Below are 72089 nucleotides of genomic sequence, written 5' to 3'. Positions count from 1 at the left end.
AGTGCACCCATAGTAATGCCCGCTGAGGTAATGCCCCTGTACTAGTGGCCATATGGTAATGTTCCCATAGTAATGCCCCTGTAGTGCCCATATGGTAATGACCCCATAGTAATGCCCCTGTAGGGCCCAAATAGTAATGCCCCTGTATTCCCCATATAGTAAATCCCTCTAGTAATGCCCCTGTAGTGCCCATGTAGTAATACCCCTATAGTGCCCCCTAGTAATGCCCCTGTAGAGCCTCCTGGTAATGCCCCTGTAGTGCCCATGTAGTAATACCCCTACTTATGCCCCTGTAGTGCCCATTTAGTAATGCCCCTGTAGTGCCCATGTACAGCCCCCTGCTAATGCCTCTGTAGAGCCCCCTGGTAATTCCCCTGTAGTGCCCCCTGGTAATGCCCCTGTAGTGCCCCCTAGTAATGCCCCTGTAGAGCCCTCTGGTAATGCCCCTGTAGTGCCCCGATAATGCCCATGTAGAGCCCCCTAATAATGCCCCTGTAGTACCCGCTGGTAATGCCCCCATAGTGCACCCTGGTAATGCCACTGTAGTGCCCCCTGATAATGCCCCTGTAGTGCTCCCTGGTAATGCTTCTGTAGTCCGCTTGGTAATGCTCCCATAGTGCCGCTTACACACACACACAAAAAAAAGAAATACTTATTTTAAACCCTGCTACTGTGACTGCCGCCGTCGGGTCTGCCCGGCTCCTCCTCGGAACTATGGGAGAGACGTCATTACGTCTCTCCCATAGTGCCTGTGGGGAGAGCCGGAAGCTGGAGTTCAGGTGAGAACTCCAGCCTCAGGCTAGCGCGGCGCTGCAGAGAAGAGCCGGGCACCCGCTGGTAATAAAATCTCAGCGGCTTAGAGTCTCCCTGTGGCGCTGGGCTGGAGGTCACTGACGCCGGGTGCTGCGGCACACCCGGTGCACGTGCACCTCCAGCCCCCCCCAGTTGCAGCCCTGCACACTCAGACTGCCTCTACTGTCTTGTCTCACATCTCCCACACTCAGACTACCTCTACTATCCTGTCTCACATCTCCCACACTCAGACTAACTGTACTGTCCTGTCTCACATCTCCCACACTCAGACTGCCTCTACTGTCCTGCCTCACATCTCCCACACTCAGACTACCTTTACTGTCCTGTCTCACATCTCCCACACTCAGACTACCTCTACTATCCTGTCTCACATCTCCCACACTCAGACATCCTGTACTGTCCTGTCTCACATCTCCCACACTCAGACTACCTCTACTATCCTGTCTCACATCTCCCACACTCAGACATCCTGTACTGTCCTGTCTCACATCTCCCACACTCAGACTAACTGTACTGTCCTGTCTAACATCTCCCACACTCAGACATCCTGTACTGTCCTGTCTCACATCTCCCACACTCAGACTAACTGTACTGTCCTGTCTCACATCTCCCACACTCAGACTACCTCTACTGTCCTGTCTCACATCTCCCACACTCAGACTGCCTCTACTGTCCTGTCTCACATCTCCCACACTCAGTAAAAAATAAGCTATACAATGGGCGCTATTGTGTAGCAAAAATATATAATTTAATATATTACAAAACACAGCTATAATGGCTGCACCCACAAGGAGGAACTGGAACTCCACCCACTAAAACAGTCAACCAGAAATGAATAAATAGTGGGAGCAATATATATACAGCTGCTGGTTTGAAAATATATGTATTTATTACAATAAAACAATTAATCAAATATCGTTAAAAAACATTTACAACACCATGGTATGCAGGTGGAAATAATATAGCCAAGATCCAATAATATATTGCATATATTACTAAAAAATACAAATTAATATGCCTAAATAGCATTAAGGAATAAGACTGGTCTGTAGATATATTAGTACTCAATCAGCAACTTCTCAGCATGTATTTGCAGGTCTAGCAGATTGGTTTAGCCAAAGCAGAAAGGATTCAGTTAGTATGGAATGTTAGTATTGTAAGCGTTGTAACACAACATCCAGTAATATAGAAAAAATCCCATGGAGCCTGCTTGCTAGCAGATAGTACCTCTACCTAGTGTGTCGGGGAGGTTGTTATACACGTCTGTTCATATAGCCCATGCAATTCATATACACTCAGCTGTGTGTTTGATAACAGCAGTCCACTGTATATACTTAGCAGTCCGAAGATGTATAGGAGTCCGGCGGCAGAGAGACCTCCGCTTCTAAGTCCCAGCACTCCCGGCTGCTGGCAATGGTAGTGTGGTAATGCTGTCCACACGTGGTGCACTGTTTCCGGTTACGGTGCTTCCGGTAATGCGTTCCACCTACGTCCCACGGGTCAGCTGATGCATTTCTCCACCCAATAACGTGGCGGTTTCATCAGAGGATCTCCCACACTCAGACTACCTCTACTGTCCTGTCTCACATCTCCCACACTCAGACTAACTGTACTGTCCTGTCTCACATCTCCCACACTCAGACTGCCTCTACTGTCCTGTCTCACATCTCCCACACTCAGACTAACTGTACTGTCCTGTCTCACATCTCCCACACTAAGACTAACTGTATTGTCCTGTCTCACAGCTCCCACACTCAGACTAACTGTACTGTCTTGTCTCACATCTCCCACACTCAGACTGCCTCTACTGTCCTGTCTCACATCTCCCACACTCAGACTAACTGTACTGTCCTGTCTCACATCTCCCACACTCAGACTAACTGTACTGTCCTGTCTCACACCTCCCACACTCAGACTGCCTCTACTGTCCTGTCTCACATCTCCCACACTCAGACTAACTGTACTGTCCTGTCTCACATATCCCACACTCAGACTAACTGTACTGTCCTGTCTCACATCTCCCACACTCAGACTAACTGTACTGTCCTGTCTCACATCTCCCACACTCAGACTAACTGTACTGTCCTGTCTCACATCTCCCACACTCAGACTGCCTTTACTGTCCTGTCTCACATCTCCCACACTCAGACTAACTGTACTGTCCTGTCTCACACCTCCCACACTCAGACTAACTGTACTGTCCTGTCTCACATCTCCCACACTCAGACTAACTGTACTGTCCTGCCTCACATCTCCCACACTCAGACTAACTGTACTGTCCTGTCTCACATCTCCCACACTCAGACTAACTGTACTGTCCTGTCTCACATCTCCCACACTCAGACTAACTGTACTGTCCTGCCTCACATCTCCCACACTCAGACTAACTGTACTGTCCTGTCTCACATCTCCCACACTCAGACTGCCTCTACTGTCCTGTCTCACATCTCCCACACTCAGGCCAACACCGGGCCAACAGCCAGATTAAGTCTCACTTTACTCAGGCTGGCTGGCTTGCGAGACAAGGAAACTGCATCCGTGAACGCAGCCCCTGGTCTTGCCACTCCCAAAAAATGGGGCAGACACGCCCACGTTTCCGGGAACGCCGGCTGCCCCTGCCCCTTAAATGCCTCACTGGAAATCAGTTTTAAAGAACTACTAATCAAACAAATTGTTAATCTTGAAGAGTTGATCCCAAATTGTGGTCAGTTGGGCAAATATGGAGATAAAAATTCTTTACTGCCTAAAATAACCTTTTCTGACCTGTAAAAAATCACTGTGTTTCTCTCTATGGGACAATACCACCGTATATGGCTACAGTAATACTACCACTATTATTTTCTGTACTCTGCTCCATCACAATGATAAGTGTACTCTATATTCAGTATTTTCCATGGGCCACACTTCATTACACTTAGATCATCATGAATCAAGAAAGAATTGAAATGCACTGATGAAATTGTATTTTTATCATGATCCAATATAAAAACAGGCTAATAGCTGAGCATAAGAAATAAACACATCTTTCTAGATTATACACCTGGATATTTCATGAATAATGCATTAGAATCATTTTCATTTTGTTTGCTGTTTTGGCGCTCTAAATAATAATGCTGGATTGACCAGCCATTGCGTTATTGGTAGGTAAAATGTATTTGTTTTTTAAATATCAACATTTGTCTTTTGAGGTTTGAGGGATTAAACAAATATGGGGAGAGAGAGTGCAACAAAATTGAAAGATAAAGGTACAATAAAAAAAAATCTCACCACACACACATATATATGTATATATATATATATATATATATATATCCAGAGTATTTCCCAATATAGGAAAAAACATAGGGCACCAACCGAAGTAGTAATGCTTTTTTCATTTAATCATGTAGATATAATCCAAGCAGCATCAATCCAAGCTGCTTGGATTGATGCTGCTTGGATTATATCTACATGATTAAATGAAAAAAGCATTACTACTTCGGTTAGTGCCCTATGTTTTTTCCTATATTGGGAAATACTCTGGATTTATAAAAGGACTGGTTCACTGGTTTGGGAGGCCGCACCCCGCTGCTGGGTCTCTATGATGTGAGTGCAGGAACTTTTGATATATATATATATATATATATATACAGAGCCGGCGCTAGGCTGTGCTGTGCCCAGCGCCGTCCTGTGTTGCCGCCCCTTCCCTCCTCCGCTCCCTCCCTGCTGAGCTTAAATATAGCCCATAGCGCTGGGAGGGAGGTGGGCGTTTCCTGCGCCCTCCGGAAACAGTAGCGCTCCGGGCGATGGACCGGCTTGCCCGTGCCTGGAGCCACTACTGTATATATATATATATACATAACCACACACACATATATATATATACAGTCAGGTGCATAAATATTGGGACATTGATAGAATTTTCATATTTTGTCCTCTATTCACCACCACAATGGCTTTGAAATGATACAAACAAGATGTGCTTTAACTGCAGACTTTCAGATTTTATTTGAGGGTAATTACAACCAAATCAGGTGAACGGTGTAGGAATTACAACGGTTTCTATATGTGCCTCCCACTTTTTAAGGGGCCAAAAGTAATGGGACAAACTAAACAATCCAAAATCTAACTTTCACTTTTTAATACTTTGTTGCAAATCCTTTGCAGGCAATTACAGCCTGAAGTCTGGAACGCATAGACATCACCAGACGCTGGGTTTCATCCCTGGTGATGCTCTGCCAGGCCTCTACTGCAAATGTCTTCAGTTCCTGCTTGTTCTTGGGGCATTTTCCCTTCAGTTTTGTCTTCATCAAGTGAAATGCATGCTCAATCGGATTCAGGTCAGGGGATTGACTTGGCCATTGCATAACATTCCAATTTTTAGCCTTAAAAAACTCTTTGGTTGCTTTTGCAGTATGCTTCGGGTCATTGTCCATCTGCACTGTGAAGCGCCGTCCAATGAGTTCTGAAGCATTTGACTGAATAAGAGCATATAATATTGCCCGAAACACTTCAGAATTCATTCTGCTGCTTTTGTCAGCAGTCACATCATCAATAAATACAAGGGAACCAGTTCCATTGGCAGCCATACATGCCCACGCCATGACACTACCACCGCCATGCTTCACTGATGAGGTGGTATGTTTTGGATCATGAGCAGTTCCTTTCCTTCTCCATACTCTTCTCTTCCCATCACTCTGGTGCAAGTTGATCTTTGTCCATCTGTCCATAGGATGTTGTTCCAGAACTGTAATTTCTTTTTTAGATGTTGTTTGGCAAACTCTAATCTGGTCTTCCTGTTTTTGTGGCTCACCAATGGTTTACATCTTGTGGTTAACCCTCTATATTCACTCTTGTGAAGTCTTCTCTTGATTGTTGACTTTGACACATATACACCTACCTCCTGGAGAGTGTTCTTGATTTGGCCAACTGTTGTGAAGGGGTTTTTCTTCACCAGGGAAATAATTCTTCTATCATCTACCACAGTTGTTTTCCATGGTCTTCCGGGTCTTTTGGTGTTGCTGAGCTCTCCGGTGCGTTCTTTCTTTTTAAGAATGTTCCAAACAGTTGATTTGGCCACACCTAATGTTTTTGCTATCTCTCTGATGGGTTTGTTTTGATTTTTCAGCCTAATGATGGCTTGCTTCACTGATAGTGACAGCTCTTTGGATCTCATATTGAGAGTCGACAGCAACTAATTCCAAATGCAAATGTCACACCTAGAATCAACTCCAGACCTTTTACCTGCTTAATTGATAATGAAATAACGAGGGAATAGCCCACACCTGTCCATGAAATAGCTTTTGAGTTGATAGTCCCATTACTTTTGGCCCCTTAAAAAGTGGGAGGCACATATAGAAACCATTGTAATTCCTACACCGTTCACCTGATTTGGATGTAATTACCCTCAAATTAAATCTGAAAGTCTGCAGTTAAAGCACATCTTGTTTGTTTCATTTCAAAGCCATTGTGGTGGTGAATAGAGGCCAAAATATGAAAATTCTGTCAATGTCCCAATATTTATGCACCTGACTGTATATATATATATATATATATATATATATATTGCCGAAGACGGATAATTGGCTGAGACAGAATCGGTTTAAAATTAAATCTGCACAACGCCATTTTGCGAATGGCAAGGAGACGCCATTTTGCGACTGGCCGGCCAGCGCCATTTTTGCGAATCTCGCCCATTATAAGTACATACGGCAATGCTATTATTTAGCGGCGTGCGATTCCCACGCAATAGAAAGATGTTAAAAGTCCTCATCATATAAATACAGACAGTCACTGAAACATATAAAATGATCAACCCTGCAAAACACGTACCATGGTGTACTCCACAAACACGTAGTCGCACAACGCTAACTAGCGTCTTTTCTCAATACCCCAATACTTACACACTGCACACTTACATAAAAAGGTTCCCTAGCATTAAAGTGTAATATTCAAGGTTTATTCAGTATTAGTAATGTTGTGAAATAAATGTTATTTGATATCTAAGGTTTAGTACTGTGTCTTTGCAGATTTTCGGTATCATCGGTGAGGAGATCGCAACATGTGTCTGCAAACTATGGACCATAGAGAGTTAAAACATTAAAATGTACTCTGTAATGTAGCCAGCTTAGATTTATTATGCAGCGGGAAAATGGACACAAAAAGCTGTTGGAGGCTGGATTGTGACCATACGAACTGACCTATGAACTATACTGTAACAGTAGAACCAGGAAGAACCAATGGAATCATGCCAACCTGTTCTATTGTATTGCCTATCTCTGTAAGGGTATATATGTGGGCTCTCTGAAACTGGATCTCAGTCTTCTTGCTTTGCTGTTGATGGAGGTTTCATCTTTGATGCCGGGATCTGGGTCCAGAGCGCCTGCGTATGTATTTGTGCTAATTGTATTTAGATCACAGCGTGTAACTACCTGTCTTTATGTTGAATAATAACTTTTTGTGCTTTGGAACCACAATCAAAGTCTGAAAGCAATTATTTCTTGTGCAACTCATAACACTAAACAGTGACAATTATTTTAGAGTGTATAGGTAGGTAGGAATCGATAGGTAGGAATCGATAATATATATATAAATATATATATATATATATATATATATATATATATATATAGTCCTCTGCTGCTTATTTGGGTGTTATGGTCACCGATGTATCAATGTACATTATCCTTGTCCTTGTCCTGCATTGTATTGTGCTGTAATGGTGCATACACCTGGTCAGATTTTTCTTCAGATCTGAACGATAACGATTTTAAAAATCGTTCAATCGTTCAAATCTGAAGTAAAATCTGACATGTGTGCAACGATGAACGATGCGCGTTCCCGTTTGTCAGATAACGATATCTGACATCTGATGTGTTTGCATTCAGTTTTGGATGATTTCCATTCATTTTAATACAGTCAAAAGTCGTTCAATCATTTGCAAATCGTTCAATCGTTCAATCAATCATCTGGCATAAGCTGCCCATCCATTACACGATGCGGGGACGACGGCACGATTACGACGCCTTAGTTTCCCGCGGGGTGAAGTGCATACACTGAACGTTCAGACGTCCTCGAACATGACAACTTGACGGCGGTCGTCAGATTGACCGACATGTTTGGGCGATGATTGATGTTAAAAACGACCAGCGGGCGCACGCATCGCTGGTCGTTTTTAACCTTTTACTGCCCGATTTGCAGGCGATTACCAAGAAATGGAGCGATAACGACCGTCGTTATCGCTCCATCGCTAGGTTTAATCACCTAGTGGATGGGCAGCAATATCTGACTGTGTATGCACCTTAATGCTGCCCATCCACTAGACGATTAAACCTAGCGATGGGGCGATAATGTCAGTCTGAGGAAGCCGCTGAGGTATACCACAAGGCGGGGAAACGCGTTACAGACTCCAGCTCCACATTATCCTCCACCAATACAGGGCGCTCTGTTGGATCAGCTTTACTGTGAGTAATCTTAAAAACAACTAAAAACAACTCTAAGTGAATATCGTTATCTGGGCAATAATAAGAATTTTGACAATTATCTCTGCATACAAAGCGGATGAATGATAGCTGATATTACGCCTACCTGGCTGGACAATATATTCCATTAAGGGTGATGGGAAGATCCCTATCTCTCCAAGAGAAAGTTTTCAACTATTAAATGGACAGAAAATATATGAGATCGTGTATTTACACATATCTATGGTTAAGTCTCTCTCAACCATCACTGACAAAAAGTACTGCTATACAATTGGTCCTTGACCCAATAAAAAGGGTATAGATTAAAATACACTTGGAACCTTGAAGTGTTATTTTTCTGGGACATAAGCCAGAGGAACGATCAGTGGTTTGTGGAGCTGTTTTATGTGTATTATTTATATGTATATTGGCCCTCATTCAGAGCCACTCACAAACAGCAGTACGCTCGTTGCGTTCCGATGTTGAATAACCGCGCATGCGTCGGTGTAACACTGCGCATGTGCGTACGGCAGATTGCGAGTTTTTTGGGTCTCGTTCGTCAAATACCGTACAGGAAGTGACATGTCAAATGTGATTGACAGAACAGGGCGTTTTTGGGTGTTGACGGGGGTGGAGATGGAAAAACGCAGGCGTGGCGAGGCGTTTTTGGGGCGTACATACATTAGCAAATGCGAGCGTAAAATGTGTTCGGACCGACTCATACGTCACTGGATGATCCTCTTTCCCTTCAAAATGCTCGCACAGCTTAGGGTCTGGATTACTTGACCACATTGGCGATGGCCTTCTCCTCCGTCCCGGGACTCCACGATGTTGTTGCGATTAATCGCGGGAGGGCTGAAAAGCAATTAGTGTTGGATTGAAAACCGGCTTGGTATGTGTTTTGAAATCAGTTTTTTGGGATAGCACAAAACCGTACGCAGGTGGAACTCAGAGCTGCTAATGTCAGGATGACACAATCAATTTGCGTACATTTGTGGGGGTTTATTTTGCCCTCAATTTGGTGGTTAGGGCCTATTGTAACAATAATGTCATCATGTTTTAATTTTCGCACCATTTTATTTTTACCTCTTGAATTTGCCTCGTTATATGATTTTTTAAACGTTCCTTAAAGAGCCCATTTCTTTTTTATTAATTTTTCTTGTTTTTTGCCAGTTTTTGCCTTTTGGTCCAGGATTAAATGTAACCCATTTGTACAATAATTTCACAATCCAATGTCAGATTTTTTGTTTCAATTTATTGCTCAAACAAAAAAAAAAAAATTAAGCTAATTAATATATTGATTGGCATGATACGATTGAGGGAGGTAGGCCGAAAAAACGAGCAGGTAATCGGAATCTGACAGTCCCACTTCCGGTTTGTACTTGTGCGTGCGTTCCCTTCAAGCCATTTTGGGGATGTACGCTCGCTATTTGGAACGCTCGTTAGTCAGAGGAGGGGTCGCCTGAGTTTGGGGCGGATTTTTAGCTGCGTAGGAAAGAACGAGCGAGTGCTTGAATTTAAATATTTTTTTACGTACGGCGAACGTGCGTACGCCCACTTGCGAGTGGGTCTGAATCAGGGCCATTATTCACTTCCACAATACAGCAACATATGTGGAGGTGTTGGTGGCCTGTTATATCTTGTGGCTGCTCTATAATTATATGCTCACATATTAACCTGATATTTTAGAAAACAATTTTATATACTGTTGTTTATGTAAATTGTCTTCTATTTGTGTGTGCTTATATATGGCCATTTGTATGTGACATTAAATTGTATTTATTATTATTAAGCTAAAGGGTCTCCAATCAGCATTTTTTATTATTCTCTTTTTCCGCTCTTACTGCTAAGAGGTGTGGCAATTACCTCTATTAAAAAGCTGCAGCATAGATTGGGAAATAAGTTTGATATCTCCATATTCTGATCAGGCGCTTAAGTGTGGTGTTTGTTCTGACTACTATATATATATATAATATGCAAAAATTGGAACTGCATTAGAGCGCCCAAAGTGCTTGTATATCTTGTCTGTATGAAAATAAAGAACAATAGATTTCAGGTAATGAAGTTTTTGTGCAAAGTGCACTGTGCAAATGTGCTGAAATGTAAACCATATACCTGGCAATCTATTAATATCCTGTGTATTGAAAGAAAACTACTATATTCATAACATAAAGTGCAAAGTGCAAAGAAAGTACATAGAAAAATATATCACTTTCAAAGTGCAACGTGTGCATATATACATTGGTGTGTTTATGTGATAAAGGGCCTCATTCAGACCCACTCGCAAGCGGCTGTCCGCTCGCAAGTGGGTCGATGGTGTGCACTGCGCATGCGCACGACGGAGGGAGCTCCGTCGTGCGCATGCGCCAGACGCGACGAGCGAAGGACTTTCCTTCGCTCGTTGTGTCTGATCAAAGGGGGCGTGCTGTCGATGTTGATTGACAGCACGCCCCCTTTGGTGGGCGTGCCGGGGGCGTGCCTGCCAGACGGAGGCGTTCCCAAGGGAACGCCTACCGTCAGAAGCCGGCCCCACTGACATCACTAGTGATGTCAGTGGGAGTGATTTTGGTTCTGATAGAGCCAAAATCACTCCAGGGCTTGTGGTCGAAAACCCCGACCACAGGCTTCTGGTCGCACTGGCGATGGTCGCGATGGTCAAGACCATCGCAGCCATCATCCTGCACGCTCGTATGTGCTGTGGGTGGTGACCCACAGCTATACGAGCGTCCAGGAGGACGCTCCATTTTTATGGAGGACGGCCCTCATTCAGAGCGAGCGCTCTGCTCAGAGCGTCCGGCTCTGAATGAGGGCCAAAGTGCATTATGCAAACAGGGTGTGTAATAAAATTCCACCGCCCACAAAAGTATTAGCATCAGCTTATATAAATATATATATATATATATATATATATATATAATATAAATATGCAACCAATGGAACAATTTATTTAAGACAATATCTAGGCAGGGTTAACATTCAGTTCTCAAGTATATATAAAAAATACATAAAATATCACATGTATTCGACTTAAATCATAAAGCGTATCTGCCTAGATATTGTCTTAAATAAATTGTTTTTTAACTTATAGTTATTGTTTAATCCTGTGATTGCATATTTATTTATTTATATATATATATATATATATATATATATATATATATATATATATATATATAAAATGAAAAAACAGATAGGATCAGCGCCAGTGATTGAAATATTCCTAATATCCGTATGAATTTTGAATAAATCAACTGCACATCAGCCTACTCAGTATAGGCGTCAGCTCTATGTCAATAGATAATTAGTAACGGTAATTTTACTAACAGTGTAAATAGTTGTACATGGATTTTGACTGAGGAGCAACCAGCTAGTTGATTATAAATATAAATAAAACAGTGACTAAAACACACATGTGTATAAAATTACAATATGTTACAAATTGCAGGTGCTATATGTGCAAAGACTCTGCAAAAACTTATCTCATATATATATATATATACCAATATTTCAATAAGGTGCAAGTGCTATATGTGCAAAAACTCTGCAAAGACTTATCGCATGTATATATGCCAATATTTAAATGAGGTGCAAACAAATGGTTAAGGGTATATGAGCTAGTCTAATTTAGATATTTCATGCATAATCAACCCAATGTATCTCATCTAAAATAATTAAAGTGAAATCAGTGAAAAATTAAAACACAGATTTTAATAATTTGAAATAAAAGCAAGGTAATTGATATACAGATAAAAGAAATAAGATAAAAAGTCAATTTATGTATATAGGTAAGGTAGCTTATCTGAGGTAGCGATATAAGAGTTCAAGTAGCAGGCATAGAAACTACAGGCACCAACGCGTTTCATCAGTTCTAGACTTCTTCAAGGGAGTAGTGTTACATTATGGGGTCTGCACCTTTACACCCCCCTGCAAGGGACTCAATAGGGAGCTATTTGCATCAATCTCCGGTCCCGCCCCTTTCAACCTCTGGGCGGGACTCAAACAGAGTAAAATATAAAATTGTTAGAAGGATCCCTCTCATGGAGTTCCAAACGCTATCCTCCTGGATAGAAATAGTCATTTCACAAGTCTAAAAACTGACTTTTCAGGCACTTCCGCCCACACCTGGCTGGTCTGTGCGCCCTTCCACCCGAACTGGTGACATCATATCCGCCTTTGTAAGCCGCGTCTATTGCTGGTTCCTGGACGTCCTCTCTGCGGTGTTGTGTAACTCTATAGCCTTGGCCGCGAGTCCTCCAAGTCAGAAACCATTGCTTCTGCCATACTTCGGATGTTATAGTCACGGACTATGAGGTTTTCTTAGAGCGCTTGATTGCGCATGCGCATCCCACCCGATCTGGGAAAAACAAAATAGTATTGTGATCCTTTACACATATTTCGGTATATTATTATTTACTTTAGACCACCTAAAAGTTGGATTTACATGTAATACACTAGGTAACCTATTAATAAAGATGAAAATTCTACAGTTTTAAACCTTAAATAATTCTAGTGCTGTAATCACATCCAGTAACATAACCAGATAGCTTATACATAAGAGATATCTTTATATTATATCCTTTCTCAACAAGGACTTTGTATTTGTTGATAAGTTCGTATCAGTCTCAAAATTGTTGAAATATTAAAATTATATTTATATATTCATAGTGTCCTTTTCTTCTTTTTTTCACTTTTTTTCACATTATTTGATTTTCCTCTTTGAATAAAAGGTTCTTAGAATGATTATAATGTTCGTATTCATTCTTCAAGCTTATTGTTGCTGGGCGATGTTTTAAGATGTTCTGGCATATACTACACCCAGTATTCTCTGGAGGTCTCCCTTCCAGGTACTGACCAGGCCCACTATGAATATATAAATATAATTTTAATATTTCAACAATTTTGAGACTGATACGAACTTATCAACAAATACAAAGTCCTTGTTGAGAGCCCTCTTACGAAGTGAATATGAAACGCGTTAGGACGAGGCTTGCTGACGCGACGAACATGTGACCCGGCATCCCGGTGCCCGATCCCCGGCTTAAGGTGGAAGGACGTGCTGCAGCCATTGAGCGGTGGTGCGTGGCTTACCACCGGAGGACAAGGAGCGACTGACAGTGGTTGCCGGGTATACTTACATTTGAAACCAAGTGGTAATCAGCCCACTCAGTGTGATTTATGGTATGATTGGTACATGTTACAGACAGGCTTGTCTCTGTCGTTTTTACGATTAAAACTTTTATAAACACTATGGTGCGCCCCCTTTGTTCTATTTATTGACAGATATTATACCCTGTGGGATTCCAGGAGACTTTGGCAAAGGGGAGCAGCGGCTTCAACAAAGGAGCCTAGTGCAGATATCACATCCTACACTAGGATAAAGAGTGCTGGACTATATATATCGTTTGCTCAATTTTATTGAATATATTACAAGCAAAGTTGTAAAGTACGCACCTGCTTATGTTGTTTATATATATATATATATATATATATATATATATACTTATTTATATAAGCTGAGGCTAATATTGTTGTGGGGGGTAGAATTATATTACACATCCGTTTTGCATAATGCACTTTATCGCATAAACACACCAATGTATATATGCACACTGAAAAAAAGTTTAAGAAGACTTGCGCCTAATAGTGTAGTATTTAAAATAGTGGTGGCTCGGGCTCATGAAAATAATTGTGCGTACCAAAAAGAAAATATTTTAGGCTTATCTGTGAATCCAGAGGATAAATGGTCCACACTGGAAGGGTTAAGTGGGATGTCGTCTGCTGGATCACCTTATAAAGAGCTTAAACAGGCTCATAAGAAAGAGAAAGTATATATAGTGTAGTATTTTTTTAATTAGTAGTACAGTAAGTATAATTACATATAGAGGCTGCATACCAGATAGTGCTAATTTAATAGCCTGTAGTATGTCATCCACCACGTAACTCCTAGTGCCCTCTTTCCGTCCATCTATGGAGCATATATGTTCAGTATATGAGAGCTAAATACAGATGATCCCTCATCAGTATATTTGAACATAGGGTTGTTTTATTGGGTTACACGGTAAGGGGAGACATCACATAAAACATACAAAAAGTACAAAGTTGTGCTTATCTTTTAGAAAGGTACCCAGTCCTCATAGATATGTATCCAAAACACCAGAGAGCCTGGGTCATCCTTTTTGCATAATGCACTTTATCGCATAAACACACCAATGTATATATGCACACGTTGCCCTTTGAAAACAATATATTTTTCTATGTACTTTCTTTGCACTTTGCATTTTATGCTATGAATATAGTAGTTTTATTTCAATACACAGGATATTAATAGATTGCCAGATATATGGTTTACATTTCAGCACATTTGCACAAATTGCACTTTGCACAAAAACTTAATTACCTGAAATCTATTATTCTTTATTTTCATACAGACAAGATATACAAGCACTTTGGACGCTCTAATACAGTTTATTATTATTTATTTATTAACAGTTTCTTATATAGCGCAACAAATTCCGTCGCGCTTTACAATTTGAATTAACATTATACTGGGTAGTAAAAGACATACATACATAAAAGACATACATAAGGGTAAGAGGGCCCTGCTCGCAAGCTTACAATTTCCAATTTTTGCATGTTTCTGTTAGCAACAGACAGGGGCGCCGAGAGGGGATAGGAGCAGGTACAAATTACCCGGGCCCAGGCTTGCTGGAGGGGCCAAGCGGGGGCCCTGGTCCGGCACCGCCCCCCCCTCCCTCCTACATCACAGCAGCCCAGCACACGCTGCTGTGTGCTGGGCTGCAGTGGGAGACTGCTCGCAGCAGCTGAAGCAGTCTCCTATGCCTATGGGGGGAGCAATCATGCTGATCGTGACCCCCATTGGCTGTGCGCCAGGTTGAGGGGCTCACAGTGCCCCCCTCCCAGTGAAGCGGCGCTGCTAAAATGTTTTTTTTATTCTGTGTTTTTTTCCTAAGGGGATGTGGCCACGCCCCCCCTGATTAGGCCACGCCCCCTGTCACCCGGGCCCACCGCGGCTCTTGGCTGCCCTGGCAACAGATCACCACTGTTGCACATTTTCTGTTTGAGCAGACACCTACATAGGGCCTGTTAGAAGCGAAAAGTACGTTTCAGCAATACTTTTTCACCGATGACGTCCTTTTCGGCGGTTTCAACTTATCCCCGTATTCAATTGTAGCGCGATAACGTAATGCAATGTAATAGGTGAAAAAGTTTCGCCTATGAATACCCAGCAGAAAAAAGTGCAGAATTGGGGTTTTGGGGTGCAATGTTGCGGGAACCACCCTGCACCCTTTGGACACCCCCCTGACGCTAACTGCGTCAAAAAAATGCAAAAAAACCCCACAAAGGACACCCCAAAAAAGCACTTAGGAAAAAATGGGCTAAAAAAATCAAAGTGGGGGTACAAATTCAAAAACTAGCGAAATAGCCTTTGGGGGGTCTGCAAGTATGGGGGAGGTGTTTTTTGGATGGCAGGTGTTTGCTTAAGGTGCGTTTTTGGCGCTTTTTAATGCTTGACTTTAGCAACGTTAAAATATGCTTGCACCCATTTTCATATACCCCAAATTTGATGGGAATACTTATTTTGACCCCAAAAAGTTGCAAAATGCTATTCTTCACCACTTGCTGAAAGACGATAAATAGTGCCTATTGAGACCATTTAAAAACCCCAAATACTTTTAGCAGGGCTATTTGGGGGTACCCATAATGATCCCCATGTCACTGTATCTTTTGGGGGGTGACAGGTGGATTTCCCCAAAACTGACAGAACTTTTCACCGATTTCAGTTTTGCCGTGTCCCGTTTTCGCCGATTTGGAATTGAATACGGGGATACGCAGGGACGCACGCAACACTTTTTCGCACCTGAAACCAGCGATGACGGCGGAAAGTCCGGCAATGGACTTTTCGCTTCTAATTGAATACGGGCCCTAGTGGGGAAGTGCTGTATACACACAATTTAACATACAACACGAATACATTTCCTATATACGTTTGCTTTTTGTACCTACACATGATAGATCATAATTAATCTTCTGTAATTAATCACTAGCCAAAGCTCATTATTGTGTGTCAGGGCCTTGTAATGCAGAGTACTCTGGAGACAGAATCAACACACAGTCAGTATGGTGTTCAAGATTCCTCTGACTATATAAACGTGTCATACAATAATATAAAGCACAGTGTTCTCACATTAGCAACATATTAGTATTTTCACATTACATCTTAACACAGCAGTCATTGTTAGTATTCATTACATTATTACCTATACATGAGGGAGTGAATTGTTAGGGAGGTAAGGGAGGTGAGCATACATAGGCTGACAAACATCTGCACATTCCAAAGCTTTAGAAACTTGAAGGTTAACAAAAATCACTCTCTATAATATTCTGCAATTCGAAGCTTATGAATAACTTTACAGGCACAGATCATCCATCTTGTTACAAAATGGAGTCTTATATGGATAGCTTAATAACAGATTTATAATTTTCCCATTTTTTTTATTCATAACTTTACCCTATACCATCTACCAAAGAGGATCACGTTCTTGCTATTCTAACAGGTGCGTATTCATATAGGCTCCATCAACAGGAACCCATACATAGGATTAACCCCCTCTCTTTGGGAACATTGACCCATCCCCTGCTAGGGCAAGGCCACGGTCCTCAGTCTCTAATTGTCTTTTATCTTGTCCATCTTGCCATGAATTTTCAGAGAAATCATGATAGTCTTGCATTGTCCACATGTTTGCTTGTCATGCTCAATGAGGCCGGTTTCATAAATGGTATAGCTTGGAATGTTGTCTTAGGCATAGATGTTATCATAGACTTGAGTTATCATCAAGACCTTTAGTGCCATTTCCTTGGAGAAACAACAGTCAAGTGTAATGCTGGCCATACACCTACACGATCAGCATAAGATCCAATTCATCATACGATGTCCCTACGATTTCTCGTCCGTCCTGCCCACACAAATTTGTGCTCTTTTACACATTAGATCATTAGATCATTAGATTTTCATTAGATCAGTCATACGAACACGCGTCACTATACGATGGATCGTGTAAATGGTTGATCGTGTGCCTCACCAAAAACATGCGATCATGCGATAGATTGGTCCCAAATTTAAATAGAGGGCTGGGCTTCACTGGGGGTATAGTAAAAGCCTGCCTCTTCAGCTCTGTGCACTCCTGTTTGCTCTGTGATTAGTGAGGCTTGGTTTTTACCCTGCTGAACGTTCCACATTGCTAGCTACTGTGCATTGCCTTGTATTGCCTAGCTTTACAAAGTGCTTCTTGCTCTATTTACTTTGGTCGGTCTGTTTCCTGCTTTTTTGTGGTGATGGATCCCTGACGTTATAGAGCACTGCTGTCCTATGCTGTGGTCAAGCTGAGTGAGGAGAGGGAGAGGGCCCAGCATAGGAGGAGGATGAGCTCCTGCTGGACCAAGAATTGGCTGCTGGAAAGGGAGAGTCAATCCTATATGCCCATGCTGATGGAGAACAATCCAGACGACTACCGCAACTTCCTGCGGATGGATGACACCACCTTTCAGAAATTGCTGCGTCTGGTGACCCCTTATATCTGGAAGCAGGACACCAAATTTCAGATGGCCATCACTGCCGAGGAGAGGCTCGTGGCTACGCTGAGGTACCTGGCTACGGGACGCACCTTTGAGGACCAAAAGTTTGGGACCCGCATTTCGGCTCAAGCTTTGGGATGCATTATCCCGGAGACGTGCAAGGCTATCGTGAAGGTGCTGCAGTTCCCTTATTGTAAGGTAAGCTAACACACACACACCACACTTTATTGTCAAACCAGAAAAATGTTTTATTATAAGTTTCTCTAGTTTGCTAGTTATGTGAAACATTAGATTCAATGTGAATTCAATTAGATGTGAAACTGAAATACTTATGTGAACATCAGATATATTTAGATATAAAGATGGCTAAAATGTTAAAAGTATCACCAAGTTACCTAATCCCTGTTAAGTATGGTGCGGAATGAGCTTTGGTGTTTGCGGCCCAGATTTCAGGGGCGCAAACACATGCTGAAAGTGCAAAATCAGTGGGCCCGGGCCCACTGACATGCACTTTCAGCATGTGTTCCTAACCGCCGGAGAATCTGGAACACAAACACCATGCTGCATTCAACACCATACTTACCAGGGAGTATGAAACCTCATTAATACCAAAAAAATGTGTAAAATTATTTGGGAAACACATAACAATTAAGAGAAATCATCATTGTCTTCATTTACTTCACGTAATACCGTGAAAAAATTGGGTGTTGAGGGTGTAGAAGTTGTTTGGTAGGACGCGGCGGATGGAGTTATATTTTCGTAGGAGGAGGTGTCTGGGGGAGCAGCATGGTAGGTGAAGGTGGGTGGGGGAAGAGGTTGGTAGGAGGAGGTGGGGGGCCCAGTTGTTTGGATGGAGGAGGTGGTTGGGGGAGTCTGATGGTAGGTGGAGGTGGGTGGGGGAAGAGGTTGGTAGGAGGAGGTGTGGGGGGCCCAGTTTGGATGGAGGAGATGGTAGGGGGAGTCTGATGGTAGGTGGAGGTGGGTGGGGAAGAGGTTGGTAGGAGGTGGTTGGGGGATGAAGTAGTAGATGGGTGGGGGCTGAGTTTGGAAGGTGGGGTATCAGGAGGGTAGTGTGGGTAGTTTGTAGTTGAAGGATGGTATGTTTGGGATGAATAGTAGGTGGGTGTTGCCGTGTTGAGTGTAGGTGGGGTTGGAAGTACTGGCGGGATAACTCACACCGCTGCACCGACATAGGCCACAAAGTTGTCATATTCATCTCTGGCCTGGCTAAGTAGTGGGTGTTCAGTTTCTTTATTTTTGTTTTTCCTCCTTTGTTTTTTAGAAATTGGTGGGGTGGGGTTTGGAGTCGCAACACTCTCTTTTCCACTTTGTAGGTCCGGGTTGCTGAGGATATCTGAAATCTGTAAATAGAGAACATTTGTTAAATGTTTACATTAAGTTTTCTATTTCTTTCACAGTTCCCTATAAGCACGGAAGAGTGGATAGCCATTGGGGATGAGTTTGAGAGCTGTTGGCACTTCCCAAACTGTGGAGGAGCTATCGACGGCAAGCATATTAGGATTATCCCACCTGTCAACACTGGGTCCTACTACTATAACTATGAGGGGTATTCAGTGTTGCTCTGATGGCTGTGGTTAACACAAACTACGAGTTCCTGTATGTAGATGTGGGGAAGAACAGCCGTTCTTCCGATGGTGGCTCCTTTCAGAAGACGGCATTCTACGAGAGGCTCACCACTAACACCCTTCATTTGCCATCCAGAGAGTCAACTAAACATGGGCTGAATTTAGTTTTCGTGGCTGACGAGGCTTTTGCCCTTCATAAAAATGTCATGAAGCCATTCCCTCAGGGGGCCTTTGGGATCTTGAGCAACCGACTCCGGATTTTGCATACCCCGATAAATTTAAAGGTCGAGAAGATTGACTGGGTGGTCACGGCCTGCTGTATCCTGCACAACTTCCTGTGCAAGAAAGCCACCCAGCAAAGGTTATTGGGAACACCTGCAATTGAAGACCCCAAAAATCTGGAAGAGGTTGCTCCGTTTCCTTCAGTTGCTCCACCCGCGGTTAGGGAACCCAGGACTTCTCTGGCCAAAAAGGTCAGAGGAATATATGGCCTATTTTAATGGGGACGGTGCAGTGCTGTGGCAAGAGAATATGATCTGAAAAATTTGGAACTTACCGTTGATGCAGATGCCAGGAAATCCTCTTCCAGCAGGCTGCACTCCTCTGACTCAGCCATCACCTCTACTGAAAATCGCAGGGTATCCTGTTGCACCAGGAACATCATCAGGTCATAATACCAAAGTTTGGGTTTGTATATGCTGTCAGCCCCGGCTCCAGAACGTTTTGAATCCTCCACCTTCTTATGCTGTTTGACGAAGGTTGTACGCAGATTCTGTATCTTATTGCGCACCCACACTAGGGACTTTGCATCTGCGTGATATGGCATACTATACTCTGACAACTCCTTTAAGGCGTGGTCACGCTTCAGTCTGTTGCTGTACATTTTGGACTTGGTACGCCAAAGACAGTCATAGTGCCTGTATAGCTCGATGAATCCAGTTATGAATTCTGGTTCCCGATCCAGAGACATTCCTATGTGGAAAAAATATATATATAACTATAAAATATGAACTGTGTAAATGGGGCCCCCAAGTGGACTTATTCTGGCCACCCCCAACAGTGGGGGTGGCCATTGAACTGTGTAAATGGGGCACCCAAGTGGACTTATATTCTGGCCATCCGCAACAGTGGGGGTGGCCATTGAAATGTGTAAGTGGGGCCCCCAAAATGGTGTATTGAACATTTTTGTTGAAATTCAAGATTTTTTATTAATAAAGTTGTAGTGTACTTTCTTTCAGATGCATATAATTGTCTATGTGGTGGGGGATCAATCCAATTCAGTATCACAATGTGCTTTTCATGATTACATTTATAAAACATGGTGGGTGGAGGGTGGTGTGGCCGATGGGCATTGGTTTAAAAACATAGGTGGATGGTGGTCAATGGGCATTGATGGGCAAACAAGGGTGGGCATTGCTGGGTAAACAATAGCTAGACGGTGGCCATTGCTGGGCAATAGATGGCCATTGCTGGGCAAACAGGGGTGGGCATTGCTGGGTAAACAATAGCTAGACGGTTGCCATTGCTGGGGAATAGATGACCATTGCTGGGCAAACAGGGGTGGGCATTGCTGGGTAAACAATAGCTAGATGGTGGGCATTGCTGGGGAATAGATGCCATAGCTGGGCAAACAGGGGTGGGCATTGCTGGGTAAACAATAGCTAGGTGGTGGGCATTGCTGGGGAATAGATGGCCATTGCTGGGCAAACAGGGGTGGGCATTGCTGAGAGGTGGTCAGTGTGTGCAGGGCTCAAACCAATGCCCACTATGCATATGCTAAACATTGGTGGCCAGTGGCCTTTGTATATGGGAAACAAGTGGCCTGCAAATACTATACAATACCTGCACAATTGTGTCTGCTGCTCACGTTGCTGATTCTCCGCTCGGGCAATGTCTGCAGTGGGCGTAAGCAGGAACTTGTCACTCAAGTGACGGGGCACGGCTGGTCGGACGCACGATGCATCACATGCTCAAAAACACAGCACGTACAGCATACGAATACAACGGAGAAGATGTGCTGCACATCTGATCATAAGATCAAATTTAGGAGCTGCGGGAGCACGCATCGGATCATATACTGGGGAAAACTGCACGATTTTTACAGGATTGATTGTATGTCACGCCGAAAATCGTACAATCAGACAGAAATCGCGTAGGTGTATGGCCACCTTTAGTAACTTCTTAACCAGAAACATAACAAGTTTTATAGTAACCTGATTACAAACAAAGCTAAACCTTTATCAATAATTAAAAAAATTCCTGATATCCCTCTACTGAATTAATTAAACTATATAGCTGGGTTTAATTAGGAAAACCATTCCTTATCATCAAGATCATACTCTATGTGTTTTCCTAAACTGGTTCTTGATTTTCTTCATATGTTCTTGTATCAGGTCATAAAACTTATCAGCTATATACATTACAGCAGGCTAGTCTCCCTATTTGACACATACCTTATCAAGCAGCTGTAAGGTAGTCAATGATCAGTTTAAACTTTACTTTAAATTGCAGTTCATTAGTGATCTTTTTAAACACATCAAATATTTCATATGTAACATTATCAAACAATTTGGCTAAAGCTTCTATATTGTGATCATACTATATACTGAGTCTAGATATTATTACTGCTTCATCTCTTGATATACCACTATATATGCAATTACTCAGCTTAATACTTGTAATAAAACTCAAAATTTTAAAGATAAAATTAAACTTATAACAAAGCAAAGCAAAGTATACCTTTTCTCAAGACTTTGTCTGGCTTGGGGCCTAGGAACATGTATCTATTCATACTGTAATGTCAAATTACTCCAACTCCCCTTTGATGAAGACTTTGCAATATGAGGCATATATTCAGGTGTCCTTCTCATGAAGTTTCACTGAAATAAGTGTACTCATCAGGATCTGGAATAAACTTTCAAATCTGGGCTCAATAGCCTTCCTGGTATATTTCCAAATTATCATCCAATCTCCTGGTTGTAAACAGTGGGTACCTGTATCAAGATAAAGGACTGGAATAGAAGAAAACACCTAACTGTATTTTAGTTGTTCCTGTAAGATTGATACCTAACTAGTACACCATATCTGTAGATGACCTTAATTAGGATTTTCCTAATTATTTTAATTACCTTGGCCATTGTCTTTGCATCTGCCCTCCAACACGCCTACCCTCCGGGCTAGTGACTGATGAGGCTCGTACAAGAGGACATCACATTCAGAACATTTGGGCAGTGGTATAAAATCAATTTGTATTAGGCATCCTGTTACAAAGGCCTGTGCTGTCTGTGCAAAAGCCGGAGCTATCCAATTACGGTTGGTGATAGCCACCATTGTATCCTTCCCCAAATGCACCTCACCATGTATTATCTGGGCCATAACTGGGTAAAGTGCTTTTGGTAGACATAAACGTTGACCTTCCTCCCACTCACCATTTGTCTTTAGCTCCTACTGTAGCTTTGCTTTTCTCAGCCTCTGGAGCTTGTACCTGGAGCTTTGTGAGGGTACTTAAGTCAAATCTTGGGGACGGGATCTACCACATAAGTGGGTTGCCCTTGGGAGCATTGACTTATGGCAGCAGCACGTGCGGCCTGGTCTACCAGTCTATTGTCTTCAGCTTCGGGTGTAGTCTCTCTAGTGTACCCTCATTTTTGGGTACCCCCATAACATATTTTAATCCAATAACCAATAAAGATTATATGTTTTAATATACAGTACATAATACTATAACAATTTGTGGTATACATAAGTGTCTTAGAGTGCACCAAAACAGCAGAACTCTATTCTTTTTCTCTTTTTTCTTTTTTGTATATGTAATATATAGAGCCATTGGTAGCACCATCCAAGTAATAATATACATACTATTGGAATTAAAATAAGAGGAAAATTGTCCTCATAAATACTTGGAATTGAAAAATATTTAAAATATGACTAAATATACACTGTATTCCACACTCTCTTGTGTGGGATTAGACTTTGTTTTAGAAATTATGCAAAAGTTATAATTAATTTACATAAAGTATCCATTCCCTACAATATTCAAATAAGCCCAAAAAGGCTTTAAGCTGTTTGGACATCTGCTTTCTGAATCACACTTTCTTTCTTTGTAAGTTTTTAGCTTAGTGTGATATACGATGTCCTAAAAATTAAATTTTTGTCTGTATGGATTGCAATATATCTTTAAATATTTATAATTTTGTTTTGAATTAACATATAACCGTAGATCGTCTACATATTGTATAACGATCTGATTGCACTGGCAAACAGCCAATCCTTTTAACATTAGGACTTATAGCACCCCTTTGTGGCAGTTTAGTCTAAACATACTGCTTCTTTTTTTAGGGACTAAAAAGTAGTAAAAAAACTACGAGGGTGGTGGTATGCCATTCAACAAGGTGTGCAGATTAGGTACAAGCGATGTATTAAACCTGTATCCTTTTATTAATCTCTTTTAAATCATGAATCATCCTAAAGGAGGGTGATCCATCTGCATTTGAGGTTTTCTGTTTAATAAGGAACAAAGGCGGGTTTCAACTGGAACAGCGTTCCCTAAATACCCCTGCTTTCATGTAACCTTCTACCTATTTGGTTACCTGATCTGATCTTAAAGAGTATTGTTTAACTGGCCACACATGTTAGCTTTAAGTGTAATTTAAATGGGCAATAGCCTTACATTTATTTTATCCTGTACCCATAATATATCAGGGATTTTAGCAAACATCTCATTTCAGTATAGACTTTCAGTGTTAACAACATTAATGAGATCTGTTAATGCGTGTTACTTGTATCAAAGGCTATTCTTCTAAGTAGTTTTGGTTTGGAAGCTAAAGTCACTACCCCATCTTTGTATGTTATTTTGGCATTTAATGCTGACAATAAATCTGCCTCTAAAAGATTAAGTGGGCAGTCATCTGAGACAAACTGTGTTTCTAATGTTACACCATTATTTACAGTAACTTGCAATAGCTTTGTCTTTTGTAAATACTGTATTTGACCATCCAGGCCAGCGGCCGGGACTACGTTCTGGTGAGATTAATTTGAACTGAATAGCCTTTTTAGCAGCCCCAGATGGATACAATATATTGTGTGACACTAGGACTAGTTATATTGGGAGGTCTGTGACTCTGGGGGCTATCTTCCTATGCTTGTCTGTGTGTTCTGTTCCGATACACATACACATGGGTTAACTGAAATGAGGGCAATCCTTTTTTATACATTCTCAGCTCTCCAGCATTTTGTAAATTAACCTTGTAATCCTTATGTTATTTATGTTACCTTCACAATAATTGTTACATTCCAACACTTGTTGTAAACACTTCAATGTTATAATCTAACTTACTTATTGTAGGTAATATATATGTAATTAGCAATAATTTAATAAATCCTTGTATAGGATTAAGGAAAAGGTGGACAGAATTACTAACACTGTCCCCGTAATACGACAACCATACAACAGTTATACATATTTATGAAGCATCAATAAAACAAAGGCTAATAGCAAAAAATAAAAAGCACTTTTGCAACAAAACAAAGGCTCATACTTAAAAAAAATAAAAACAATTTTGATTTGCAAATGTCATTCAGTGCTTCTATCTGAAAACATTTTCTCTCATTCTGGGCTGTGCAGTGAATTCCATTACTCCCCCTCGCTGAACTCTCGCATGTGGAATGTCATTAATTTGTATAGGCAAATTGACTCTCAAAATAAAACTGCTTGTTTTAGCATTTGCAATGATATTCACTGAACCTTGTAAATTAGGCATATAAAAGGTTAACTAAGACAAGAAGAATTATGTCATACCTTCAAATATTTGAATATCTCATTAACATCACACTAAGATGTCATTGAACATACACATTGATTTATGCATTTTTTACATTAATTACTTAAGCCTACTAATTCTCATTTATAGTTTCTTTTTACATTTACAATCATAAACAATTTAGCACTCTCCACAATTTTAATTGAGGATGTTCACATTTCCATATATTTTTCTTACAGTGATCTATGTATTTCTTATCCTTACTTCTGGTATTTTTTTCTGGGTTTAGTATATGATACCTTTAGTCTGCAAACTCTATAATTTACAGCACCAAAATTTCAAAACATCACATGCTTGACAGTCTCTATTTGGGCATAGCTATTTCATGTTAGCAATATTCTTTACTGAACAATTTGGACCTACTTTCCTTACAGATGTTTCATCAAAATAATCCTTTGAAAAGTACATACAATTAATTTCTTATTCCCTTTTGTGTGACTCTTTCTTTAACAAGATCTGTTTAACCACTTTTATCCAATTCAAAAGTTTGCCTTCAAGTTTGTTACTATTTATGTAGGAGCCATATGACTTACATATCTGTTGTAATTTAATTGGATCAAGTGTGCCATTCCATTCCATGTATAATATCCATGGGGGTCTGACAGCTGGACAGATGTTTGCTGTCCGCATTACCAATATCTGTGGGTTTACCAAAACCCTATTCTGTGGGTTGACCAAAACCCTATTCGGTGGGTTCACCAAAACCCTATTCTGTGGGTTCACCAAAACCATATTCGGTGGGTTCACCAAAACCCTATTCGGTGGGTTCACCAAAACCCTATTCGGTGGGTTCACCAAAACCATATTCTGTGGGTTCACCAAAACCCTATACTGTGAGGCAGCTCCTACTTAGAGGAATAAGCCAAACACAGATTTCCTTGCATCCCTTCTGTTACTAAAGTGGGTCTCCTTAGTAGTTCTGGGCACACTATGACCATACCTTTGGGATATAGATTGATTGGCAAAGTTGTTATAAGCAAATCCCCAAATTCTCCTACTATAGTCTGGAGATGATCTCCATCAATATGGCAACCTACCAACAAACAAAAGGCTATGTCTATTCACTCTGGAAGAATAAAGATCACAAGATGTATCAGGGGAACAAATACTTATGCTAATCAGGGGAACAAATTATCAGACTGTTAAACACAATAACACATTTACATTTCTCATATTTAAATCTATAAGGATTATAGACTGTATACATTTTTAAAGATTCATTAGACATGGCATTTCATAAAACAAGACCCAAAACCTAAAACAAAAACAAACAAGAGTCTGAGACACATAGATATCCGTACCTGAATTCCTAGGCAGACACAGAGTTCCCCAAAACAGCGCAGTCAAATTTGAGCAGAATACCACTCATCCCGGGATTAAAGTTAGAATCCAATGTCCCGGTCATTCCCGATTTGTCTGCCTACGGATCAGCACAGGACATCTCGGTATGGGAACCTCCAAGTGATAAATCGTAATTAATCTTCTGTAATTAATCACCAGCCAAAGCTCATTATTGTGTGTCAGACCCTTGTAATGCAGAGTACTCCGGAGACAGAATCAACACACAGTCAGCATGGTGTTCAAGATTCCTCTGATTATATTTATGTGTCATACAATAATATAAAGCACAGTGTTCTCACATTAGCAACATATGAGTATTTTCACATTACATCTTAACACAGTAGTCATTGTTAGTATCCATTACATTATTACCTATACACAAGGGAGTGAATTGTTAGGGAGGTAAGGGAGGTGAGCATACATAGGCTGACAAACATCTGCACATTCCAAAGCTTTCGAAGCTTGAAGGTTAACAAAAATCACTCTCTATAATATTCTGCAATTTGGAGCTTATGAATAACTTTACAGGCACAGACCATCCATCTTGTTACAAAATGGAGTCTTATATGGATAGCTTAATAAGAGATTTATCACACATCTACACACTAATAGAGAAATACCATTTACAGTAAGGGTTTCCATTATACTGGTGCTGTAATCTCCCATTACCATATATATATATATATATATATATAATTATATATATATATATATATATATATATATATACATATATATCCAACAATGGCGGCACTCTGAACAAACTTCACTCAACACAGAAAGAAATTTCTTCCTGTTGAGTAAAGTTTGTTCAGAGTGCCGCGATCGTTGGATACAGAATTTGGGCTGATTTTGGTCAGGCCTATACTGGACGGCACCTGCTTATTAACTTTATTATTGGGAGTGTCATCCCTGGAGGATTATATATATATATATAGAGAGAGAGAGAGATCCAGAGTATTTCCCTATATAGGAAAAAACAGAGGGCACGCACCAATGTAGTAATGTTTTTCATTTAATCATGTAGAGACAATCCAAGCAGCATCATAGTATTGTCAACGTTTCAGTCCCGTAAGACCTTTGCCAAGACTGCAGCATGTCCCATATGCTGCTGGATGTGTGCTGCTGTTTGGCTATATGCTTGGATTATCTCTACATGATTAAATGAAAAGCATTACTACTTTGGTGAGTGCCCTCTGTTTTTTTCCTATATTGGGAAATACTCTGGATCTATAAAAGGACTGGTTGACTGGTTTGGGAGGCTGCACCCCGCTGCTGGGACCCCTTTTAACTAGTTATCTAACTTGTGTCAGCTGTTTTCCTAGGTGCTTTGCAACAGGTGTGCTTGGTAATTGTCTCACATTTAAAAGCAAAGTTGCTGTGAGCTTTAAAACTTGATAGCATACCCTGAGTTTAACATGTGATGGCTATGTCCATGTTATAATTCTGAGCAATAGAGTAGGGACTTGCAGTAAAGTGGGGTCCCATGACAGGGCTGCAAGCTTAAATGCATGGATCAATTCATGAACCAAAACCCCACTGTTTATTATGTTTATTATTATTATTATTGTTAGTTATTATGGTGAGTGCAGAGCCCCTGTGATTTCTATTTAAACAATGTGGTCACATATCATATATATATATATATATATATATAAACAACAGGCTCAATCCACGGCACTCGACCATCTGGGGTGCCCTTGGTATGTGACCACACCATCTACATAAAAAATATCATACAAACTCGGCACTCACATGCTTTTCAAACTGCAACTCCTTTGAACATAGCGAATGTTGGTTCCAAAATATTGCAATAATTTGTTAAGCTGGCCATCGCTTCACGGTCATTCCCATCTAGCCAGTCCCTACACTGATTCTCAGATAAATGAACTTGATCTGCCATCTTGGCCTCAAGCCTGCATACATTTTAAACATAAAACTGGGACCTGCCTTAAAGAGACAGGACCACACCCAGGGCTATCAGTTAATAAGCACCTGGAAAAAGAAAAAAGTTTGTCTTACATTTGAAAAACAGGGTGCCCTAGCAAGTGTGACCACAAAATTTAAATAAATATATATATATATATATTACTGGGGGCTTTATTCATAGGAGCGATTCAATTGTTTTTTAAGGCGCTCTTAATTATCACTCTTGTCATGCCTAATTAGATTGAGTTTTGGCAGTTTGGGTGCCCAAAGCCACTGGCTATCACACCTGAACACTGAACAGAGCAACAATTGGATCGCTCAGTCGGGTGCCTGGCACTGACAGTCGCCGGCGCTAACAATTGAATTGCTCCCATAAATGGAGAAGGTGCTTCATTAAATTTTGAAGCTTTCAATCCTTGTAGTGTAAGCAGGGTCGTAACTAGAATGGTGAGACCGGTGCCGCCGCACACAGCACAGGGCGCTGTGGGCACCGTCTCCGCCCCTGCGGCCCTTGCTTCTGACTGGCAGGGTTTCAGTATCGCTGCTGCTGCGCTGCCAGAGCGTCCTTTAGACGCTCCAGAAAGGCACCACCTAGCCTGTACAGCCGATTGGAGTGCCTCTGGATGTTGTAGTCAATGCAAGCTTCGCCAGTGCTTCCAGCCCCATCCCCTCTGCGCAATGTAATGATGTCATGCATGCTATGTCATGACATTGGGCACTCAGGGGGTGGGCTGGCACAGGGCGCACTTGTGCCCTGTTATGGCTATGAGTGCGAGACCCATTTAAATTAGAAATTAGCAGGCTCGGATCTCAGAGATCCGAGCCCACCCAAACTTACCTGATCTGAGGGGATCTGGACCTGCAGCTCGGATCTCCCCGCCAATTCCGGACTTGAGACCGAGGCAAAACATCAACATCCGGTGTCGGATTCTTGCAGGGTTTTGGATTCCTATATAAAATCCCACCGGCGCCAGTTACAGTCTGCTGTTACAAGTTGCTGTGTGCTCTCGGCTGTGCTGCCTTCTCCTGTGTCGATTGACTCCAGGCTGCTCCTGCTCCTCTGTCTATCCTGTGCTGCTGTGCTCCATTCCAGTGGCTGCTCAGTGCTGTGTCCACCCACTCCAGTGCTTAGTGCTGTATTGTGCCCATCCACTCCAGTGCTTAGTGCTGTGTTGTGTCCATCCACTCCAGTGCTTAGTGCTGTGTTGTGTCCATCCACTCCAGTGCTTAGTGGTGTGTTGTGTTCATCCACTCCAGTGCTTAGTGCTGTGTTGTGTCCATCCACTCCAGTGCTTAGTGCTGTGTTGTGTCCATCCACTCCAGTGCTTAGTGCTGTGTTGTGTCCATCCACTCCAGTGCTTAGTGCTGTGTTGTGTCCATCCACTCCAGTGCTTAGTGCTGTGTCCATTCGCTCCAGTGCTGTCGACACCATAGTTATTTTTGTAGTCTTCAGTATGTCTTGTAACTTTGTCTCATGGGACAGAAGTTCACTATTTGTATTTCTCAAGTCCATGTAACCAACTTTAGGTACAGCTTTATTATCAGGAAGTGTAACCCTCTGGGAGAACTGCACGTTTAGACATAGGGGGGAGCTGAAGGTCACTGCAATGCATTTCAGTTTCTGTAACATATTATTTTGAGAAGTTTTTCAGCTTTGACTCACTAATACTAAATGGATCAATCGTATCAACATGGCCAGAATCAAATTCCAGAGTGTAGGCCAACTTATTTTCTTTCTTTTTCCAATTCCAAATGGCACTTTTCCTCAGATGCAGAGAGCTGTTTTCCAGCTGGGTTATTTTTCACATTGCGCTTTCTAACTTAGGGAGGTATCCAATTAGCCACAGTAAATTACCGGCGGCTAATTACCTTGCCCGGGGCTATCCAATTAGCCCTGAAGTTGGCCTGATGCCAGCACTTATCTGAGGTTTTTTTTTCGGGGCATGATATATCCTGAAAAAGAATCCACGATAATTGCCGTTTTTTTCACCTGAAAAAAGGCAAAAACACATAGGTCTGCGAGCACCTATGTGTTTTCGGGAGAACAGGCCTATTATTTCGAACAAAAATAATAGAATAGGGTGAAAAAAACATCGGCGAAAATCGGTAAAAAATACCCATTTTTCGCCAATCGCGGGGATCAATTAGCACCCAAACAATGTTTGGGGCTAATTGGATATCGCTCTTGTTATGAATCTGCAGAAGATTAATCTTCATTTTTTCTAGTTTAACATGTCCCAACTTTTGTTCAGCTACTTCAGATTCTGCAACTTTTATTTTACACTCAAGCTCTCCTTCCCTGGCACTCATTTCACATTGAGATTGTGCAGCTGTTTCTACGTACTTGAAAAACATTTTTCAAGGTTTGTAATCTCTCCTTGCAACTCCTCAATCAAAGCACGTACATGGTAAGGTTCTCTCTCAAAACTTTACTTGTTTCTGCTGATTCATGCAGAATTTCCTCTAGAAATATATTTCTTTCAGCAAGACACTCTGAAGTTGCTCTGGAAGTAGCCAAGTTGGACTGGAACGTCTGTATTTGCTCCTCAAAAAACTTGCTTTAAGACAATCTCCATGTTTTTTGCATCCCTGTCTCTTGTCCACTTAGCGTGAGTCTGCAGTATATAGAGATAGATCCCTTTTTCCCTAAAGTATTCATGGAGCTTCTCAGTTAGGTAATCTCTCTCTAATTCACACTCTGCAAGCTTTGCTTGTGTGTAAACAACAAAAGAGTCTTTTCTTTAAGAGCCTTAATTTCTATCTCTTTTTTTCTTCCTATAGTTTAAATATTTTTAAAGAGGAAAATTCACTCTGTCACATGTCAACAATTTGCTAGCAATAGTTGCCCTTCAGCAATTTTTTTATTTAAATCACTTGTCTGCTCCCAAGAATACAAAAGTCTCATGTAAAACTTTATTCATATGGTCAAATTCTTCCATGTTGACATAGTAATCTTCTGGTAGACCCGGTAACATACACTGACCATTCACACTGTTACTTTTATCCTGTCTTTGCATTTTAGATGTCTCTGTCTCTTGACCATCACTTTGCAACACAGCATCTCGAACCAAGTTGTACCCCATCACATCACAGAGGAAGTAAAAAAAACTTTAATTCCCCTCATCTCCACTCTTAAAAACTCTCACTTTAGAAAATATACTCCGAGAGTGTGACTGAGCAACATGAACCAGTATCCAAATTTCCAAATTCCTTGGAGTTTACGTTTGAACAAGATGGCCATTGTTGTGTAGCAATGAATAGATTGGGATGCAGCAAAAATGTTTTCATACCGGCCAAAAATTCTCAATTATAGCACACAGAATTCTGCAGCGCTTTACTGGGAAATTTTTTCTATTGACATCAGTCCCTGCCCCAGTGGAGCTTAAACTCTATATACCCAGGGGCGTCTTAAGAGAGGAGGGGACCCGTGTGCATTCCCCGTCAAGGGCCCCCTCCTCTCACCCCGGCGGCCAGCAGCCGACTGACGCGGCTGGCCGGCCAACACATCATCAGTAGATTCTGGGCACTAGAGTGTGCCTCTGGTAGACTCTTGTCTACTGCGCATGCGCAGATCGCCGGGGACATGGCGCGACCATTTTCTGGCATTTTGAGCTGCGCTGAGACCCGACACCGGGACCTTGGAGAGGTAAGTTTTATATAATATGGGTGCAGGGTGTGCGGTGCGGGCCCCCCCTGTACCCTACCACATGTATGCACACACATTTACACACTAGCCTACCCTCCATGACCCGTTCCATTGGTTACAAAACACTCTGCTCCTAGACTTCCCGCCGGATGTATGATTGCAGTCACCTGTGTTGAACTAGGTAGTTGATGAGACAGGTGTTTCAGCACAGGTGTCTGCAATCATAAAATCAAAGGGAAGTCCAGGAGAAGAGCATTTTGTACCTAAAGAAATGGGTCATGTTGGAGGGTCTGTACTAGGGTTAATCTTTGTTGGTAGCCAATTAACCTACCTGTATATTTTTGGAGTGTGGGAGGAAACCTACGCAAGCACAGGGAGAATATACAAACTCCTCACAGTTAAGCTGCATACACACACAACGATTTTGTAAATGAACGATTTTAGTAAATGATTTTCGTTCATTTTTTCAAGGGAAAAATTAACGAAAATCGCTTATTAAAATCGATCATTTACTAAATGTAATGAACGATTTTTTTTATCTACTAACGATATTTGCATATTCCCTTAATGAAAATCGTTGAGTTAGTCAGTCTGACTGAACTACAAACGTGAACGCGCATGAACGATAATCGTTCATCGTTTTAACTTAGAGAGTGAACGATTTCTTCAACGATCGAACGATAAACGATATCGTTAACGATAATCGTTCAAAAAATTGTTGTGTGCGTGTATATGCACCTTTAGGGCTGTAGTGGGAATTGAACCCACGACCTCAGTGCTGTGAGACATATATATATATATATATATATATATACACGTGGAAAGGACTGGCACTCCAAATAACGTATAAATAACTGCTGCCGGTGCCCTCACGACAAGGTAATTGTAGAGGAGGAAGGTGCGGCACTCTGGCATATGAAGAAATGGCAACACGCAGTGGTTGTTTTTCAACGTTTTAGTTCTCTTGGAACTTTTTTCTTGAAAAAAGTTCCAAGTGAACTGAAACGTTGAAAAACAACCACTGCGTGTTGCCATTTCTTCATATGCCAGAGTGCCGCACCTTCCTCCTCTATATATATATATATATATATATATATATATATTTTATTTTATTTTTTCAAATATGTCCTGCACTCTCATCACATAAAGGACAGCGTCGGGGTGCTTCCAGTGGCTAAATGGACCACTTAAATAAACAAAGATTTCCACTGAAGGAAGGAGGCACTCTCCTTAGTTACTAAAAAGTCAGTTTTATTGGTGCTTAAACATCATGTTTGGGTGAACAAAACTCCAAACAGCGTTGACAGGAATGCGGTCGGTCGACGTTTTGGTCCTTACTGGAACCTTTATCAAGACCTCAATAATATTGATAAAGATGATATCTGTACACAATGGTAACAATGATCTTCATAGGTACTGAAACCGATGGGTCAAAGGCATCATCAAAGTACAACATGCATAGCAGTCCATGCTGGGCAACCTTATACGGTGGAGTGAACGTCCGGTCACTGCTGACCATCCATGTGAAGAAGCCGCTGCCATCTTGCGGCAGCGGCTCCTTCACATGGTGTAATGGTTAGCGTTACTGCCTCACAGCACTGAGGTCATGGGTTTGATTCCCACTATGGCCCTAACTGTGTGGAGTTTGTATAGTCTCCCTGTGCTTGCGTGGGTTTCTTCCGGGTACTCCGGTTTCCTCCCACACTCCAAAAATATACTGGTAGGATAATTGGCTCCCCACAAAATTGACCATAGTGTGTATGTGTGTGAGCATGTGGTAGGGAATATAGATTGTAAGCTCCACTGGGGCAGGAACTGATGTGAATGGTAAGATATTCTCTGTAAAGCGCTGCGGAATATGTGTGCGCTATATAAATAACTGGTAATAAATAAATTGTTACCATGTGTACAGTTGTTATCATCTTTATCAATATTATTGAGGTCTCGATAAAGATTCCATTAAGGACCGAAACGTCGACCAACCGCATTCCTGTCAACGCTGTTTGGAGTTTTGTTCACCCAAACATGATGTTTAAGTACCAATAAAACTGACTTTTTAGTAACTAAGGAGAGTGCCTCCTTCCTTCAGTGGAAATCTTTGTGTGTGTGTATATATATATATCTATATCTATATATATCTATATATAGACAATTTATTAAAATTAAAAAAAAAATGTATTCCATTTCCTTGTCATGGACGCTGAGCCATGAGAATCCCCCCGCACAAAGCAACAATGCTATATTGCTATTGCTTTTACTCTACACAGCTTAGAGCCCCGTGAGAACAGTCTACGTTTAAAATGGCCGCTGCCGGCGCGCACGTGCGCGCAGCTTCGCGTCGTCACGTGACGCGCCCGCGATTCCCCCCCCCCTCCCGCCCCCTCACCGTGAGGCGCGCACGCTCGAACGTGCGTCGCCCTCGCCGAGCTGCCTGGAAACCCCGTAAACTGGAGGGTTCGATCGAACGCTGAGACACGGTCAGTCGGCCCGCCGCCGCCGTCGTGTGGAGGAGGAGGAGGAGGAGGAGACGGAGAGCGCAGGTGCCGGCCGCGGGTGTCGGGATTGGACTCCGTACCCCAGAGACGCAGCGTGGACCCCACAGCGTTACAGCGCCGAAGGCTCGGGCCCATTGTGTCTGTGTGTCAGGGCCTAGGACCGGATCCGGAGCGGCAAGAGGACAACGCGGACGGAGCAGGGACCTTGTGTGAGGACTGAGTGCGGACTGAGCACGGACTCTGGGACATTGGGACTGTGCGGAGGCCCTGGGGTGTGGGAGGGAGGACACCCCCATGGCCCCTCTCCCGGCTCCCTGAGCCGCTACTACTAGTACTGTGTGTGTGCGGCCTGTGTGTGTGCTGTGTGCGGCCTGTGTGTGCTCCCACCCCCCTCCTAGCGCTGCTGGGAACATGTCGTGTGTGCACTATAAGTTCTCCTCCAAGCTCAACTACGACACCGTGACCTTCGATGGGCTGCACATCTCCCTGGCCGACCTGAAGAAGCAGATCATGGGGCGGGAGAGGCTGAAGGCTGCGGACTGCGACCTGCAGATCACCAACGCGCAGACCCAGGAAGGTAATAGCCGCTCACATACAGCAAGGGGAGGGTGTATGGCGTGTGCTTAGCACTACTGGTCCCAGCCAGGGTGTGATGGTGAGGGTCCTCCACCCTATGGGAGCACTGGGCCTGCAGTGGAACAAAACCCCCCCCATCAGGGGTGGGCAATAAGCGGCCCTCCAGCTGTTGAACTACAAATCCCAGCATGCCTTGAAACAGTCTTAGCATTGCCAAATGGCAAAACTGTCAGGGCATGCTGGGAAGGTTAGTTCTACAACAGCTGGCGGGTGCACTCATTGCCCACCCGTAGCCTGGATGCTGCTGATAGAATAATATAGTATATGGAGCTTCCATGATTCCTATAGGTGGGACTGGTCATTTATACATCGGAGTTTTTAGAATAAACACAGGGATCATAGGGAGTGATGCCTGCAATTTAGTGCACTCCTATGCTGCACTTGCCCCAAAAATACATGTTTCAATACGCACCCCTATGGGGCAAGTTGGTGTGTTTCATTGTGACCGGACATCGCCAGTGGTTCACCTGTAATTGAATTGACCCCTTAAGCGGGGCATACACCGTGCGATATGCACCACGTATGACGGCCGATCCGATGCCCGACATGTCGGACGGTCCCCACACACAGAGCGAAGTGGTGGCCGACCGCCCGATATGCCGGCACACCCCTCCCTCACCCGCATAGCGCAACATGGGGTCGTACATCGCATCTCCTGATAGAGTGAATTTTCCGTAAGATCTGGGGATGCGATGTATGACCCCACGGGAGTGCGCATGGGAAGATGATATGCCCATACACTGTACGATATAGCAGCTATATCGTGCCAATCCATCTGATCGGCTGCTATATCGCACCGTGAATGGCCGGCTTTAATGTTTGAGTCATGCATTTTCTGATCTCTTGTCTTTGGAGTCCAATTCATTTGTATCTGAAATTCACCTGTAATTCGGGCATAATGACTGCTGTTATTTGTTAGTTTCGTATAACCACTGTTCACTGTGGGTTTTTTTTTGTTGGTTAGGATTTTATTTAATTTGTCATTGTGTGTTTACTGTTAAATTGTCCGCAACGTATGCACTTCCCTATTAGGATCTATGCGGAAAAGCTGGCTTGTTTATTGATGTGATTTGTCACTAATTGGGTGTGATTCATAAAGTTTTAAGATTGCATAAACACGGATGAATCACCGGTGTAAATTAGACTACTGTGTGTGTACCAGGGTAGATTGAAGATTATGGAACATGTGTTGCCAGGATGTACACACATTTGACCCATTATGTTGACCAATGAGTTTTGAATTGATTGGCAGTCATGAACTGCATAAACAATGTTAGACACATCCAATTCAGGCCCATATTTCCTGATGGCAGCGTGTTACGAATAGGCCATTGTGGGGTCATCATCTGGAGATCGCGGTATTCCGCACTATCGATTTAAGTGCCCACTGCATTTGCTGTTCTATCTTTTGTGGAGAGTAGCTGATTTTACATTTGTGCGTATAGGTCAATTGGAAGCCAGTACAATAAATATTGAGCTCATTTTCCATTTAAATATTGCCGCAGCATGTTCTAAACTAGGGGTGTGCAATAAGTGGCCCCCTAGCTGTTGTAGAACTACACATTCCAGCATGCCTTGCCACCGTATTGCTATTTTAGAACTACACATCCCAGGATGCCCTACCACTGTTTTGCTATTTGGCCATGCTAAAACTGTTGCAAGGCATGCTTGGATTTGTAGTTCAGCAGCTGGAAGGCCACTTATTGCCCACCCCTGCTCTAAACATTTTTTTTAAATGCGTGAACCTGCTGTAAACATTCAGACCTTTGTGCTGTATCTGTAGAGCTTTCATAGGTCATGAGTAGGCATATGGCTAAATTGTATAAAACCTTTGGTATGGTGAAATGTATCTGTAAATTGAACTGACACTGATGTGCTAGTGACGGTCACCAGGCATGGGCACACATTTTCCAAAACAGTGATAATCATGGGGGGGGAATTCTATTGAATGCGATATTGCATAGCGCCAGGAATGAGGCCCCGGAGCTGTTCACATTGGCTGCTCTTTAAACCCGTGACTAGAGGTTTTCTGCTCGCATCCTCCTGAGGTAAGGACATCGTGCCCAGCACTTAATTTGGAAAATGCCATTTACCGTAACTAAACCCCTGGCATTAGTCGTGGTAAACTGCATCTCCCAACTTAAATGCTGGGCGCGAGTTGAATAGCTCTGGACACTCATTCCTGGCGCTATTCAACATCTCATTCAAAGGAATTTCCCCTGTTAATTGTACTATGTGGAGATATTAAATTTGGACATGAGGGTAGTTCTGTTATAGAATTTTAGCTGGCGTCCCTTAAATTGCAGTTAAACCCCATCATTATATCTGCCAGGCGCACCTGGAGCAATGGCATCCTGCACATTTGCCTGTATACCTAGGGTCAGTTCTGTGTGCTGGCATGCATGGTTCAAGCCATGACACTTGTCTACACACAGAATGGGAGTACATCGTAAGCTGGGTTCACACTTAGACCAGGCGATGTAACTAAATATCACAATGCCGTACACGCTGCACCATCTGCTGTAAACAGTGCAGTATATTGTAACGGGTTTAATGTAGCTATACCGCATCTAGATATAGATGAATTGGGTGAATTGCAGGTGATACATCGTATAATGTGTACCTAGCTATAGTATAAGCTCCCTTCAACAATCAGAATTGCACGTAATAGATTGTAACATTACCCCACACCATACCATTAACACTTTATTATACAGATTTACTGACAAATTGTGGTTATAACATATGCTACAATGTAACATTATTGTAAAAGGGTTTCAATTTATGCAAACCCAATTTAGATCATATGTGATAAAATTGTATTGTGCCCTCCACTTGTTGCAATCTGTAATGTAAAGGCTCCCAAATTCTGCCGTTATAGTCCAGGTTTTAAGGATATCCATGCTTGAGCTCTGGTGACATCTTTAGTTAGTACCTTAGTCAATTTTATTTAACCATCTGGACTCTAGCATGGACATCCTTAAAACCTGGACTGTAATGGTGGAATTTGGGAACCTGCTGTTAAGTGTTTACTTTTTTGCTGTCTTTAAGTTAAAACTTAACAGGTGTATAATGAATCACTTATGCAGATTTGCGAGATTGTGCATGTATATTTTTATTAGTGGATTCACAGTTGGCTATTGCTATTAGGTGGTGTTTAAGGTTTTCCTTTCAAAGAATAGTTTTGTGATGCATTTTATCAGGACATGGTTACACAAAATGAAAACATGGGAAGAGGGGAATTCAGTTAGCCACAGGGTTTACCCCGCAGCTAATTACTCGCGCTGGGAGACTCAGTGAGCCGGGTTTTCCTCGCACGTTAAACTAGAGGTGAACTTTCCTCACAGCTTCAGGAATTGCGAGGACAAGGCACCTTTTTGAGGGTACCTGTGTGGGGGAAACACATTGATTCTGCAGTTTATGTGGAATCAGTGGCTTACTGCACAGGGAAAATGCTATTTAACTGAGTAGCATTAACATGAGGCTCATTGGATCCCCCCATATTATACCAGTTTCTGATTTAAGCTCTAGCAGATATAATGGCATCCTCTTGTCATTAGGGTGCAAACATTTTGGTGTACCAGTGGCTGTAAATTGGTTGTGCTACCCTAATGTTTAGTACAAGGCTGGTCTATGCATGAAGTTTAAATCTAGATGGCTAGCAAATAATTAGTCTGTTTTATTTCATTGTAACAAGTTATTTTCAGTATCTTATTAAAAAAAATCACTTCAAACATGCTGTTCTTAAATATTGAGTTCCAGACTGGTGTTTGGCCACGCTAATCAGGACTGTAGACTTGTTTTACCGTTTTATGCAGCTAAACCCAGTCTTTTGGGCGCCCCAAAACAATTTAACAATGCCCCCCTCCAAATTCCAATCGCTGTAAAACGGGAGGTCAGGCGCGATAAACAATTGAATTGTAATCTTTATTACCTGCCTGGTTTTTCCCATGGCATTGTTGCTTCAACTTTCTCTCTCAAAAAGGAAACTTAATAAACATGCATGTAACTTTCAGTTTAACTATTAACATAGTAGTTTGTTTTGTTTGGATCTTTTGTGGTCCCATTTACCACCCAGTATTTGCAGTGCGGAAGGCAGATCTTATGGAGATTTAAACTCTAGCAGGCTAAATACATGCATATGTGTGAATAAATGATTGTTTCCTTGGCTGGCTGATGTATTGATAATATAGAAAAAGAGAATGTGCTTCTCATGCACTTGAAACCTGTGTAATTACTGCAGCTATCCGTCGTGTTCCTCAAGGGAGGAGTGATACCTGCTAATTTTTATGTTTTTTGTTTTTTCCCCAAGTGCACTTAATTGCTATATTGCCTTTGTCACCATCTGTTACAAATGTTTTCATAGTAATCTCTATTTCCGAAACACAATAGCAGTACTATTTTCTCAGGTCCTTAATATAGGAGAGAAAACCGTGAAGTAGGCCATACTGTTTTTGCACAGTTGTAGTCACAGTCTCGTTTGGAAAAGTGTTCGATTTTTTAGTACTTTGCTATCTGTAACAGTTTAGTTTTGGGTGGAGTTTGATATAGGAACACATTTATATTCCCTGCTCTTCGCCTCATTCACTGAAGACCCCAATGGCTTTAACTGTCTCATACCGAGCTCTGTTTTTAAATTGGATATTGTGGAGGAAGTGGCCACTTCACTTTGGGAGAGGGACAAGTTGTCACTGACTCCAGTAGATGGACCAAACTCAATGGGGATGAGTTAATTTCAGTGCGAAGGACGCAATGTGCGTTTCGGAACTGCACCTCACTCCAACCGGCTTAACAAGTTTTCCCTTGCAACCCATAGGTACGTGGGAAAACTTGCTATGTCAACCCGATCATATAGGGCAAATGTGCGCAGCCTGACATCACAGCAATGCCCAGGGGCACGTTGTGTTGCATTGAACCCCCCCCCCCCCCTAATATGTGCATCCCCCCCCCTCCATTTCTTTTCAGTTGGTGATTCAGTATTACAACTCTCCATATTTATCCTACCAGTTGCAAATGTCAAGACCTATTATAGTTATGACATTTAAATGTATTTGTGTGGAGGCTGTAATTGGTGTTCTGAAGAGTGAAGGTAGTATAAAGAAGGAAGTACTGTATATAGAAATGATCTACATATGTTTTCAAAGATTGTGTAAGCTATAATATGGACCCTTGTTACCTTGTTCATATCTGTAAGATTTGCATGTAATATCTGTATTGGGAAGTCCTAATCTGCTGCTTTTTTTCTATCTGCCCACTGTAGAGTACACAGACGATACGGCCCTTATTCCCAAGAACTCATCTGTCATTGTCCGGAGAATTCCCATTGGAGGAGTCAGAACCGCAACCAAAACATATGTCATGTAAGTTCTTGTGTAATACATTAGAGCCACACAGGCCTTTCAGTATCGCAATCTGTTATGTTTCTAGTAGTAGGCCAAAATCTGTTTTCTGAGAGTGATATAACATTTTTCCATTCCATCGGTTTGCATAAACCTACTTACGGCCTTTTAGCTAGCAGAGATTTTGTAGGACCCTAAATCTGCCTTCTGACTACAATAGCCATAAGTGGATTGCAGTGAAAATGTATCAATATCGCATAAGTACAGTGATGTCTGAGGTTAATTTTTTTGCACTTGAAACACTGCGTCAGTGGTGGGCACCCTATTGTAACTAAATGTCCCATCGTGTCCTGCTAGTCTCTCTCGTAATTCCACAATTGCTAGAGACACAGGTTGCCCACTGCTGAACTGCACACTATGCTAGTGGCTTACTCAGAAGTACTCTGTTGTTGTCTGGTTATTCTGTCTCCAGAAATACTAATTGATTTATTTATTTTTCTTGGTTTTCCTTATTTATATTCTAGAAGTCGTGCCGAGCCAGTGAGTGGACCATCAAAAGCAGTATGTAAACCCACAATCACCCTTTTCCTTATACCTCTTAACTCCAGCCTTTACACCACAGGCACAAAACCTGCCCTCTTTGTGGTTCTGTTAAACCTGTGAATTGTAAATACCATGTATTTTTGCACACTGCTCCTAATTTGCACTTTGTGTGAAAGTGCGTGTTCACTCTTATACTGTATTTTTCTATTGAATGGTAAATGATTTCCTGTTATACAGGACTTTGTACCGTCTGTATGATCGGTCACATGTGAACATGCTGTCATGTTCTGTGTTTCACTACGAGAGCTGTTTGTATAGGTCTTATTGTATTGTATACTGCAATAAAGTATTACATGTGTTTCACAGTTTTCGCAACGTAAAACAAAGTCAATTTTTGCTCTTCATGGGAAAGGAATGTTTATAATTACACCTGGCTTTGTGTTTTCGTATCTGTACTGTGTATTTAAAGGTGTGCATTTAATCTCGACTTGCCTTTCTCTATATGAAATGTTTTCTTGCAGTATGTTTTATATAACTGTTTTGCTACACTAAGCCAATCAAGTTTACAGTTGAACTGTTTTACATACACCTCACTGTTAAGGTACTGTGTTGTGGTAAGCCATGCAGTCCAGTCCCATCTTTACAACAGGAAGTCTTTCAAAATCCACAAGCTGCTACATTACAATTCTATACATTTCAGAATTGACACAAAAATAAATAAAAATATTTTTTTCATTGATTTGCATTGTGAGGGTTAATGCTGAGCTCGTCTAAAGTGATGCTGATTTTAAGGCCAAGTCCAGATATATTTTTACAGTTCATGTTAATTAGCAGCAATGTGTGGCAGCAATTTGCAGATGCGCACATCACCACTAGTTGGCATACCCCAATATCGCAGATTTTGCTGTGGTCCACTGCGGGGTTTAAAGCATAATCTCCAATGTATGTTGCCATTAGGTCCTGGAGAAAAGGTCACCTCTCCGGCACTTCGTGGCCGCTGTAGCTAATTGAATTTACCCTCTTGGGCGATTCAATTGTTGCGGTAATTAATGGGCTCCCGATGTTGCAATTCGATTGTTTGTGGGCACCTATTATTTATTGCGTTTGTCAACCAAAATTAGACTGGGTCTAAAGTCCTGGTTAGGGTGCCCAAACCAGACTTTTCCTCCATTTCTGGTCGCCTCCTCAGAAGGGGGTGGCTGGAAATACTGGTGCTTTTCCTGCCCAATTGGAGCAACAATTGAATTGCTCCGTTGGGTGACCGCCACTGACAGCCGTAGGTGCTAACCATTGCTTTGCCCACTTAAACTGCAACAAGACCCCAAATATTATTATTATTATTATTATTAGCATTAATTTATATGGCGCCACAAGTGTTCCGCAGCGCCTTACAAAGTACAAAAACAAATTGTATACAAGTGACTTACAGAACAATACAATACAGGACATGGATAATATATATTGCTAATTTAGTGACCATATCACCCAGATAAGCAACAGAGCATAAGCAACCAAGTGTTAGGTGCCCTAGTGGTGAGTAAGAAGTAAATGACACTATAGTAAGGAGAAGCACAAGAGGGTAGATGGCCCTGCTCGTGAGAGCTTACATTCTAAAAAGGTGGGGGAAGACAAAACTGGGTTGACACAGATGGGGTAGATGGGGACGATATAGAAAAATTACTTGGGTTAAGCACATTTATAAGATTTCTGTGTATTCCATGTTGGAGCTCCTGCACCATATGCAGGCAAATTAACTATATCTATAGTCCCGGAGTTTGCGTTCGGAACGGTCATATAGTTCGTACACAGGTAAAATTGTGCAGAGAACCCAGTAGGTTATTTAGGGCATATTTATCCCCAAGATGTGATAAAAAAAAAATCGCCAACTCCAGAGATCTAGTTTGGAATGAATAGAACTTATGAGGGCAATTCAGTTACTGACTATGTGCTGCCGAGCGGCTGTGCACATATCAACCAGTTTACGGAACTGCCAACATCCCAAGTTTTCCTGCCGAACTCCTTGGGGTGCGAGGTAAAACTTGCGATGTGGCTGGACGCAATATGCTGTTTTGAAACTGCAGATCACAGGCATTGAATTGAATCGTCCCCTATATTTCTATTTGGCAAGCGACGGTGGTTAATGCGCGGTAAGACATGGATTCGGAGCGAAGTGCCCAGTGCTATGCAGTTACTGTGCGTAGTAAGCCCCAGGAGTGGCCTTAATGCAGATTTCTGTTTGCAGGCTCCTGAGGTGTGCCAGAAATCTGCGTTAAGTGCACCCTTGTTTGTTTACCAGGGGCATTAATTGACACAAGCTTAAACCAGCTGCTAAAAGGCCACGGTAAGTGCTGTGGCTAATTGAATATGCCCACCCAGTGTTCTGAGCACTCGTGCTCCTTTGCTGAGACACTTTGAAGTTCCCTATCACACTGGAGTGCTTTCACTCAGAGGGCCTGATTCAGACCCGGTCGCCAGCGCTGAGCACTCGCAACCGGGTCGCTGGTGGCCCACCGTGCATGCGTACGACTGAGCCGGCTCCGTCGTGCGCATGCACGAGACCCGGCTAGCGACGGGCAATCCGTCGCTCCGGGTCTCGCACCAAAGGGGGCGAGCGGTCGATGTTGAGTGACAGCTCGCCCCCTTTGGTGGGCGGGCCAGGGGGGGTGGCTGCCCAAAAGGAGGCGTTCCTGAGGGAACGCTTGCAGTTTGGGGGCGGCCCCACTGACATCACGAGTGATGTCAGTGGAGAGCTTCCGGCTCTGTTAGAGCCGAAAGCTCTCTGGGGCTTGCGATGAACGAGACCCTTCCACAAGGGTCTCGTCGCAAGCCCAATGGTCTTGACCATCATCCTGGCTGCTCGCAATAGCTGTGGGTGGTCACGCACAGCTATGCGAGCGGCCAAGAGGCCACTCCAAAAAAAAAAAAAAAAAGCCCGGCCCTGATTCAGAGCGAGCGGCTCTGAATCAGGCCCAGAGCTCACTGTGAGCTACGACGTTTCTAGCCTGTTGTTCAAAGGCATCCTTCTAATTGCCTACAGTGTGATGGCAATGAGCTCTTCATAAGGGTATAGTATATTCAGGTAAATACCTTTCTTCCTGCGCTTTATTCACTCAGTACAAAAACTGTTTTATTTTACGTACACTGACAAGTGCCGAATAACTTGATTGTCTGCAGAATGATCCATTCATGTTGCTCCTTTCCCTTTTTAAGATGTTTTACATTTATTAAAATAAAAGAAAACAAACCCCACCTAACAACAAGTTATGTAAATGTTCTGCTGCACTTAAACCAAGCTCTGATTTTAAAACCATAAATAGGTTTGCCTGTAACGATTAGGCAGTTATTACAGTCTACAGAATTATTCAATTCTTCAGTCTGGACAAAGTGCCTTTGCAGATCTATTCTGTATATTAAAGCAGACTTTTGTATTGTTCGTAAGCCCCTGGCCCTCTGCTATTGCTCAGCCATTTGCTAAATATATTTAGGGAGAATTTTGGTACCCTAACGTTGCACATTTTCCTGCGCATCGGTAATGGTTTGCGAGGGAAAACCTGCGCTCTTTGTGACTGAGTTGTTGGAGAAATTGCCAGAACCACCAGCACCTTGCAGCCAGCACTGCCTGATGAATTGTCCCCTTATTCTGCGTCTAGGGCAGGATCATTTAGGTCTATTTGTAGCAATAACTTTTGCCACAGAAGCATTGATAAATATATGGACTTGATCACAGTTTAGTCCAAATAATGAGAGGCCAGTATTCTGCTACAGTCAGTAGAGATAACAGGGATACATTAATGCTATTGGTGGCTGCTGGTCTCTTCCCTGCACACTGCAGTGATTGCACCATGGTTACACATTCTCTGACGTGACACTGACTCACTCACACCTTTACTCAATACTTCATTCCTGGACGTCATGTTAGGCACAGTGCATTTCCTGTATGTGGACTCTCTATTGGCCTGTAGTTTTATATGCAGTTTTTGCAGCACAAAAGATAACCACGCTAGTATCTCCTCAATTGAGAATAATTTGCAAATTGAAATTATTTGTACTCTTCTCTACTGTGAGCTCCATGGACATGACCGTCTCGTACACCCTTCTTTTCCCATTCACAGTAATATGGACGGCAGCCAGCATACTGTTCCTGCTTGTTGCTGAAAAGCCATAGCAGAATCATGAATGTATTGCAGATTTTCCAATTATTATAGAAAGTATGCAGCAAAGCTTGTATAGCCATGCGTCTGCCCCCCCCCCCCCCTCTTTACTTGGAAGTGTATTTCATGCTGCATATGACATCTAAACCAAGCCTGAGTAAGAACTTCCATTGCAATTTACTGAGCAGACCCAAAACTTAACCAGGGACCATCAGAATCCTTTTTTTTTTTTTTTTAAACCTAAAATTCCCTCCAGAGTCGCAGGGGGTTAGGACCTCAGCAGCTGAGAAGAACGCTCACAGCTGTAAGTCTGATTGAATCCTCAGTGCTGCTGGACATCCTCTCTGCAGACTGTAGATGAGGAGAAACCATCTGCTTAGTTGAGTGACTTCTCCCGAACTGTAGGGTCCCTCACAGAGGAATGCTGCACTTAAGATAATTGGGGGCATGTTACATAAATACTAGAACTGTAACCCTTATGCACTGCACTGCATTCCATCTTCTGTCAAAAGTTCTATCATTCCCTAACGCAGCCTACTGAACATTCACAATAATTGACCTTTGCGTATTTGTGATAATCATTTCCTCTTAATGTTTTTTTTTTTTTTTATTATTATTATTATTCTTCCTGCTCGTACATTTCACGAACATTTAATTTCATGGCCAAAACAATACAAATTGTGTTGCTGATGTGATGTAATAAGCAAATCATTTGCTGTATCTATTGTCCAAAAATCAAGTTTAAATTAACCTGTTGACCTGAGTGGCTATTGTATTTGCACTGCTTTGCAAGTATTTGAACCTTCCTATACAGTTCTGTTCCCTACAATAACTTGCATTTTTATTTGTTAGCATGTGTATAAAATGAGTCACATGATTTTTTTTTTAAATAAAATTACAATTTGTTTTAGCCGTTTGTGTTCCTTGAAATGTGTATTGCATTTGAGTGTAATTGCTAAATTGAATCTGCTATTCTGTTTATTAATTTGTGTTCTTACACTGCTTTATGAGCTAGAATCTGTGCTATTCGTATTCAAATTTGACCCATAGATCCAAACTTAATTTAGCAATGCAGCCATTAGACAGCTAGAATAGTTGTTACAAGATGATCTAGAGCATGAACCACCCCTGCATTTATCAGCGGACACAGTATTCTAAGGAAGGTTTCTTATGTGTTAAGGATAGCAACTGTTTGAGACAGTATATTAACCTGTTGTCGTATTGTAATGCAGAAAATGCTGCCTCTCAGTAACTTATCCCAATACTAGGGGAGACTGCTTCGATATTTTTGATCTGCGGAAATGTGAGATTTAGCCTTAAGCTAGGTACACACTGAGTGATGTGTACCCAGCTGATCTCTCGGCCCTATGGGCCGACATATCGGAACCTGTGTACACATCAGACCGAGGTAATGGATGACTGAACGATCCCTTGTTCCGTCCTTCATTACCTGCAACGGGGCCGCATGTAATGTTGGACGTGCAGCACAGCCGACCGGACGATACTGCATGCGGCAGAGCGATGTGGCAGATATGCCGTTCCGATTCGGCCGGAAACAACATATCGTGCCAACATAGTCTGTGTGTACCCAGTTTAGTTCACCTAATTTCCCTGATGATAAAATTGTGCTTGCCACACCCAAACAGCAAACGCCTCCTTCTATCCATCATCATTAAAGAACAAACATTTAAACATTTTATAAATATATAATTGTGGAATAAATTTAATTCAACTTTGTAAAATTTCATTAGAGAATTGTGCAGTGAGCGTTATTCACTTATGATCCCATTAAGACGTATTAATATTCATATTGGCCTGAATTAGATCAGGCCACTATCGCCATGCCAGTTTACTAATACACATTTAAACACTATGCCCGGTGTTCCTTAATGTGACTGTAGAAGGAAGTGGTTTGTGCACATGTGATCATTTAGCGGAAGCTAAATGGGTTGACTGTCTGGTTCCAGGACTGCTGACATCCATAAAGACACGAGACCATACAAAAAAGTGCACTCACATTTTCTAATGAAATGTATTTCAAAGTCTAACCCTACCCATAGTGTATTTTTAGCCAACATCCCGCTACCGGCAGAGTCATGATTATTGGGTCCTCCTTTGTTTTTGGGCGAGAAGCGGTCTCGTCCTAAAATGAACAACCGCTAACAATGCAATTAGCTGTGACCGTTTCTATTATACAGGCTAACAGAGCTGTGGTTCTGCACATCATTGTGGCACTGTAAAATGAGTTCCATGTGACTATAGGTATATAGAGCCCTAATGGTTCTGCTAGTTGGGGGGAGGGGTTGGCTAAAAAAAAAAAAAAAAGTCTTTAAATTTACTTTACTTTCAACCTGTATCTTTAGTAGTTTTCCTGGATTTTCTTGTTCCTGCAGTTGCCAACATATAAAAGCCACAGTCTAGGACCTAATTTAAAGCATCAGGTTTTTGAGGAGATACGCCGTCCATCAAGGCTGGTCAGTTTTAAGGCTTTCATGACAATCGTATTCAATAAGTCTCGCACCTTTTTTACATATAGTCAGAGGTACTGTTTGTAGGAAACCTCCTCTTTTAATGCTCACTATTTTACTTTTTGGAGAATAAGCACTTAAAGGAATTTTTCCTAGAACAACTCTTTCCCCTCTCCCCTAAAAAATCTTATGCGTGCAGGTGTAGTTGTGTTTGACGAAAAAGAACAAGCTAAAAAAACTCCCATTCTCTGGTCTCCTCCTCGCCACAGTAAGCTGACAGTGGCAATAGCTCGATGGCATGTCCCAGGATTCTGTTAAAGGCGTCATCCACATTCTATGGTCAAAATGATAGAATACCGGAATATGCCACAGCGAGGCTTTGTAACTGGCATATTGTCCTTCCTACTAGCTTGACTGGTGATGAGGAACTCAGAATGTGACTGACACACACACAGTTTTTATTGCAGTACTTTCAAAGATTTTTTTTTTCCCCTGTTATTTGTACATGCCATCTAGGCAGACTATTCCTTGTCATTGTAGTGTTCTGAAGCCCTATCCAGTAGCAATGAAAATGGCCACTGCCTAGATGACTGAATACAAAGCAGTGTATTTAGTACAAGATAGTAGAAATGAAATCCTTCATCTCTGCCCTCCAAGAGCAAAGTATATTAATGTGATCCCATGTAGCTTTCATAGGGGCGATTCAACTGTTTTGGGCATCTTTACTATTGGGCACCCGACGGAGCAGTTCAATTGTCGCTCTGTTCGGACGTTTAAAGCCGCCGGGGGGGGGGCGGGCACACTGCTTCTCGCAGCCACCTGAGTTGCAAGATGAAATGTGAGCAAAGTCTGTTGTTTGGGCGCAGTAACGGTGGTCTGGGGGCACCCTAACAACTACTTTAGATGGGTTTAGCTGCTTTGCGCGGCTAAACCTGGTCCTTTTAGGCGCATTAAATACGTATGGGCGTCCGAACAGAGAAACTATTGCATTGCTCCGTTGGGTGCCTATTCTTTATAGATGCTCAGCAGGGGGCGCACAAAACAATTGAATTGCCATCATAAAGTCTTGGTTGCTTTGCCTGAAGGAGATATTATTTAAACAAAAACAAAAAAAGAGCTAAATTTAGTTGTTACTTATTTTTTTATTTAATGTAATTTTTCCTTTGTTTCTTTTAACTGCATTGTATGCTTTTGTATTGTAAAGATTGATTCTATTGGGGAATTCAATTCAGTTAAATGATGAATGCAGCATTTCTGGTACATAACATACACTGGCTTTTGCAAGTTTTCCCTCGTAACCAAAAAAGGTTCCAGTTGAAAACTTGCGATGTCGGCACTACCGTAAATGGCCGATGTGTGCGGAGCCGGGCATCACTGGGATGTCTGACAGCACTTAGAATTGAATTTTCCTATAGATTCCAAAAAATCTACTGGTTAAATCAGCTTTGCGGTCTGTTTATGGACCTATTTGTTAAATAGTCATGAAAAGATAGCTCTTCTAACGGCTATACTGGCCGGCAACAGTAAATGACATACTTTTGAGGTTAGCCTTGCTCAGACCTCAATGATTTGTGTGGCAGTTCATGTTTTCCAGATATAGCTGTTGCAAAGGTGTATTCATTAGTAAATTATTCATTCCACGGTGGACTTGAAAACATGAACTGTCAGGGGTCCTTTGCCATCCCAGACTTACTGTATAGCTGGTCAGTAGGGGGCTCTAATCCGCATGCGTGACCGGAATTGTCAGGTAACACATGCAGGTTGACCCTGGATTTGGTCCTTGGCTTCCAGGTGCAGCACCATTTTTTGTTTGTTTGTGCATGTACTGTATGCTCTAGCATAGGAGGACAACCAATGGTACAGGTAACAATGCTGTTCTTACATATGTGATATTGTAGCTTGTAGTGATACCCAGTGGTGGTCATGGGAACCTGTGGGGAATGCTAAATGGGGTGAATCCCTAAATCTGCCGAAAACGCAAGTTTTTGATGGATTTGAGGCGGTTCACCATTTGAATAGGCCCCTTGGTTTCTAATAGGTTTTAACTGATGTCTTCTAAAGTATATTGTGGAAGATTTATCAAAGCTAATAGTGAAAGTGGAGAGAGAACGTACCAATCAACTCCTAACTGTCATTTTTCAAACTCAGCCTGTAACATAGGAGCTGAGTCGTTGGTACATTCTCTCTCTCCGCTTTCGCTCTACGAGCTTTGATAAATCTCCCCCATTGCTACGTGTAGGAAACTGGTACGATTCGATAGTTTGATGATTGTGATCAGTTCTAAGAGGATCTTCTAAACCAGACACTGGGCACGATTCTATTCAACGCGATGTAAATAGCTCCGGGAGTGAACTCCCGGAGCTATTCAATACACCGCGCTGCCAAGTCCGACTAAGTATTTCTTCTCTCATCCCTCCGGGGATGAGAGAAGAAATCCGACAACAGTCCCGGCGCGAGGCTGTTTTCTGTCCTTCGCGCCTGGAAAACAGCCTCGCGCCGGGAAGTTAGGTCGGGGAATGCCTGTTATCGCGCCTAAACATCCGTGATAACGAGCCTTCCCTGACCTAATCGCGATGAATTGAATAGCTCCGGGAGCTATCTCCTGGCGCTATTTACATCGCGTTGAATTGAATCGTCCCCACTGTTACCTTTTTAGATCCTACAAGGTCTATGTAATATAGATTTTTATGATTCAGATGATCTGATTAAGCTGTTTGATGCACTATTGTGTGGTGTTTTATTTTTAGACAGGCTGGTTGTAAAGTATTAACTTGGCCAGTTAGAGCAGTTTCCAGCTGTCCCCAAGTGTCCAAAACAATTATGCACTGTTTGCTTTAAAGGGGGTTTTCCGCATTAATATCTGACCAGGCATCCTCCCTTCCCTTTAACAATTCTTTGGGAAGGATATCCAGAGGCGAGGCTTCATCAAACCACTTGCCGTCCTCCAGTCAGTTGCTTGTTTCAATAACTGCTTATTCAGTGGCAAAGATCCTGCCCTTCCCTACACCAAAATATAATTTTAGTGAAGGGAGGGGGTTTGGTTAAATTCAGTATAAAAGTTGGAAACCATCATCTCACTAGTGAACCAGGTTTAAAGATCATCACACTGAAAAGTATTTAACGGTTACCTTTGCATATGTTTTGTGTCTATATATAGTCTGGTGACATAGTTGTCGACTGACTGTGGAAACGAGAATGCAGTTACCAGTCTCCCTACACAATTATAATACTACTTAAAGCATTTTAAACGGGCTTACATTGTAACTTTTAAACATGCTGATAAAGCAGCATGTTTAAAGTTATAATGCACACCTGTGGTTTTTTTTTTTTTAAAGGTTTTAAGCAGCATTACTACCTTGTCTGTTTAGACGTACAAATCCCAGTGTCTACATCCACTTTTCCCACACCATTTTAACCTAAATGTTTTATTTTGCCCCTCCAATGACTGTTGCACAAACCACCTGTTCTTTTTACTGATTATCTTTATAACAGACTGTATTATGCATATCTATCTCTGTTATTGTAGGATATGGGTGCTTTTATATCCTCAACTCTGTAGCACTGGTAGTTCTCCAATGCAATAAAAATAAATTGCAATACAATAGGAAATTTGGCTACTGCGTTCTACATTCAAATAAACGTGCCTAAATACACAATGTACATCTTTTATTTTGCTTTTCTAAAACAAAAGAAAATCCAATCTACAGAGAGCCTTATTTCTGTAAAGGTTGCTGTTTATTTAATCGTATTTGAACAAATCATATTTCCAACAAATCCCCAGGGTGTTAAGAATTACAATTGGTAAATGTCTTTTTGGAGCAGATTGTTTTTTGTTGCTGTAAAGTTATTTACTGCCTGTATGAAAAAATGAACTTTTGTATGTCATTACTGCTTTGTCACTTGTTACCATAAGGGCTGTCATGTTTTGTGGGTTGTTTTTTTTTTAAACATTTGTGATTTATTGAAACTGCTGCTTTTTTTGATTTTAATACTTGAACATTTTCATTTAATTTTCTATGAACAGATTGATGACGCTTCTGCATCTCTTTCTCTGGCCCAGCTTGCTAAGGTATATGTATACAGATCATAACACGCTAAGATGTCCTATCATTGTAAGATGTGTATATCCTTTTTTATATCTGCTCATTTTTGGTCGACAAAATAATTTTAAATGTAAATGGCAATGTGCACTACCTGTCCTGTTAAACTGGGAAAGCTCCACCCCTACAATTGTGGGAGACGGAAAGAATGCTTGGAGTGTCCTATATGCTTCTACCTAATAACCATCCTCAAGAGGATACCACGCTGAAGACTTCTACGCAAGAAGATTGTTTTTTGCGCTGACCTTTTATTTTTTTTCGAAATTTGAAGAATAAAAAAATAAATACACGCACAAACAAAAAAACCAAGAGAATATGGCATAGCATTGATCGTTTAATGGTATGGACTTCAACCTTTTCTTGCGATGAGTCTTAATGGACACATGTCACCTCATTTTTGCCAATACTCGCCAGACCTGGGTACGAAATGTAGTACCATTACCGAATCCACAGTGCTGAAATGTTTGCCTGAAAATGTGCCATGGTGAATATAGTGTAATAGCCAAAAACTTTTCGGTTTTGCAAAGTACAAAAGAGAAATTGACTGTAATTTTTTTTTTTTTTTTTTTTTTTTCCCCTAATGTGCTCTTTGCATCTAGCGGATCTCCCATTGTTGTCTTGTTGCATACATGACATGATTAATGCACTTTAAATGTTTCTGATTTACACCTGTTAGTGTTCATGCCTGATGATTAAAATGGTATGTTTTATATGATACGTGCAGCTGCCATTGAGATAATGGTCTAATGAATATGACTGTTTAATATCCATGTAAATCTCTATTTTTCTTTTTTGCTTTGTAATAAAAAAAAAAAAAAAAAGATTTAAACAGTTTGCTTGTTTTGTGAGTGAATGCCGAGCCCATCCACACTGTATCGGTTGCCGTTTTAGACTGTCACTGCTTTTTCCAATTGCAGGGAAATGTCTTAGTTTGTTCCGTCACTGCAAATCCTGTCGCCCTTGGCCTGCAAGTGCATTGATTGGTGAAGCCACCGATCCTAGCTCTGAATTAGTCCATGTTTATACCTGCTTTTTAAATGCCACAGCTAACCGACTGTTAAAGCATTGTCAAAAACAGAACTACCATTACAACAAACATGGGGTGCGATACGGCTGTGACCACATATTACAAACAACAAATTGCACCACTACAGACCCTTGAGTTAAGTGGATCAGTTTCTTGTTTAAACGATGTGACTTCACTGCTGCCAGTAGCTTTGCAGTATGATGTAGTTCAGAGGTCTGCGTGCAGTGAATGGACGAGTGGCGTAGCTTAAAACAGTTTCAAAGCATGCTTATTTTGATTTATTTATCTTTTTGCAACATTGAAGGCACACTGGGACTTTGCGGGGTTCCATAGTAACCTCACCTATGTGTATGTGCTAATAGCTGCCATTATCTGAATAACATTGCTGTTTTTTGCACAAAGATGAGCAAAGATCATTACCTACACATCAGGCCCAAACGTGACCTACGCAGCTCCTGCAAAACTTTGATAATTTGAAAATCTCCCCTCCCCCCCAATCCCTTATGACTGCCATACATTTGGGGGGTGATTCAATCAGTGCAATGCTGAATAGCCCCGGGAAGGAGTTCCCAGAGCTATTAATTTCACTGTGCTGTTAGCCCGACCTAAAGGATTTCTTCTGAGGATGAGAGCAGAAATCCGACTGAAGTGCTGGCCGCGATGCTGATTTTCAGCTTAGCGCCGTGCTAACAGCCTCGCAGCCAGCACTTTAGTCGGAGAATGACTATTAGCGCGACTAAACACTCAGCTTTAGGCACGTTAACAGACATTCTCAGACTTAATTAGTTTTAGTCAGACTAAATTGAATAGCTCCGGCCATTCCTACCCGGGGCTATTCAGCCTCGCTCTGAATTGAATCGTCCTGTTAGTGCTAGCACCCTTCACCTTCTGAAACTTGGTACAGCAAGCTTACAAAACTAGCCTAGATTTTATATTCCCAATTTATAGAACCATACTTGATTTATTTCACTAACACTTATGCAAATGTATAGTCATTTAGACCTTTTTGCTTTTTAGTAAATGATTTTAGAATGGATAAACTTGATGATCTGTCTGCATTTATGATTTAGCATTTTAGTTCCAAGAAATTATTTTCTAGATCTGTCTGTTAGAAGTACCGGGAACTACCTATTGGTCAGAAGTCCAAAAGTGAAGGATTTTGCCACGGACACTGGTTAGCTAGTCAATGGGCTCGACTCTATTGTGTGCGAAGTGAATAGTGCCGGGAATCAGCTCCCGGAGCTATTCAATACACCGCGCAGCTAAGCCCGACTAAGGATTTCTTCTCGCACCCCTACGGGAATGCGAGCAGAAATCTGACAAAAGTCCAGGCACAAGGCTGTTTTCTGCCCATTGTGCCGGGAAGTTAGGTCGGGGAATGCCCGTTCTCGCATCTTAAACGGTGTTTAGTCGCGAGACCGGGCCTTCTCCGACTAAACACCACGCAGAATTGAATAGCTCCGGGAGCTTTCTCCCGGCGCTATTTACATCGCGACCAATTGAATCGAGCCCAATGTCTCTTTTAAGAGCGCTACAAATTACCTCATAATAAGGGCCCTATCGACCTCACACATCTACATGTTCCAGTTAGTAGGGTAGGTTTGCATAAGAGATTCTTGCAGGTTACACTGACAATGATTCATTTTGTGGCTCCTCTCTACACGGATGTGCTTTGCCATGTAACTCTTGCATGTTACCCTTCGGAATGTGGCCACACTGAGATTTTGATCATCATCATGCTTTATTTAAATTTTTTTTTAGTTTCAGTTAATCAGGTATAAACATGGCCTAAACTTTTGTAACCCTTCTGATGCTGAAAGTCCTATTAGGAGTTAAGATATGTTCCTTCCTATCCGATGGTTGTAGGAAGCAGATTGTCTCCCTCCTGACCACAACTCTCGTCCAGGATGGAAGAGCGGGCATTGGTGGCATACGATAGCATTGAATGTGTGAGTGCCTGATTGTGTTTGGACCTTCTACGTCCTCATTTCTGATTTGACTAATTTCTCTCCCCCTCCCCCAAACAATTGCCTGTTAAACAGACCCCCAATCTGGCTGAAGCAAATGCATCTGAAGAAGACAAAATCAAAGCAATGATCTCTCAGTCTGGCCACGAATATGACCCCATCAAGTAAGTCGCCCTCATCGTGCACATCCCGTCGTCTCCGCTGGTGCCGTTATGTGGGCTCAGATAACAATGGTTTTCTTTTCTAACTCTTTCTCAGCTATATGAAGAAACCGCTAGGCCCCCCGCCTCCGTCTTACACTTGTTATCGGTGTTTAAAGCCCGGTCACTACATTAAGAACTGTCCTACAAACGGGGTAAGTGTGTGTCTCAAATCAAGTCCTTTCTCATAGTGAGTACCAGACTGCAAGGATTGCCTCCGGACCCTTAAAGTTACATAAACCCTGTACTATGGATGATGGGGAACTGGGGTTTTTTTTTGTCTTGCGTTATTTTTACTTCTTTACAAATAAATGTACAATGTATAATATGCTGCCGTTTGCTGTGGCTATTACTATGTTTGCTTGCAGTGCTCACTTTTCAGTAGTCCTTGTTTTCTTTAACATTCCCACATATCCTCCCATCGCTTTTTTTCCACTAATTCATGCATAGATGGATGATGTGCAACATCTACAATGTCAGTAGTACATGACATTGTGTGTAGATGGAGGGTGTGTTCAACTTCTAGTGGCCAGTAGTGCATGACATTGTACGTAGATGGAGGGTGTGTTCAACTTCTAGTGGCCAGTAGTGCATGACATTGTACGTAGATGGAGGGTGTGTTCAACTTCTAGTGGCCAGTAGTGCATGACATTGTACGTAGATGGAGGGTGTGTTCAAATTCAAGTGGCCAGAAGTACATGACACAGTGCATAGATGGAGGGTGTGTGCAACTTCTAGTGGTCAGGAATACATTTTATCATGAGCGGCATCACCATCTAGCATGGCCATAGTCAAAAGCCTCAGGTGTAGCCTCTGAAAATAAATATTTGTGGTATATTCTTTCCACTATACAGGACAAAATAAAACAAAGACCACTTGCTAATAGAGGGTCTTCAATTCCTATCCCTAAATTGTTCAATAATGAGGTGGGATCAGCCATCTGACTCTAGATACTTTGGTTAGAAGAGTTAAGATTGACGCAACAGAGAGTCTGATGAGTATTTCCACCACAAGTCATCAGGAAAGTTAATAACCGATGTTTGCAAATTGTTTAAACTCCCCTTTTTCTGTATGTTAATTGTAATTGAGCTGCAGAGTATACAATGTACTGCATTCTGAAGGCTGTGCAATTGTTTCTCTGGTAGGGCTCCCATTAGTGGTTACCACGGTCACAAGCACCAGCTAAACCAGTCTATAGGACGACCAAACCACCGTTGGCGCCCCAAAAAGCGGGCTTTGGACACATTTCTACTTGCATCTCAGGAGGCTGCGAGGAAAAATGTTACACTGCCCCCACCCCAGTGCTAAAGTGCATCTGTGCTGTAGAACATACAGTTGCAGTTTTAAAGGTTAACGGGCAACATCCATTTGTATAGTACATTACTGCAGCCTCTATGTCCTCATCTGTAATCGGCTTAAGCCAATTTTACCTCTTTTCAAAGGAAGTTCATTTATTTTTCTAAGACCACCAGGCCTGTGTTCAGTCACTGTTGTTGCCCTGACATACACTGACCACACTGCTTTTGTAGGAATGCATATATTCATTATTGCATATCCATGTTCTTGCTGATGTTTTCTCATTAATCCTTGGTGTTTCTCCCTCTCTCTAGGACAAGAGTTTTGAGTCTACTCCCAGGATAAAAAAGAGCACCGGAATCCCTCGCAGCTTCATGGTTGAAGTCGAGGATCCCAATATGAAGGGAGCCATGCTTACAAACACTGGAAAATATGCCATACCAACCATTGATGCGTAGGTGTCCCGCCCATAGCGTATTACTAAGGAGCACCAGCACCTGTGTGTAAGCCATCTTACATTTTCCTTGTATTGCAGTGTGGCTTATGCTATGGGAAAGAAGGAAAAGCCCCCTTTTCTTCCTGATGAACCATCATCCTCTTCAGAAGAGGAAGACCCCATCCCAGATGAGCTGCTATGCATGATCTGTAAAGACATGATGAGTGACGCAGTTGTTATCCCCTGTTGTGGAAACAGCTACTGTGATGAATGTGAGTATTTTGGATGTGGCTTGTCCACATTATGGCTGACCACAGTGTTTGGGTGAGCGGTTCAATTTAAACACACAAATGTCTCTCCTTAGTCATGTTTCATAATAATGTGCCTCCTGTTTGTCCCGTTCTGAGACTAGTATAAGCCTCTAAACTCCAGCTGTAGCCCATATGGCAAAATTGAAATAGCTCTGCAGTACTTGTTGGCCAAAAATAAGGCCTTAATACTTGAGTGGCCATTTAGGACCCCCGGCCTCATGCCTGTGTTACTAGTTCAGGGTGGCACACAAAATCAATGCCCTGTCCTTTATGAAGGCAACAAGTACACCTTTCACATTTTGAAGTGGTGTTGAGTATAATGTCGTCCTCAAGCTCATTTTGGCAATACCAACTTGTTGCAAATCTTTATTTCTCCTCTAGGTATCCGCACAGCATTACTGGAATCTGATGAGCACACGTGCCCCACTTGTCACCAGAATGAGGTCTCTCCAGATGCCTTAATCGCCAACAAATTCTTACGTCAGGTATTTCTAGCCACTTTTATATATTTACATAGTTGTCTCTCTGTGCACTTTAAAAGAACCTTGTTACTGTCTGTCACATCCGTCTATCATTCTGTCCCTTCCACACCTAACCATGATTCCTTTGAGATTATACTCCACTCTAAATGTCACTGCAAAGGGGTGGCGAGGGGTATTTTAATCCATAGAGTGTAAAAAGAAAAGCTGGCCTAGCATGATCCTGTTGATTGGTGCAAGCAGCAGGATTACTTTACATACAGTCAGGTGCATAAATATTGGGACATTGACTGAATTTTCATATTTTGGCCTCTATTCACCACCACAATGGCTTTGAAATGAAACAAACAAGATGTTCTTTAACTGCAGACTTTCAGATTTAATTTGAGGGTAATTACATCCAAATCAGGTGAACGGTGTAGGAATTACGACGGTTTCTATATGTGCCTCCCACTTTTTTAAGGGGCCAAAAGTAATGGGACTATCAACTCAAAAGCTATTTCATGGACAGGTGTGGGCTATTCCCTTGTTATTTTATTATCAATTAAGCAGGTAAAAGGTCTGGAGTTGATTCTAGGTGTGACATTTGCATTTGGAATCAGTTGCTGTCGACTCTCAATATGAGATCTAAAGAGCTGTCGCTATCGGTGAAGCAAGCCATCATTAGGCTGAAAAATCAAAACAAACCCATCAGAGAGATAGCAAAAACATTAGGTGTGGCCATATCAACAGTTTGGAACATTCTTAAAAAGAAAGAATGCACCGGAGAGCTCAGCAACACCAAAAGACCCGGAAGACCACGGAAAACAACTGTGGTGGATGACAGAAGAATTATATCCCTGGTGAAGAAAAACCCCTTCACAACAGTTGGCCAATTCAAGAACACTCTCCAGGAGGTAGGTGTATATGTGTCAAAGTCAACAATTAAGAGAAGAGTGAATATAGAGGGTTCACCACAAGATGTAAACCATTGGCGAGCCACAAAAACAGGAAGACCAGATTACAGTTTGCCAAACAATATCTAAAAAAGCCATTACAGTTCTGGAACAACATCCTATGGACCGATGAGACAAAGATCAATTTGTACCAGAGTGATGGGAAGGGAAGAGTATGGAGAAAGGAAAGGAACTGCTCATGATCCAAATCATACCACCTCATCAGTGAAGCATGGTGGTGGTAGTGTCATGGCGTGGGCATGTATGGCTGCCACTGGAACTGGTTCCCTTGTATTTATTGATGATGTGACTGCTGACAAAAGCACCAGAATTAATTCTGAAGTGTTTCGGGCAATATTATATGCTCATATTCAGTCAAATGCTTCAGAACTCATTGGACGGCGTTTCACAGTGCAGGTGGACAATGACCCGAAGCATACTGCAAAAGCAACCAAAGAGTTTTTTAAGGCTAAAAAGTGGAATGTTATGCAATGGCCAAGGCAATCCCCTGACCTGAATCCGATTGAGCATGCATTTCACTTGATGAAGACAAAACCGAAGGGAAAATGCCCCAAGAACAAGCAGGAACTGAAGACATTTGCAGTAGAGGCCTGGCAGAGCATCACCACCAGGGATGAAACCCAGCATCCTGTGATGTCTATGCGTTCCAGACTTCAGGCTGTAATTGCCTGCAAAGGATTTGCAACAAAGTATTAAAAAGTGAAAGTTAGATTAAGGATTCTTTAGTTTGTCCCATTACTTTTGGCCCCTTAAAATGTGGGAGGCAAATATAGAAACCGTTGTAATTCCTACACCGTTCACCTGATTTGGATGTAATTACCCTCAAATTAAATCTGAAAGTCTGCAGTTAAAGAACATCTTGTTTGTTTAATTTCAAAGCCATTGTGGTGGTGAATAGAGGCCAAAATATGAAAATTCGGTCAATGTCCCAATATTTATGCACCTGACTGTATTTGTTCATAGTCCAGGCCGTTAGAGCCAAGAGACAGATAACATGCGGACCTGCTTGTTGGAAGATGACCATGCACTCGACCTCATTGCGGTTATCTTCCAGTTGATTTTATTAAACACGCCCAATAGTCACTTCTTACAATTATCACAGGTTATTGCAGTTTTTGGAAAACAGTCCAGGCCAATATAACTATTTGGCAGTCTTCGCCTAGCTCCCATTATAGGTGTATTATTTTTATATATATATATATATATATATATATATATATATATATATATATATATATATAAAATTATTTTTATTTTTTTCTCTTATGCTCAATGCAGGACAATACAGATGACTAAGTTTCTGTTTTATTTTAGGCTGTCAATAACTTTAAGAATGAAACCGGTTATACAAAGAGGATCCGCAAACAGCAGTCTGCCCCCCAGCCGCGGCAGCAGGCAGCCCCACCGCCTCGCAGTGCTCTGCAGCCAACACGTCCACTGACCTCTCGCCAGCAAGATCCTCTTATTGCCCCCACTACTGCTACTACTGCACCAGCTGCAACTCCTGCCCCGCAAAGCACTGCTCCGAGCCACCCAGCTGCACCCAGCACTGCAGTAACTAATCCTCCACCTCAGTCTGTGCCCCCTATAGAGCCTACACCAGCACTACAGTTAACTGTCCATAGGGAAAGGGAGAAGCCAGAGCCTGTGTTTCAGTAAGTTTTGATAGCCGTTTGCAGTGCTACAGAAGTGAACCTGTCAATGATGCATTTTGTGTTATCTGTTTTGTGCGCAAAACCAATGGCCTTAGTAATGCAGCTAATCATATAGGGGCTACTTCATGGCTCAGAGATGTCACTGATTTCTAGAGCATTGGTGCTTCACGTTTTCTTATTAGTTGAACCTGTAAGATAGTTTCCAGCAATGTGTGTGCACGTAAATTCAATGTATTTTCTGTACAGCAAATGGTGTCTGAGCCAATGCAAGAATTAAGGTTGGTACACGTTAGACGATATGTCGCCCAATTCGGCGGATCGGGGCAACCTGTCGTCCACATTGGCAAATGTGTACCCAGTATGTCGAACCATGCGCTGAGTCATTCATCGCATCGACGGATCGAGCCTACATGATGCTCAATCTGTCAATTTGGTGAACAACCTCATATTTCTGGATGCGGCTGGTGAACGACATGTCGTGCAGACGTTCGACAGATTGTGCACTGGCAAACGACCACACGATATGTGGTCGTTTGCATCTGCCGTTTGCTGGGTACACTCATCGTGTAATGTGTACTCAGCATTAGAACAAGCCTTAGTTATTTTTGCTCATGTAAGAGAGATTTTTGGATAGAGAGAGAGACTGGAGAGAAGGTGGGTGGCACTCAGATACTCGGCCTTAGGAGCGAGGAGAATGGCCTGTATAGGTAAACGTTTCAGGGATCTTAAATCACTTTAGTCCAGACACACTGAAATTCTCCAGTGTCTGTCTGCATATGGGAAGGTACCAGCAAATGCTGGGCCAAATTCGATTCAATGCTAAGATGAAGATGAATAGACGCAGAAGAGAACTCCCGAAGCTTTTCAATACACTGCGCTGTTTGGGCGGCTAAAGGATTTCTTCTCGCACCACCCTGGGGAATCCAACAAGAGTGCCGGGCCCGCAGCTGTTTGCCGGCTTAGCGTGGTGCTAACAGCCGTGCGCCCGGCACATGCCAGTTCTCTCGCCTAAACACCCAGGTTAAGTCGTGAGAACCGGCATTCTCTGACTTAACCAATTCCCGACAAGGCACACAGCGCGTTGTATTGAATAGCTGCGGGAGCTCCCTTCCGCGGCTATTCATCTTCGCATTGAATTCGGCCCATTGTTTGGTTCTGGTTGAGTGATGGGAATCTTGTTTGTTTAGATAGAGATGTATAAATAGAACAGTATGACACTCTGTAACCACTAGTGTGCTTTTACACAATTGCATATTTAACCAGACTGAAAAGGGCGTTGTATATTGGGCAGTGGTCTATCCTATTGTTATATTTCCTCTATCACACATTATCGGTGGCACATACTTTAAAGAGACTCTGATGTTTTTTAGTTTTCCTTTTAGGGTCCAGTTCTGTTCACTGCATGTTTAATTGTGTCAATTGTTAGGTGTGTTTGCTCACCCTTCTCTTATCCTGTGTCTCCTCCTTTCACATGATAGTCAGGAAAAGCGAGAAAGCTCCCGTTCTGCCTCTTCCGTTCCCGTCACAGCACCGAGCGGTTTACCACTGCCCAACAACCTTCTCATTGGAGACAAAGTGAGTGTTTACTTGCTTTTATTGCTTTGTTGTATGCCATTATTACCTGTGATAGCTGATGTAAACCTGCGTGGAAATTTTTTTTTTTTTTTTTTTTTTTAGGGCTACCATGTATCAGTGCTTGGGCCGATGCCACCTGTTACTCACTGCCTTCCCCCTCCAAGTAAGTACTGGAGTGTGGTCTTTTCCATACACCTCTATCTGCTGGCATGTTGAGGTCATTGTCTTGCATTTTTGCACTGGTGGATTGTTATACTAACCGCCTCATTATTTTTCCAGCTCCACTTATGAGGGCCAATATTCCGAGACCGGCTGGGCCAAGACCTCACATGGGATGGGATGGGTAAGTGTTTTAATTCCACCATAATATAATTAGTAAACTAAACTATTAGTGACCCATACAGAGAAAAAAAAGCAAACCTGACCCTGAGTCTAATAGTATTTAATATTATAAATATGGTCTATATATCTGGGTTTGGGTGGTATGTTTTAGACTTTCTTTTTCGCCATAAAAAGTAAAAAAGACAAAATTCAGATACATTTTGTGAAATATTGAGTATGTACTTTATTGCACATGTATGTTCTCTATAATGCAAGGTATACATTTGTTGTAACAGTTTTTGTATGTATGTAATTTGTACTGAATTTTGGATATGATAAAAAGGTATTTAAAAAAAAAAAAAAAAAAGCAAACCTTGCATCAAACTTAATGCAAGTATATCTCTACAAACGAGGAAATGCCAATCCCATTGTTGAAGCAAAATGTTAAGTTTGATTTTATTACACATTTAGTGTGTGTATGTGTGTGTGTGTATATATATATATATATATATATATATATATATATATATATATATATATATATATATATATATAATGTTTAGGTTTTTTTTTTTAAAAAACTTATTTACGGTTATCTAACTTTTTTTTTTTTAAATAGCCATAGCCGGGGGCGCCACCCACACAATGATCGGCCACCGAGGAACCAAGGGCCTTCTCTAGCTGCCACCGGGCCAGTGTATGTTCCTCCTCCAACGCCTATGTTTCCGCCACCGCCACCCCATGGTCTTCAGTTGCCGCCTGGTGTACCACCTCCTCAATTCCCTCCACAATTCCCTCCTGGACAGCCTCCGGCTGCTGGTTATAATGTTCCTCCTCCAGGATTCCCTTCAGCTCCCGCTACAGTGTCTGCTCCATGGGTCTCTCCAGCAGTTCAGGCAGCGCACACCAATGCTCTGCCGGCACAATCCCTGGCACCTCCTCTGTCCAAAGAGGAGTTTTACAGAGAGCAACGTCGTTTGAAAGAGGAGTGAGTAGTTATACATCACTTATTTTCAAATGTTTTTGATGAAAAGTTATTTTATTTTTTTCAAATGAACATTTATATTTTCTTATTTTTGGTTGGTAGAATGGCATTGTCTGTTTGCGTCATTGCCAGGTTTATTTTGTACTAAAGCAAACATTTGAGGTTATTAGAAGTATGGGATCTACTTTAAAGAGGAGCTGGTAGCCCATTGATAAAGAATAATGTACAGGTTGGATTTTTTTTTTCAGAGAGAAAAAGAAATCTAAACTTGAAGAATTTGCAAATGATTTTGCCAAGGAACTGTTGGAATACAAAAAAATTCAAAAAGAGCGTAAGCGATCATATTCCAGGTGAATAAGGATGGATCTCAGCAGCTCTTATATTGTGTGGACCGTTGTTTTTTTATTTTTTTTTGGGGGGGGGGGGGATTTGTGTGGCAAAGTAGTAGGGTTAAATTTCACAACATTTTTAGAAGTTTAAAAAAACAAATATTAAATGGTTCCCAACTGCGTATTTTATGGTATCTGATATTTAATGAGCAGAAAAGGATCTAGAGCGGTAGATTTAGAAAAGCTACAGTCGGGATGCCTGCGAATGGGATGCCGGCCGTCAATATACCGACACCGGAATCCCGACACTCGGCAGAATGCCAACGCCACAGTCTCTAAGAGATCAAGATACTGACGTCTGCATCCCGACTGTCGGCATCCTGATGGTAAGTTTGCGGGTTAGGCTGGTGATGGTTGTGTTAGGTTAGGCACCGGTTAGGGTTAGGCTGCGGGGAGGGGGGTGGTAAGAGTTAGGCACCACCGGGGGGAGGTTAGGGGGGGAGAGGAGGAGGGTTAGGCTACTTACCGACCCCCGTCGGGATTCTGAACATTTGGATGCCGCTGTCGGTCTTCTGACCGCATGTATCCCGGCCGCCGGTCAATCGTATATATTCCTGCATCACATATGCTGGAACACCATTAAGCAAAGTAAATGGTACTATTTACTGGAAGGGAGAAAGTAGAACGGTGAATCTGGCCTTATATTTCTGAACAATAAATGTTCCTTTATATATTTTTGTTAATCTGTTTTTTGGTTGTCTTTCAAAGGTCCAAATCTCCTTACTCTGGATCATCCTACTCCAAAAGTTCTTATTCATATTCCAAATCGAGATCGGGTTCTTCGAGGTCGCGTTCCTACTCTCGCTCCTTCAGCAGATCGCGGTCCCGGTCTTTTTCAAGATCTCCTTCATACCAGAAGAAAGTCCACGGGAAAGGGCGAGCTTACCGATCTAGGTCCCGCTCTCACGGATATCCTCGTTCCCGATCTAGGTCTCCATACAGGAGATTCCAGTCACGATCTAGGTCCCCAGTGTACAGACCACCTTCCCCTAACAATAAGAGACTGCTTCAACCAGTTGAGGGGGAGCGGGAATATGGCAACCGTTACCGTGAATTCCCTCCGTATGATGTCAAAGCTATGTATGGTCGACAGCCTGATCCAAGAGATCCTTATGAAAAGGAAACCTACAGAGAGTGGGAACGAAACTGCAGGGACTGGTGCGAGAAGTATTATAAAGGATGTGCAATTAATACTATGCCAAGACAGCGGTCACCTATCAATAGGGAAAATTTCCCTGAGAACCGATTTGTTCCTCCACAGCAGGCCCGCAGGGAACACTCACCTTATAATCGTGGCCAGAGAGACAATTATCCTCCACCGTTGATGCCTCGACTGAGACCTGTGGGTGGTGGTTATCAGGAAAAGATCTTGCCACGTGATACTCATATCATGAAGGATTCTATAAAATCAAAGGAAAGGGAGCTTTTCATGTCCTCTGGTGACACCAGAGGAAACAAACACAAGAAACACCGCAAGAGAAGAAAAGGGGAGGAAAGTGAAGGCCTGTCCAAAGCTGGCGCTGACTCATCCAGGAAACACAGAGACTTGCATAGTGATGATGTCAAAAGGCTTGAACCTCTTTTTGTGCCCACCAGTAAAGATGATGCCACCCCAGTGAGAGACGAGCCCATGGATGCAGAGTCCATTGCGCTCAAACCTCTGTCCGAAAAGGACAGACGCGAGAAACCCAGAGTGAAATCTGATAAGACCAAACGCAGAAGTGATAGTAACCAACCGAAGAAGGAAAGTTCTTCCAAAGTAGTCAAGGTTGAAAAAGCAACTAGTGAAGTAGATAAAGTGAAACATGTAGGTCACGAACCACCTCTAAAGAAGGCCAATGACGAGACTCAAAAAAATGAAAATTTAAAACCTGCCACATCACAAAAAGAGGACAAATCCATCTCGCTGCCGCGCAAAGTCACTCTTAAGACAATGAAGGACAATCAGGATAATAAACAATCAAAGGATGATAAGAACAAAAAAGACCATTCAAAAGACTCAAAGCAGGACAAACCTCCAACTAAAGATGAAAAGGTGAAGAAGGGCGATGAAAAATCTAGAACGGAGGAGTCCAAGCCTGAAAAACGTAAGAGAAAAGCTGATGATAAAGCCACAGACAAGGAACTGGAAAAGTCCGCTGTGAAAAATACAACAGCCGAGACCACTGAGACTGCAAAGCTGCCGCCTTCAAAAATAAAGACTGAGGCAGAGATTGTGAAACCGGAGAGAGTCCCAGAAAGGGACAAAACTACCACTGCACCAGTTGTGAAAAAAATTAAACTGAATCGTGAAACTGGAAAGAAAATTACAAACACAGAGTCAGTCGGTGGATCAGAGGAAGCACAGGTGAAAAGTGAGCCAACAGTCATTACCAAGACCAAACCAGAGCGTGTTAAAGGGAAGCTCAAAAAGAGAGTTCCTGCTCCCGATGGATCTGGCTCCACATTGGTGGACTATACTAGGTAAGAAAAGCTTCCTGCTCGGTATCATTACAGTAAGAAACACCTGGTGCCTTTAGCTTAACAAAAAAAATACAAATGTGAATTACAAGAAAAGTCCAAAAAAAAAAAAAAAAACTTAGAAAACCAAAACTAGATAGAGAAAAAAAGAACCCCTAGAGAGAACTAATAAGACTAGAAGAAAAAAGGAAACCTAAATAGAGATAGAGAAAACCATATTAGGAGAGCAACAAGAACAGAAGATACCCAACGCTACAAAATATTTAATTTATTTTTTTTCTTTGCTAGAGAATTCTACTTAGACCATTCACCTGAACCGCCAGGGCCACGATGGCTCGTAATTGCCCTATGCTGCTCTTGTCTTCAGACTTCTTGGTCTTGCCCATCTGGCGACGAATACCCCTTCCGTATGAGTTGCCCATTCATGTGTGAAATAGAGTAGTGTGACGCTGTCACAGCCATCATTTTCAGCCCATGGAACAGAGCCTCCAAAATAGTCCCAGGTTATGATGTCTTTAAAGACTTTAGTTTTGTAAGTGTACGCCTTCCCAACAAAATACTTTCCACCACCCCACGTTCTCCCCATATATTTTATCAACTCAAATATTTGTACAGAAACCATGAAGCTGGGCTCCCCTTCCTCATGTTTGACCCATAGCACCACCCATTCCTCCTGAGCTCCTTGTCGTTGTCTTGTGCCATTCAGCAACTCCTGAGTCTTTTGGGTGTATTCAATTAGGTGCGAGAATAGCAAAAATCCTGCAACCTGATTTTTGCTATCGAGTTAGATGCGGGGTATTTAATTTTTTCAGCGGCGGGGTTTTTTTTTTTATTATGCAGACCCAGATCACTGCCAATTTTACCTAAAATGGTCGGGAATTGCTCTGGGACCCCTACGGCTCCCCCCTAATGATAATTAAACAATTGGAAGTTTCCAATGAGCTTAATTAGCCAGTAAATACTGCACTTCTGCAGCATGTGTGGTAAGTAGATGTGTGTGCCTGTGTGAGCCCCCCACCAGAGGCAGCAGCAGGGAGAACTAAAGCTCCCAGCAGCCCCCTCCCCAATGCAAAGATGGAGGGAAGAGGACCTAGATTAGTAAGTATCTTTTTTTTTTTTTTTTTTTTTTTCCACCACTGGGGGGATTTCTAATCAGAAAACCATGCTTGCATTTTATTTTCAATTGAATACCGCTGGTGTTGGAAGCGTGCATACCCATGATGATCCAAAATTGGGTGCAAGTTTTTTTGCGGTTCAATCCTCGCTCCCAATTGAATATGCCCCTTTGTGCTCGCCCTTTGTTGGGTACAGGCTCAGTGAGCGCTGACCTTCTTTTACTCTACCTTTGACTTGCCTCCGCTTGCCCGTCGAGATAGTGAGTTACCCTACCCTTGACTCTTGTCTGTGTCCATCCTAGGTGGTTGGTTTATTCTGTTTCCACGAAAATGTCAGTTTGCTATACTTCAGATGTCAGGTTTCATTGTTACAATGTATATTCCCTGTATGGCTCTGTGGACACTTTAGTGCCTTTAGCACGATCTATGTTGAAAAAAATCCGTATCTTTAAAACCTAACAATATGACTTAACAGTTTATAATCTGTTTTGTGTTCGGTCCTTAGATTTAGTGAAGTGCATAGTCTTAATAGGTTGCTAGTTTCTTACCGTGATGTACGGTGCAAACAATCTTATTTGTAGTAACTTTGGGAGGTATATCTATATCACTCTCCCTCAAATCAAAAATCTTGTTCAGTTCATTCTCCTTGTGAAACGAAGACTCTAACCAGTCTACTAAAAAAAAAAAAAATGCTAGTTTATCCCTGAAGTGCTAGATGGGTGTTGGGGGGTTATTACTGTTTTTGGATGACTAAAGGTAGGTACACACTGGTGCAATGTTACGATTTGGCCGATTTGACTGAATCATTGCGACATATCGTGCTGAGTGTATGCACGTTATGCGTGCTCCCACGGTCGCATATGATGTATTGCACATCAAACCTGACAATATCACATGTGGCCCCATTTATGTTAATGATGGCCAGAAAAAGTGATCGTTCCGTCCTTCATTAGTTGCTGCAGTGTGTATCGGCAATCATGCGATACCCAGGGAGTCCCCCGACAACGTCACAAATGCCGGTCTTACCAGTGTGTCCCCGGCACAAGCCATCTGATTCATTTAAATTATGCAAATCGTCAATGGCAACCATCTTAAGCACCGATTGGGTATACAGGCCGAGAATAAAACAGTACTGGCAAATTCAGTGGAGCCCCTGTCTATCATTGTTAGAGAGGACCCCTACAGTTCTAATGTTGGAAGGGGTTATAAAATTAGGAACCGTTTTTTTTAATTATAGTAAAGATTGCCTGGAATGTTAATTTTAGCACACTAAAACTATAGTTTAATGCATTTGTACTAACTAGTCATTTCCATGTAACATTTGGGAAATGTTGCTTCATATATAATTTTATTGTTGCACATGTTCTATTCAAATTTTGTAAATTTTGACTCTTATCCTTACACAGCACAAGCTCCACTGGTGGAAGCCCTGTCCGCAAAGCTGAGGAAAAGCAAGACTTGAAGAGAACGGTTATTAAAACAATGGAGGAGTACAACAATGACAGCACAGCTCCTCCTGAAGATGTCATTATAATGATTCAAGTTCCACAGTCCAAGTGGGACAAGGATGATTTTGAGTCTGATGATGATTCGGAAGCAAAGAACTTGCAGGGAACACCCAGTACTGGGAAACCAATGAGTGTTGTAACTAAACCAATGTCTACTGTAATTCTGCCTGAGAGAGAGGCAGGCTCTTTGGAAAAACCCAGGCCGCTTAGAGAGCAGGGAAACGAGGGCACAATACAACATGCCAAAACCACAAAGGACACATCTGTCTCTCTAGTCAAGAATAGAATGAAGGATAAAGACAGCCCCGCGACTGAAAGGGAAGCTTCCGATAAAAGAAAAGGAAGTTCCCAGACGGACAGCAATTCTGATCGCAGCCAGCAGTCTTCCAAAGAGAGGACGTCTGAAAAGCAAGATCCAGGTCGTGGAACATCCAGCAAAGACTTCACCCCTACACGTGAGAAGAAGTCTGATCATGCTGACAACAAAGATAGAAAACTGGAACATGAAAGCAGAGAGAGGGAGAAGAAGCAAGAGCATGACAACAGAGACCGAAAGATCGAACATGACAGTAGAGAGAAGGATAAGAAGAACGAGCATGACAAAAAGCAAGAACATGATAGCCGTGACAAGAAGACTGAGAATGACGGCAAGGACCGGGAAAGGAGGCAGGAGCATGACAGTAAAGACAGAGACCGGAAACAAGAGCATGACCGAGACAAAGACAAGAAACCTAAACATGACAGTAAGGTAGAAGAGAAGAAACCAGAGCTTGACAGCAAAGATAATAAGTCTGAACATGACACCCGTGACCACGGAGGTTCCAAAAGAAGAGATGAAAGGAGGAAAGAGTCTCCACTCAGGAGCAAAGACTCTTCTTCTAGTTCACAAAAAGTAAGACTCAAAGACACATCCAGTGAAACCACTAAAAAAGTTACAAGAGACTCTAAGAGTAGCAGCCATAGTCCTGGGCAAGAGCGAAGACCAAAGGCTGATAAAAAATCATCAGACGCAAAACGCCCAAGAAAAGACCAAACATCTGACAAAAGCAGTGAAAGGGGAAGGGAGAAACTTGTCTCCAAATCAAAAATTGCTGAAGACTTGAGTGACAAAAAGGCACCACACTCCAAACGTTCCCCACCAGAGACAAAAACTGACAAGGAAGCCGGTGAGAAGGACACCGTGAAGACTAAGGTACCTCAAAGCCACTCGACACGGCTCTCTACCGATCTAACCAGAGAGACGGATGAAGCTTCCTTTGTGCCCGATTACAACGAAAGTGACAGCGAGGCCTCCGTTAAACAGGAAGACGTTCTAACACAGGACCCTCAGGAAACCAAAAACAAGGACACAGAACCCATGCATACAACAGAAACAGGGGATGGTAACTTGCTCGCTACTGCCCCAAGCAGTCCAACTGCTAGCCCTAGCCACAGCCCAGGAGATTCTCCCAGCCGCAGCAGTAGCGCCAGCTCAGCAGGCAGCCAAGACCGAAAGAAAAGAAAGAAGGAAAAGAAGAAACATAAGAAGCATAAGAAACACAAGAAACATAAGAAGCACACCGGTAACGAATCAGAGACTGAAAAGAGCCAGAAACACAAACACAAAAAGAAAAAATCCAAGAAAAGCAAAGACAAAGAGACTGAGAAAGAGGAGGCGAAGGCCAAACCTTCGGCACCTATGTAATGTGGCTACAAACAGCAGGGAAGAACTTGCCCCACATCACCTGTATTAATTTGTTATTTTCCATGTAATGTAAACAATCTTGCTGTGTAAATAATGGGAAACTGTGCCACACCTAATATATTGATTATATGACTTTTACATCAGAGCTTTATAAAGAACGTTTTTGTACAGAACTCTGTGTTGTGACCACATTGGAAATTCTTTGGGGTTTTTGTTTATTTATCTCCTGGGCATTTTGCATTTATCCATCAATTAGGTGGAAATGAGTGTACTGTGAAAAGAAATCCCTCTACGTTTTAGCCTACTTTATGTAAAAATTTGATCAATTGGAGCACATGTTGTCCCACCGTTCCACAGCCCTGAGCCCTTCAATAACTTGCACTGTCAAGTCTTGGTATAAGATTTTTTGTTTTATCTCTTCGGCATCTTATATTACATAAGTTTTACTGGGTTTTTTATTTTATTTTGTTGGTTTGTTTTTATCAGCAGCAGCCATGTGCTCCAATCCAATAAATTATTTCTGATTTTGTTATATAAAATCTGGAGAAGTAGCCCTCAGTAGACAGCTGAATATAGCCACCCTTGTAAAGTTAGTGAGATGCCATTTTGACAAGAGGTGGGTGTGTGGCAAGTGAGTGTAATCAGTATGGTGCAAATTACTTCTGCCACAGAAAACATGGTTTATAGACTTGGTAATGATTCTCCCCCCCCCCCCCCCCCCCAATACTGTGAAAGCCAACAGCATTATATTGTTCCATCATGATGCCCGGTTAAGTACATTTTATTTGTTGTTGATCAAGACTTGCATTGAGACTTTTAACCATGAGTAAGTTTTGGTATGAATATGAAATTGTCGCATCACCTACTCTGTATATGAACAAGTGGGCTTTCCCTAAAGCCGATTATGGCGGTGTTTAATTTACTAATGACCTGCACATTCCCATATTTGTGGTGCAAAGCATTAGAGATTACTTTATGGGATAAAATAATGTATATTGCTCTGAAACTATCTTCCACCTGTATAATTAGGTAATCTGTTCAAAGGCAAAAAAAGGGAAGTGCTGCGGACTCAGGATTTGAGACGCCAAAGTCAAATGGTTATGGTAGATTACATTAAAAGCAAACGAACTGCAAGCAGGCTTCATCATTTTCCCTTTTAGCTGCATGTTGCAGTGTTACAAATATGCCACATATCCTGGGGGATCTAGAAAACTAGTTTGTGAGAAAATGCTGGTGGCCAAGCTTTGGAAAGTAAATACACTGTACAGTAGAAGTCCTTGTCCTATCAAATGCTGCTTATGTTGCTCTTGATGCCTTTCTTTGCACCTTTTTTGTTTTTTCTTTTTGTTACCAGACGTACATTTTTTTTAAAAGGTTTGTGCATTTTTTTTATTTTTTTTTATTCCCATCATAAATTGGCACTATGCAGAAAATAATCAAATAGCATCATATCCCCTTGTCTGGAATATTTCTTTATGTAAGCATAAAAAAAGCAACCCTACCTCAAAAAAAGCGGTGTAAATTTTTTTTTCCTGTGAATAAATGACAATGAATTTAACAATTTTTTTTGTGACTATGATTTAAACTGGAATGAAAATACTTTTTACCAGTGAGTTTTTTTCCCAACCCTCCAAAGATTGCAAATGAGTAAAGGGCGATTAACTGGGGAAAAACATGAATAGCACTAACGCCAAAGAGTAAAGTATTTTCCTAATAAGTGTCTGAATAGGACCGGTGTTCTTTACGGCAAGGGTAGAAAAGCTAAAGAATTCCTGAGCACTTGAGGTGGTGATACAGATTCACTAACCGAATTTAACAATGGTATT

The 72089-nt window shown here is 42.0% G+C and overlaps 1 protein-coding gene across 2 annotated transcripts; it reads left to right on the top strand.

Annotated features, from left to right (window-relative positions):
• The first annotated feature begins 34543 nt into the window (after positions 1 to 34543).
• On the top strand, positions 34544 to 71837 carry RBBP6 (RB binding protein 6, ubiquitin ligase). 2 transcript variants are annotated; one of them, XM_088448215.1, is made up of 18 exons: positions 34544 to 35239; positions 40559 to 40658; positions 41162 to 41198; positions 47725 to 47805; positions 51824 to 51868; positions 54969 to 55057; positions 55152 to 55248; positions 56704 to 56843; positions 56925 to 57097; positions 57518 to 57621; positions 59886 to 60226; positions 61705 to 61801; positions 61904 to 61964; positions 62081 to 62144; positions 62742 to 63110; positions 63356 to 63457; positions 64205 to 65959; positions 68478 to 71837. In XM_088448215.1, the coding sequence occupies exons 1-18, from the start codon at positions 35074 to 35076 to the stop codon at positions 70261 to 70263; spliced, it is 5607 nt and encodes a 1868-aa protein (XP_088304341.1). In that variant the 5' UTR covers positions 34544 to 35073; the 3' UTR covers positions 70264 to 71837. The 2 variants fall into 2 exon arrangements, with proteins under 2 accessions (XP_088304341.1, XP_088304342.1); XM_088448216.1 differs by lacking the exon at positions 47725 to 47805.
• The last annotated feature ends 252 nt before the right edge of the window (positions 71838 to 72089 follow it).

The sequence above is a fragment of the Taudactylus pleione genome, unplaced genomic scaffold, assembly GCF_031769625.1.
Source record: "Taudactylus pleione unplaced genomic scaffold, aTauple2 ptg000451l, whole genome shotgun sequence".
Classification (NCBI taxonomy): Eukaryota; Metazoa; Chordata; class Amphibia; order Anura; family Myobatrachidae; genus Taudactylus; species Taudactylus pleione.
This window is presented reverse-complemented; position numbering and strand designations above follow the sequence as displayed.

What these genes read in the sequence shown, in the direction of transcription:
- RBBP6 (XM_088448215.1), top strand. Translation starts at nt 35,074, where the DNA reads ATGTCGTGTGTGCACTATAAGTTCTCCTCCAAGCTCAACTACGACACC. An exon ending in TACGCCGTCCATCAAGGCTG is followed by an intron (nt 47,806 to 51,823) that starts GTCAGTTTTAAG and finishes TTCTATGAACAG; the next exon opens with ATTGATGACGCTTCTGCATC. An exon ending in CCTCACATGGGATGGGATGG is followed by an intron (nt 62,145 to 62,741) that starts GTAAGTGTTTTA and finishes TTTTTTAAATAG; the next exon opens with CCATAGCCGGGGGCGCCACC.